This window comes from Corvus brachyrhynchos, unplaced genomic scaffold, assembly GCF_000691975.1.
Source record: "Corvus brachyrhynchos isolate BGI_N302 unplaced genomic scaffold, ASM69197v1 scaffold8, whole genome shotgun sequence".
NCBI lineage: Eukaryota > Metazoa > Chordata > Aves > Passeriformes > Corvidae > Corvus > Corvus brachyrhynchos.
The window spans coordinates 452,906-524,994 of NW_008240031.1; the positions used below are offsets into that span (position 1 = coordinate 452,906).

General features: G+C 38.5%; 1 long non-coding RNA gene across 2 annotated transcripts; it reads left to right on the top strand.

Moving 5' to 3' along the window:
* Window positions 1-6,657: 6,657 nt before the first annotated feature.
* On the top strand, window positions 6,658-18,167 carry LOC108449017. 2 transcript variants are annotated; one of them, XR_001865115.1, is made up of 3 exons: window positions 6,663-9,331; window positions 11,098-11,261; window positions 13,296-18,167. It is a non-coding gene; the product is annotated as an uncharacterized LOC108449017 (long non-coding RNA). The 2 variants fall into 2 exon arrangements; XR_001865114.1 differs by having other exon boundaries at window positions 6,658-11,261.
* Window positions 18,168-72,089: the final 53,922 nt, after the last annotated feature.

Below are 72,089 nucleotides of genomic sequence, written 5' to 3' on the forward strand. Positions count from 1 at the left end.
TGTTTAACCATCTTCCTGTTGATGACCAAGACTTTTAAAACAAAAAATAATAAAATGTAAGAACTTAGGGATAAAATTAAAAGAAGTATAGAATTTTGATTTATGTAATAAACTAGACATGCCTTCTCTTGTAAAGAAAATTTTTACCAGTCAAAGATCATCCTATAGCAGAGAATACAGAGGAGAAGGTTCAGGATAGCAACTGGAAGCTTTTACATTGCCACAGTTCTATTTTTATATTACTTAGTACTCTCTGTTTCCAGTAATCCATGTGAAATATCAGATAATAATATCTATGAGGGAAAAACTTCATTCTCTTTTGGAATTAAAGTGCTTTGTGATAATTAGATATAGATGCCTCAGATGGCCATTACATTATTATACTATATTCTCTCAATGCATCACAGAGAACAGACTAAAGGACTGTGTGCTGGTTCCCTTTTTCTAGGAATTGCAACATTTCTTCCCTGGTAGGAAATGGATTTATTTATTCAGATTCTTGTGCTACTTGCTTTAAGCAGGAAAAGGTAGAAGTAATGTCTCTCTCTCCTAGGAAATGTTTCGGATTATGTTAAAGAAGCAAAAGTGCAAGCCGTCTTAACTTAATAACAAAGGATCAGCAATTTTATTTTGCTTATATTGGTGAATTGAATAAGCAACCTGCAAAGAGAAGCACTCAAACAAGTTGAGATTGAAAGCACTCCAGAAAGCAACCATGCAGCCTAGTCAGATACCCAGCAGGAAACTGAAGGCGACAGGTTACTTTCTCACTTCTTTTCAGGCCATTTTATGGGACTGTAAGTCCTTGCACCTGATCTATATTGTTACATACACTTAGAGAGATCAGTAGGGAATTTATTTATTTATCACTGTTTGAAGTGATAATTTTATCAGTTTGAGGAGAAGAGAGAAGCTGGCCTCTTGAATGTTGTTCATCAAATTCAGTTTTGAATGCTTTTGTATTTTTATGAATCTTCAATATGAGCTATTTTTGTACTTGGAAAAATGGAAACTTGAGTAATTGATAGTCTGAAGATGATTGGCAGCATATAAGGTAATCTTTGATATCACTGGGCTGGATCATGAACCCCTTCATTATTTCTTAGACTCTTGTGAGGCAAGGAGGACTTTTGCCTTATTAAGAAATCGGCAGTATTTCATATTTTCATTGTAATATGTTCCTATAGCAGACTAAAACAACATAAAAATTGATTAATTAGAGTTTCTATGTAATATGTTGAAGTTCAGCATTTTCGTGGCCTGGCAATGTAAGAGGCAGAATGGTCTGAGTGGTAAAGCCAAAAAACCCATTTTTTCCAATCCCTCCTCTTCCACTGGCTTACTGTTTTACAGTTTACTGTTTCGTAGGACCCAAGAAGCATGAATATTTCAGCTGCTGAATATTCACGATTATGTCTACAGTCAATATGCTCTTTAGTCTCTTAGCTTCTCCTGTGAGATCTAGGTTTTCTATTGCAAGATGCAGTACCTGAATTTGCAGAAATTCTAAAACAGATTTCCCTTTGCAAGTCTTCATTTGAATTTTCCTTTCTGTAAACCAGAACCATATGCTTTACTTTTTCTTTAAAAGGCTATGAGTGCTACCCATAAGAAATATTATATAGGCCTTCACTCAACCCCAGCTGGAAAACAAGAGCTTTTCCACTGGCTTTTGCAGAGTTTAAATCAAGACTTGTGAGAGCTAAGCTTTATTTTAGAAGCTGCATTCAGGATGGTGGAGATACTCCCATATATATGTGATAGGATGGATCCTGATAAAAGATAGAGATGGGATTTATTTGATGCACTGCAGATATCTGCCTCTGCTCTGGAGAAGCAGGCAGGCTTTAGGTTTGAGTCATTGTAAAGCAACAGTCTAAAAGATGTTGGATGAATTGAAAAACAACCTGTGTTCACCAACAGAGGTACAGGTAATCAAGGATTAGATCTTGAAAGTTAAGCAAGTAAAACTGAGTGGAAATTTCTTATTATGGGATCAATACAGAGCCTGCTGATGATAACTGTATTTGCTTCCATACTTACAGCAAGTAGTTAATGTAAGACTGGTAAGAATGGGATCACATATTTAATTGTCCAGTAGACAGGGTCCTGAAAGGTCTTGGTTTTCTATGTGTGGTGTATTCAAAACTCTTTGAGGCAGCCCTGAAAGTCGCACTAGAGACAGCCTTAGCTTTATCTGTTTTGCAGAAACAGAGGCTGAAGGGTTATTGCTCTGTAGAGCTTCCTGATCTGTGGAAGTGGGGAGGAAGGTGCACATCTCCTCACCCTAGGATCCAGTGATAGGATGTCTGGAAATGTTCAAAACTGCACCAGGGGAGGTTCAGACTGGACATTATGAAACATTTCTTTACCAGCAGATAATCAAACACCTGAATGGGGTTCTTAGAGGGGTGTCAATACCCTAAGCCTGTCACTCTTCAAGAGGCATTTAGACAATGCCACTAGTTACATGATTTAACTTCTGCTCAGCCCTGAAGTGGCCAGGCAGCTAGACTAGATGATCAATGCAGGTTCCTTCAAACTGAAAAATTATTTTCTATTCTATTCTATTCTATTCTATTCTATTCTATTCTATTCTATTCTATTTATATTGATACCTCAAACCATAAAACAGGAAGACTCTTGTAAGACTTTCAGTTTGATTTCTGAGTGCAATTCAAGATGCTAAAGATAATCTTTTGAACCCTGGATGATGTGATGATCTACTTGAGGAATGATGTGATCCTCAAACCTTCAGATAACAAGCCTTTACTTTTTTGCTCCTCTCTTTTTTCTGGATTAATATCATCACTGATGTCCTACCAATTTCTTTAAATGAAATTGCTGAAATGCTTTGATCTAAGGAAGAGAGAAACCAAAGGAAAAAAAGATGCAAACCCAAACCCAACCCAACCAACCCAAAGAAACAAACAAAAAATCATCTCTGTCTAGAAACAGTTGAGAAACTTTAAAATGAGGAATGTGAATTAAAGAAAAATTTACAGGTTTCTCTTTTTCTTCTTTTCACATCAATTTTTTTCTGAAACATCCTCTTTTATATAATCATGTTTGCAATGAGACTAATAAATGGTACAGTGCAAAAGCCTGCAAGAAGTAGAATATTAGTCCTCTGCCACTGCTGGCAGCTCTGTCCAGCCCAAAACTTACCTGGCACATTCATCTGTGCCCCTCTGATGGTAGTGACATGGCCAGGACAGTACTGTAGACTTCAACATTTTTAACCTGCAGAAATACATTGACTACATTTTCTTTCTTGTCAGAAAAGAAATGCAGATTGTCAGATACCAGCCAAAGTGTTGCCACTTTGTCTCCTGTTTATCCTGACATGAACTGTACTACTGCTTTTTTGTGTTCCCTCCTGGGCTGAAAGAATGGGAAAATTTTCTATGGATGGAAATGTCTTCCTCCTCTGCATAAAAAGCTGATTTTTCTTTTCAACTGGCCTGTTTGGAGCATGGTGTTTATTTTGCAAATTAATGTTTTCTTGTCAGTATGGTATTTGGATTTCTTTTATTAATATTACGCTTCCCAATCCCTACCCCAAAGACAGAGGTGGGGTACACAAATCTTCATCAGGATGTCCTCGGTGCTGTGTCCTAGGCTCTGGTGCGCACCGGAAAGGGACTATGAAAACTTGAACTGGGCAAGGTTGGATGATATTGAAAAGGGTGTTTGTTCTGGGATTAGCAGGTCTGTGCACAGCTTTAATCTCATTTTTGTTTTAGTTTACTTTGCTTTATTATGTTATTTTATTGAAACCATTTTTTGAGAAGGCTTGCCTTAGTTTTTACTTGTCTTGAACAGCTATCAGTTTCTCCCATTGTGATTTTACACAGCAATATTATCTAGATGAATTGGTAAGTTATGTCAAATGTTTTAATTTATGTTTCGATCTGATCTACCTGATCTTGAAAGACTTTTAATAGAACATGGTCTCGTATTGTTCTAAAACAATAATGCAGTTCTGAAGAAAAGCAACCTTAAAAATCTAACTCATAGCAAATTTGTGATTTCTAGCAAGGGACATTCAAACAGAGTTTGTCTTCATGAATTCAGCATATTTGCAGAGAAAACATGCCTGTAAGACATTTTGATGTGTTTTTTTACGTAAGTTATGTTATCCTGTGATACTGTGGTAGCCTGGGATTTTGGAGAGTTAGTCTTAATGTGGCTTGTAACCTAGTACAGACTTAGGGCAGACTTTATGGACCTGTAGGATTCTGGAAATGTCTGCTTTCTTGCTGAGGTCTGAGCTGCTTTCCCCATGGAATACCTCTTTCTGTTTTTAACTTTTCATAGTGTCCAGACCACCCTGACACGAGCTAAGCAGGGATTCCAGGTGTTTTTAGTAACACTAAACTGTAATGCCTGAGTCCCTGTGTACGTATAGGGTCTCCCCACTGAAGGCCCTTAAGATCAAAATTTCCTTCTCTTCACACTTCAATAGCGCATTGGTCTAATCTGCTTCTGAGTGTGATATAAAACACAGATCCTGTACAGGCTCTTATTCTTCACAGAAGAACACAGTAGAGAACAAATTAGGACAAACCCATTTTGAAAGCAATGGCAGAGCCAGTCCCAAGTAGACTTATCATGGGGCACAGGGCATTGAGGCACGGACAAACGTGCAGTGCTGGACAGACTTTGAACACACACAGATCCAAATGCCCAGACTTACTGGGAGGGCTTTTTATTCACTGGTCTTGCAGGAAGGCGGTGCCAACACAGCAGAACTCACTGCCTACTCCTCCAGTGGCATTTTACAGGAAGATACTGAAGGCAGTTGCCTCTGGCATCTTTGACTCACCATGTATTCCCATCACCTCTGAGACATGGAGTGCAGAGAGGTTTTTTTTTATTTTGTAGGAATACAAACAGGTACAATAGATAGAGACACAAGACCAGATGCTTTCTGAGTAGGCACTTCTCTCTATGTGTTTATTTCCATGGCATGTATTTCAGTGGAAGGAAAATGAATTTATTTGGCTCAACCTTTGGATTTTGTGCATTTATTTGTTTACATTTGTTTCCCTCTTTCATACTACTAATGTATTTTCACTTCATTAGCAAATGCTCAGCCCTTCATAGGTACTAATGTTATATGAATTTTTTTCTTGGTACTTTTAGTCAGCTTCCTAAGCCACTGTTACAGGAGACATGCCAGGTTTACAGACATGGTTCATATTGGTATTTTCTACATATAGACCAAAACAGAAGTGTTTGAGAGAAAGCCTTCCTTATAATAAAGAAAGAGGGATTCTGCCTCATTCTATTTTAAAATAAACTTTAAAATGTATTATTTTTACATGAGCAAGACTTCTTCTCTGAGGTCTCTCATGTACTTCTGGCAGCAGATGCTTTCCTGGCAGCTTCTTTCTCAGACGTTTGGTCGTTATCCTCCAATGTCACCCAGATAACTATCACCACAGGCAGGAAATCACTCATGAATCATGACTTCTGTGCATCTCTAGGACCTCAGATGTCCTCTGACCTTACGCACTCTCTTCAATGCCATTAAATAAATTAAATGTTTAAATTACCTATATTAGCTTTAATTGTATAATTATGGAGTCAACGAGAAATAAATCTGTAAAGGGGAAAGTCTAATCTAAAAAAGGACTTGCCCTCACTTCGAAGTGAATGAACATGCCAGTGGAAGTGATAGAGGCCTCTGTAGGAAATCAGCTTATATCAAATTTAATCTACTATAATAATATGGTATAAATAATACCAGATATTTTATCTGAAAGCAAATGTCCTCATGTTATTTCAATGTTTTATGTCATATCCAGGAAAAAACAGCAGCTTTTATGCACTGGGATGAGGATGTAGTGAAAGCCTTCCTCTGAGACACACACAGATTCCAGGCAGAGGTCAGGGGATGAGAACAAAAAATAAAAGTTCTACTACTACTAAAAATATCTTAAAATAGATCTTAATTGTTTCAACATGAAGAGTGGAATTAGAAGTTTAATTTAATGTAATTAAGTTTAATTAAGTTGGATGAACTCAGATTTAATTTAAACCACGCTCTTTCACAATGTCAATAGCAGTATCTCATATCTCTATTTACCTGTAAACTGTCCCCATGAATAAACGTGTTGGGAAGATGAGTATCCAGATTCATATTGACTAAGGATTAAGTTATAGGAGATTGAATGTGGGGTCAAGACTAGACCTTATTTCCCTTTGTATAGGGCTCTAGGTGCAGGCACATCCCAGGGAGTGATGGGGAAACTGTGCATCAGCAAAGGCAACTTGCCGGGGATACCAGGAGCTCAGTCCTTTGCCTTTTTAATTTCCCTTCTGCAGTTCAAGACCACCTTGCAGGATGGATAGGAGCTGTTGGAGCTCTGGGCAGGCTGCAGAGCAGAGAACCAAGTGGATGAGAATGATGTGTCTTGTGAGAGCTGGCAGCAATACCTCTGTATTTTCCAAATAGTATTTGTCTTCAGTTTTCTTCTATTACACTGGGGACTGACTGCAGCTGGCCTCCATGTCTGAGTGGTTAATAAAGTTGATTTACACCGTTTATTTCTGTCAGGAGTCCATCAAGCATATTTTATTTTGCCTCTGGTAAGTCCCCATTTTGTTACTCTATAGTCTGCTTCCCCAGACGCATAGATTCCATAAAAAGAAAAATATCATTACAACATATTGCCAAACTAGCCATTCACAAAGGAAAGAAGTGCATTTATTCTTAGCACCTTCAAACAGTTAACTCTGTTTATATTGGCATTACTTTTTCATTGGTAAGATATACGTGGAAAAAGTGTGTAATGCGCAACTCATGCTGATTACAGTGATTTTGACTTGAAAGTTGGTGTGTGGGGTGCTGTAGCTTGGTTTCCCAATTGGTTTAGATAAAAATTTTATTTAGGAGGAAAAAAGGCTTCCTTCCCTTCTCTATGAGGTTTTTGCACCTTCAGGTAAAATTTCTAATGGAAGGGTTTCTTTCTTCCTTTAGCTGTGCTGCAGATTTTTGCTGATGATTCTCCCTCGTGCTGTGCTCCCACCCTCCAGGAAGAGTGGGAGAAACATCTCCCACAGAGAAAGAGGAGAGAAGAGTTACCACTGGCACCTGCAAAGCTGGGAATTACAATAGCCAAGACATCCTGTAGCAACAGGGGTGAAGAAACTCTGCTGTCTCCCCACACCCAGCAGCTCCTGGGAATTACGATCAGAGTTTTATAAAGACAAACTGTCATTGCATCACATATACTGAAAAACAAATTGCAGGGAAGCTGGGCTATGAATTGATTCTCATTGATTAAATTCTCATCTCGGTGTGCTGGAATAGTGTGGAAGATCCAAAGGATCCTGTTGCATGACAGGTCTACATAAATCCAAGGATTTATGTCAGTGCTTTATGGAGCACATCGGGAATATCCAGTTTTGTCTCTATTTGAATATAAAACTGTGGTTTATTTTCAAAAAAAAATTTGTTTTTTTAAGTTTTAAATGACATTAGTCATTTAAGACTCAGGATCAGTAGGGTATGTAATTAGTCTCACAAAGGTCTTTCCAATGTCCAGAGTGATGTTTTTTGGCAAATAAGATTATTAATGGAATAAGGAGATACTAAAAAAAAGCTAACTTATCTCTCAGAAAATTAGATTCATCCAGATAGTTTAAATGACCTATATGCAAACGTTTGCTAAATGTTTGAAATACTGTAAGGGTGTACAGGAGGGGTCACCAAAAGAATCCCTTTCCACTTGCATTCAGCTGCCATGCCCAGGTAACTCACAGCCAAACATCCAAAATAAAACACACACATATCTGAAGCCTGCAACAAAGAATGCCTAAGAGACCTCCAAGTGGGCTCTGATGGAGACCAGATGCACACAACAAACACCTCAAAGCTCTACCAGTATAGGTCCAGGGGAATATGGCCTTCAGGAGACAGAGCAAAGCTGTGCCTTCATGCAATGTTTCACATTAAGCATGGTGTTAATCCTCATGAAGTCCCTTGGCTCAAACACAGCAAGGCCTAGGTGAAAATATAAGCTGTATTTTTTCATGCCAAAGTTGTACTTGTTGCAATTGTTTCTGAGGATGGTTTGCTATCTTCTGTGGGAGCTGAAAGATGCTGATAGATATCAATACCTGCAGGATTTTGTCAGAGCTTGATCCGGTGCTGCCTCCCTTCACGTGTTGATGGATACTTTCCATCCATCCTCATGTTGCACTGTTCAATTCTCTTGTGCTGGGATGCCAACAAATAAGCTTGACAATGCTGAAGCTGCTAATGGATGAATTGATGTCCCATCATACTGATCAACATTACACAGCTCTTTTCGTTGTCTATGGTAAAATTAATGTGTTATCTAGACTGCATATTTCGCAAAGACTCAATGCTTCTGCTTTTGTACAGTTTCTTGCACAATGGAGTCCTGGGCTGGCTTTTTATTTCAGGTGCTAGGTTATTACAAGAAGTGCATATACTCCATTATTACAAAGAATGGATAATAAGAACAGTGAATAGATTCAAATGAAAAATAACTGAAAGCAAAAGGAAAATTGTATTCTACAAAGCTGAAGCAGCAAATGCTAATGCGGTGGGATTGACTAAACCTAACCAATAGTGGATGATTAGATTGTACCTCTAGCAAGGCACATTTGCCATGACTGTTTTGAGGATAGTTTACTACCTTTGGTTGGAGATGAAAAATAATTCTATATATCAATACCAGCAAGACTTTGTGAAAACAAAGGCTTGTTTTATTTTTCATGTGAAAAATGTTGATTTCACTGCAATTTTAGAAACCCCAGAATGCTTGAATGTTTAAAGTTCTAAAAAGATACAGGATAAAGACAACAGTGCTGTCATCAACCTCGCACAAATTCAAAGGTTCTGGGATTTACCTAGCTTCTCAAGAAAATGGCAGTCTCAAATGAACTATGAATACTTGCTTATTTAAAAAAGGTAGATTTGGAAGAGATACATCAGAATTTTGTCTAAAACACTTAGCTAAATTTCAGTTATTGGCAGTCAGAAAATCCATTAATCTTTTTTGCTCATTTCTGTGACTGGTGGTGAAATAATTAGTAAAGGCAAAGGTTGTTTTTGTTCTGGAAAAAAATTACTTGCTGCCTTAATTTTTTTCTGGTTTTGTGTAACAAAGAGCATCCTTTATTATATATTGTGGTTTTGTGTTTTGAGCTCTGTTGCAAATAGAACTTTTTGCAGTCCTGTAAAGTTCAGTTAAGTCTGAAGTGAAAGTTACTTTGGAACATCTCTAACTTGCATGATTGCTCACATAACGGATCACCAAAGGACTTCCTGGTGCTGGAATCTTCATACAAGGTAGATTCTCCCACTCCAACTGGCTTTTCCTGAATTAGTTCTTTAATGAATTAGACTCAAATAAGGACAATTTTTTTTGCATTGTGGAGAGGGGTTCTGTGAGCAGGAAAAGAATGGAGAAAAGGGATTTTCACAGAATAGATGATCACTTAAGGCAACAAAGCTGAAGGGCAGAATATGTATGAATGTCTGTGTGAAGTCCACAAGTGAAAGACAAAGAGGGAGGGAGAATGAGATGGAATATTGAGGACAGTTAACCAGATTGATGATGTGCACATACCAAAACTCCACTAGGAAAACTGCTTTGATTTGCCCCTTTTTCCCTTTTCTAAATTCAACACTGAATATTGCCAGTTTGAAATCTGTGAAAATTTGGCTGACTGACGAAAATATGAAGGAAGATCTTTGTCCGAGCCAGTGCTATTTCTGGCTAATAGCTGCTCTACAAAAGTCCACCATTCAACCAACCCAAAATCCAAATCTGTCTCCAAAAGGCCACTTTCCCACTACAAAATGGGAGACCTGAACAGGTTATGACTTCTAACATTATGTCATCTATGCATTTAAGCAGAGAAATGCTTACATGAAATTTTGTATCTAATGAATATTCTCAGAAAGTAAGGAGGGAAAATGAGAATAATTTTAGATAAATTAATTTTGGAGTTCTCAAAGGAAGAAAGCTTAAAAAGAGATGATTTTTAAAAGAAACACTGCCACTCATGTTCTCTTCACAAACCTGTCAGGAAGATTTGAAAATCAGATGCTAGGAATCTGAATTTTGGAACACTTACAATCTGTATCTACTTCTGAAAATCCTGGCTGAAGTGTTTTCTTAAAAATTAATTATCTTCACCAGTACAAGAGGTACTTGGTGTTTTAGTATTTTTATGAAACATTATTGACAAAGCCATGGTGTTCTAAATGGTTACTGTAGTTTTTGGCCCTGTGGAGGAGCAAATCTTCTTGCTCCCAACCCAAAAATTTCATAGTATTGAAGAAGATTTTTCTGTCATCTTCCCCAGGACATCTCTGCTTTATAGTACTCCCATGTCTAGGCTATTGTTACCGCAATATTTAATTTTTTTAAAGAGTGGACCTGCGTGCAAATAGAAACAGGAAAGAATAAAGTGCCCTTGTGCTAAGACACTCTGCAGGATTGTACCACATGCTATCTGTGTGGTATGGGCTCCAAGGTATTGATGTGATGTGATCATCCCTGTGTTTGCATTAATGTCCCGGGCAAGTTGAAAGTGTACAAACTGCAAATGCAGAGAATCCTGTTTTATAACAATGATGAGAAGCCTGGTGGAAGTTTAAACCCTCAGTCAAGAACTAAATGAGAGATAAACTATGTCTTTCTGTATGGAGCCTGCATTAGAGGCTTTACCCAACTCAGGAGAAGCAACCTCAAACTTGACTATCTTTCTTTGTTGGGATAAATGCAGGCATTAGTATTTCTCTGCTTACTGCTAATTTGTATCATACAAGAATTAAGATGATACTTTATTGGTCCAGGCTTTTGGACACAAAGACGGACATGTTAATCTGCATGGAAACCACCAATGGGAAACAAATTCTCTATGGTTTGTTTATCTCATATTTGTGCCTTCTGCAGTAATATCAGACTGATATGGGCAAATATATAATTTTTAAAGAGGGGCAAGTGAGAGGAACAGTCTAATAAACATTGGTCAGTAATGACCACTGGTAAAACTTTCGCAGGTTACTTTGCAGGTTTTTGCAAAACTTCTTTTGTCTTTTTGCAGGAAGGCAAGATCTGTGCCACACTGGTAGTCCCACAGTCCATCAGTTCAAAGCACAAGGAAACAAATGGCATCAGTCCCAGACGGATTAAACCAGAATGCCAAACATGAAAGGAGGAACATTTCTGAAGTTCACTTATCTTACTAACACACTTTGCTTTGGAGAAGTATGTCCTTGCAAGGGAAAATGTACTGCTGAATGAGTAGGGGTTTTGTATGCATACTAATTGTCTGTTTTATTCACTTATTACCTTTCTTCACCTTGTTTGTCTTTCAAAATTGTTTGACACGCTTTTACAGGAAAGATGACAGTTAATCTATGTGGTTCACAGATTGAAAGCAAGAATTAAAGGCACCATTATGATTTTCAGTGCACAGATTTTCCTGGCTACTGTCTGATAAATATTTAGTTTAATTTAGGAGAATAGACCTGTCTTTGAAGAGCAACAGTGAGAAGGGAAGTGTTCTTAACTGAGGAGAGATTTTATTTTAAACAATTAGGAGGAAATATAAATACAAAGAAAAATATTAAGAGTAAAATCAAGTTGATGAAGACAAGTTGAAACAAGAAGTTGCCATTAGCTGAAACACTAATATCTAGATTTGATAACTATTGAGATATGAGGAAACCTGTTTGTGCTATAGAGCCAGAAACTAGACTACCTGATTCTCCCTGAAGCTAATATTTATGAAGATGTAGCAAGGCTCTGTGAAAATATAATAAGATAATGGAACGCATTTGGGTGGTTTTGGCAAAAAGATTGTTCATTAATGTTATTGATGTACACTGGAAGACATTTGATGTGAAGTTCATAATTGAAATGTTACAAACACTTCAGCATATGGATCCTTCACATTCACTTAATTGCCAGTTTAGTAATAATTTTATGTAATGAGGAATTATTAATAATACGTGAAATATTAAATTGACGTAATCACCAAAAAACATAATATGACATCCACTGTGCAAAGGATGTTATAATTCCAGGTGTCTTTGTTATATTTTAAACAAGTAATATAACTGGTCGAATTCCTCTTTCAGAACTATTGACTCTATAAAGTAATACTAATTTTTTTTTATAATTGTCTTTAAAGGTAAGGCTATTAATCAGGTATTCTTTTTTTTCTCATCCTTCATATCCCTTATTAGCATCCAGTTATGACAAAAAAACTTGACAAATGATCAATAACAAATTGCCTTGCAGTTTTGTGGTGCAAGTCCCGCTGTGAAATAAATCTCTGTATGCTGATTCTTTGATTATGTAGGCAGATACCAATACCCTGTTCAGATGGGTGAGAAGAGGGGACCAAATTTGTCTCTTTCCCACTTGCAGTTTAATCGTTGTGGAAGATTGTGGTAGTGGGGCAAGAGATCTTTTATCTCCAGCACACCAATAAAAATCTTCCCTAAGTTTGCAATTACTGAAAGTCAATAGCCTATTGGTATGAGAAATGTACTCTTCGAGGACAAATGTCCACAACATAGTTATCACCTCTATTGCCACACAGAACAGATTGAGCAGGCACGGAGAATGTCAGGCACCTCCCCAGGTAATCCTCGTCACGGCAGGATCGGCGCACACTGATGTGGGGACCAGTGAAGTGTGCAAGGCCGCTCATTCTCTGGGAGCCCTGTCTAGTCTATGACTTCATTTTCCTGAGTCATTATTCTGACACATCTCATGGGCAACATCTTCAGTGAGAGAAAAGAGCCAATATGAGTTTTTACTTAAACTGGTATAAATCAAGAGAAACCCTAATGAAGCCAATGACTTTCCATACAAACTCATAAAAGCGAGAGGTAAACTGAAGCTATTAATGAACAACGAAACAGAAAGCAAAGTCTTCAATTCCAGTTTACTTCAGTTTTAAGTGGGGAAAAAAAGGAATTGAAGTTCTCTAGTTCACCTGATCTGGGAGCTGGAATTGTGAGACTTAAATTTTGATGTGTAAAATTCATTGTGTGCACTTGTCCAACTAAAAAAATTAACAAACCAGAATTACTACATGTGCCTTTAGCTCTTCTGCTCCTTTTTCATAAATCTTGTATCAATGATAAACTCTGGTTTAAACTGAAAAGAAAAAGATCTGTATATTTACTGGAAGAAGGCATTTTCCAAACATAATTTAAAGAAACTAGATGACAAACATGAAAAAGTAAATTGAAGATCAATTTTATTTCTATTTTATTTCTATTTTAGGTGGACACTACTTTCAAAAGTTAATAAGCTTTGGATAAAGGACATCTCACTTTGTGCCTAAGGAATGCTCTGTTCCAAATTTTACTCTGAACAATCAGTGAGTCTTCACAGGGCAACAGTTGTATGCAGAAAGATTCAGGACTCGAGTTTATTCATTATTTCGTACTTCCGTGGACAATTTTTAAATAAAATCTTACAATAAAATATGAGTTTTAGTACTTCCAATGCCTTGTAAAATACTCAGTTATGGGATCTGAGCAGTTGCTTTCTGATTTTCTCCCTGGAAAAATCTATATAGAAATCGTGTAAACTATATTCAACAGCAAATACAACACAGCCCTTAGAGACATCATGCATATATGTTTCATAAGGGAGATCAAATGAATTATTTGTACAACCCACTGTAACAAAGCAAGGAATTTTTTAGGCTATGTAAAAAGTCTGTGCTTTTCGGGTGATATAATTTCAGTGCTGGTACATATGCTATGATTTGATGAATGGCAATAATTACTATGTGCATTGTACTCTTCCCTTCTTGTTTTCACATTTGCAGATTTTTTTCTGTGAGGCTTACTAATGGTTTGTGTTTTAACCAATTTAATACCTCTTTTCTTAAAGCATTTAGAAGCATTTGTTTATATAAAGAAATTGCTGTTGAACAGGCAAAAGGATCTATTTTAATATTTTAGAAATCAGCAAAATAGTACTGAAGAAAAACAAAGCATTACATATTGTGAGAAATGGTACAACAGAGTATCTTATTTCATATAAAATGTATTAAGCAATGGCAATCATTTTAGGCAAATGTTTATTTTTTATTTGATCACTAAGCAAGAGAGAGCTTCATTCATCTTCATTTCTGCATTTTTAAATCCATATAATTTATTTCACACTCGAGAATTAAGCTGAATGTTAATAATTTTCCTTTGTGTATTGTGAAAGGCAAAATATTTTTCTCTTTTTTTTCTGTTTTGTTTTGCTTCTGCTTCTGGCTTTGTATATAGTGAGGGAAGCGTGATATCAAAGAAGATATCATCTACAACAAAAGTAGCAGTAGGAGATGGTTGTAATGCTCCTTTTCCCCTCATGAAAGAAGAGAGGAAGACTTGGAAAGGGAGTGAAAGTGTAAAAGGAAGCAGTCGAATTTGAAAGGGGGAATTTAGAAAACTCTTTTTCAGATATGGTTTGACTAGAATTACAATTAATATTACTTATTTTGTGGCACTCTTTTCCTTTCTAAATTCTCTGTCCTTAGCTGTAAGATTTGTACTCTAATTGAAGTCAGAGGAGTCTTGCTTGTATTAAATAGTCTCTTGAACTCTTAGGAGCGCCACTGAAATAAAACACTAACCCACACCAATTTATGAAACTGCAATCCAGCAAATTTCCTACAGTCTTTTTTAATCTTAAATACGATTCTATAGAATATAGTAATAGAGTGCATGAGGTAAAAAGTATGCGTGTTGACAAACATAGTTAAATGCCGTGCATTTCACCCAGACCATCAAGAAAAAAATTTCCAAGATGACACAAGTGGGAGAGTAGGCACAATTCTATAAAAGTGTAACCTGTGCTACCTATAGCAGGAGATATATACACTAGCAAGAATTAGTGATCTAGTCCTGGGGGTATTAAACAATCTCAAATTTTATTTAAGTTCATGAGAACCCTAGGTGCTTGAACCTCCATGAAGCATGCCCTAGACAACAAGCTAAGAATTTAATCTCATAAGAAACCAGAAACAATGAATATTAACCTTACAGAAAAGACAACATCACTGGGAGGTTTTTTACATTAGAGCTGGGTGAAAATTTGCTGAAAATTATCCACAGATACTAACTTTATTTCTCTTTGTAAGCTGTCCACAAAGAGATAGTAACATTGTAAAATTCTCAGCAGTACTTCTTATTCAAAATTAGCCACGCACTTCTCCAGTGAATTTTCTCTTCAAAATCTGCTTTTGCTGAATATTTGAGCTAGCATTCACTTTTTCATGAGTTATTCATACTAATAAAGCTTGAGCACTCAAGTGTTCCTGGAAAGCAAATGTGAAAGCATTGCAAACATGGTCTAATTGAAATCCACTTTCCACTTTGAGCAAATATTCGCAGAACATTTTTCCTAGTATTTACTTCACTTTAGTTGACATTATGGGCTAAAATCTCACTGATGTGCACTAAAGAAAGACGTCAGAGCAGAAACCTCTTCAATAATGCAGGTGCAATATTCCTGGAAGAGGCAGGTCTCTTGAACAGTCATAGCATGATTTAACCTGCTCTGTACTTTCATTTTGTTCAGAAGACAGCCTTAAAGGAGACTGTTCAACAGCTAAGTGAGTTCCCTTTATTGTTTAACCACACATTAAAATGTAAGAACCCATGTTGTACCTCACTCTAAGCTCCCCTTCAGCATTAATCAATAATGTTATTCATCTAGCTTCTTTCATAATCACCAGTGATCAACTTATTGCTGGTGTTTAAGATAAGCTTCTTCAACATATTTGTTGCTGACATGAGAGGACAAAACACAGGGAGTGACCAGTGGTGTAACTTGTCTTACATTTGTGATAGATAGATAGATAGATAGATAGATAGATAGATAGATAGATAGATGAAGCTATTCCCCCTGAAACATCTTGCTCTATGGAAATAGGCAAAATTCTTCAGTCCGATCCATCCAAACTTCCTATACAGACATGTTTCAGTGCATTAGGAACCTCATCCTTTCTTGGAATATGATGAGGTCTATAGAGCAACAGGAGCCTCCACAGGGCAATTCTGATCTTGGTTGACCAGAACTACTTCTGGATGTGCTCATCTTTCCCCATCAAGGAGAAGGAGGCCTTTCAGTGACATAATGTTCAATGGATGTGCCTCAGAAAAGTGTTGGTGTTGGGGGGAAAAATTCAAATCCTATTGTCTCCAGTGTCGATATGTAAGAATTTCCACAGTCCTGTTATCACACTCCCTTGTAAAATTATCTTCTTTGTATCCTCTTTAAGATGCACTAGTCTAGTGAGAATCACTCATTCATGCCAGCAACTCCCTGAGACTTTGATTGCCTTTTAAGTTCATCTCCTCTTATTTACTCATTCATTACAGACTGTTAAGTGAAGCACTGAAAGGGGTAAGAGATATTATGTCTCCTACAGAACTCTCAGAGGAAGAAAACTTCAAGAAAGTTTGTTGTAAGTTGTCTTTATATCTCTCACTGTGAAGGCTGCATTGCTAATGTCACAAAGCCTATTGACAGTTTTTGGAGGATTTTTTTGTAAACCTAGTGAACACCATCTTTGTGCATGGCCCCTCTGGATCACAGCTCAGCCATTTAGATGAGTGTCCTTATGTCTACCAAGATTTGTACTATACACAAATTGAAGCCACTGGCTGATACGAAACAAATAGAAAGTATTTTCCCCATAATCCTCAACACAATACACAATCTTTGCATACAGAACAGATAATTGTAACATATGCAATTCACCCTTATTGTTGTACAAATTTGTAGCTACCTAAACTTTTTTATTGGTACATACATACTGTCACTCCAACTATATCCATTGGCTACATGCAGATAATAAAATTATCTCTACTGCAATAGTTCTTCTTTCAATATGACGTATCTTATTGCAATAAATTTTCTTTAACAAGGTTGCAAGACATGAAGTCAGCTTTCTCTCTAGCTGTTTTTTGTCTTTTGGGTTCTAAGTATTCAGTCCTTAAAAAATAGTTTCCTACATACTAAATACTGTCACCCAGTCATTTTCATATAGTTAAATAAAGCACTATAGCTTGGATTTTAGGTCCAATGGCCACACCATGAGAATACAATTCATTCACTAATTAAATGCCCACTACCTCCATCAGTAGTGCCTGCCAACTCCAAATTTATATTGCAAAGAACTTTCATTTTATATGATGCATAGAAAAGAAGAAGAAGGCGGGGGAAAGAAGACCAAGACTATTAATATGTAAAAAATTACCTCTTTAAGGTCAGGAGCACCTCAAACACAGTCACTAGAAATGGAAAGGAGACTCTTAGGTTTATAATAATATTCTAATGATATAAACAATAGCTCTGAGTTTCCCTAGGTATCACAAATAGCAAGTTGACATGCTTTTGTTGCTACTCTGTGACTACTGGTTTATTGCCCTATTGGATGGGGGCAGAAAGGCATGTCAATTTTATGTGGCTTATTGTCAAAGTTCATAAAGCTAGATTAGGCTGAGTTCTTGTTATGCTTGCTCCTTCCGTGCAGCAGAACTACATACTATTTTTCCTGGACATAAGTGTGAAAATTAGTATGAATATTTATTTTAAGACTGGTTCAGGTTCAGCTTCCCTTTATCTCTAGTATTTCTACATATTCATACACACACCTTATTTAGTTACATTTTTTAGGGGTTATTTTTATATTTTTAATTGTTCGGTAGACTTAGGATATGTAACAATGGATAACCACGCAATACATTAAATACTTATGGGTATATTGTGCCTTCTGTTATAATATAAAATCCATCTATTCTGGTTGATGGGTTTTAACCTCACACAGAATACTTTAAACTCCATTTGGACTTGTGCCTACAATCACCTTAGCAAAGTCTCTTAAGTAACTGCGCACAGCCTAATTAGTATGCATTATCAATTAACAAACTTAATAGCCGGCAGATTGATTAGATCCTCTGTTGCAGGGGCAGAGCTGAAGCGAAACAGAATGAAAAATCATTGCACGCATACACTGCTGCTTTGTTATTTTCTCAGATCCCCTCCTCCTCCTCCACATTCCTTTAATTAATGCATACATATGGTTCTGAATATCTTGTAAACTGGAGCTTGCTCTAACTCTTTAATAAAACTCACTGGTAGATGAGAGAGCCATAGTCCATGCCTTATTTATTTCTGGCTGAAAACATAAACCATTTGATTTCACCCAGGTCTTTCCTCTCTAAGTGGTGCAAGTTTTAGAGATTTGCTGCTTCTAAGCTGCTTGTTTTCACAGTGACTGATAGAGAAAAACAGGTAAGTTGGAGCTGTGTACATCACTTCAAATAACCCTTAGCTGAGAAGATGTTTCAGGCATCATACTCACGGTATGCTGACACATACCACAAGGTGGATGCCATAATTACTGTCATAAAAAAAAAAGCATAGCACAAAAGAAGGCATGTAATCTTACAAATTCTGTTATATTGATGAGCTGGAAAATAAGCATACAGGAAGAAAAGCCATCCTATTTTGAAAGTAGGAATCATACTAAAAAATTTCACTGTCAGTTTTAGATAAAATGCTGGTGTTAGACAGGATTTGTGTCCTTTGATGCAAACCCTCAAAGACTACTGAAAACAACACTGAAGACTATCAGGTGCTGCCTTGGAGTGGTGGCAGGCTCTATCCTTGGGCAAATTGGCCTTTGTACACTGAGAAAGAAAGTGGTTCTTACTACAGTGATGTGAGCAGTAGCAGCAAGTTTCAGAGTTAATATCTATTTAGCATTTATATAGCATTTACATATGCAAATCACTGAAGAAATATTAGCTAATTAATCCACAAAACACAGTGGTTGGGCAGGTCATGTAAAAGTATCCATGAGAGTTGATACTGGTAAATCCAATAGAGGTGGAACTCTACTTTCCCAAAGGCATAACACATGCTGTTGTCAGGACCTAAATCAGTGCTTGCGGGTCCCTGATTCCCACATCTGCACTCCTCAGTGAGGTTGTGCTACCACAATTGTTACCATATTCCTAACCAGAGTCACAAACCCTGGCTGAGGTTGGAAGTGACCTCTGGATGGACTGGTCCAAGCCTCCTGCTCAGGTGATATCAGTTACCTGAAGGTAAAATTTCTTGAAGAATGGCTGCTCCTCTGAGTCCTCTGATGAGCCATATCTGAAGAAGTGGGTGGCTATAACCTCATCTTGATATAAAGGCACTGACAGACTGAACTCTCTAGCTGAGAAAAGAGGAACAATTGAGGGTCGTGTGCCAAACTGTGTTCTTCTTTTCTAAGTAAGAAGTTAAGCATACTGATACAAACTCAGTAAAATACTCTGCAGTATCTTGCAAAAGGAAAGGTGGTGCTTATCACTGGATTGAGACACTCTTTGTCAAAAAAAACCAGAAGCTTGCAGACCCTGCTGAGTTCAGGACTCTCTTGACAATGGGAGATTTGTCTTGCTGGCACCTGAGAGTTCCTGCTATTCCACTGTCCCTTTGCAAGCCATTCAAAGACTTTCCATGTGTGTTTTTCACTCCAATACCATTGGCTTCTCTAGCCCACAACTTTTTTCTTTTTAAGCATGTTCTCCTAAACAAAAAACATAAGGCATATGGAAGCAGCATGCTCTATACTGTCTTTGTAGTCTATTACTATGCCTTAGCATACCTTTTTTTCCCCATCCCCAAAAAGGCAAACACAAAGAGTTAGCAACTATTTTTACCCTGAGCTGAAAACAAATACATGCAATTTAAATAAAACAAACTTAAGTGGAGCTAAAGACTATCCTCTCAGGTCCTGCTGATGTCACTTGTGCTTTACATAAAGTTTCACACACAGTATTATCTACTATCTTCTCAAACACAATTAATTAAACTATTTCCACTGCTATGCAGGTTTTTTCCCTTTGTTCATCTTTTATATATTTATATCAACTAATATGCTACTGCTGAAATAAAAGTGATCTTCAAAAAAAATCCCCACACAAGAATATTGCTGTGTGTTTTGATTTAAAGAATTAGACAAACCACAGAGATTCAGAAATGTAATTAAAAATTTTTACATCAAAAATAAGCTTCTTTGGATTATAAAGAAATCTGAAATAGTGTTGGAAGAAATGCTAATTTCTAAAACATCAAAGATATAACTTCCAACTGCCAAAAGACTTCCCTTATTAAAAAAAAATTCTTTAAGAAATAAGAAGACTGAAATTCCTCTGAGTCTAGGTAAGGATGGAGCATTAATTAGCTGCCAGAAAATGGTCTCTTAACACTGCAGTAAGAAATATGCCTCTAATTCTCATTATGTGACCCAAGAGAGGGGCATTAGGTCTGTAACCAGTGAAACTAAAATGTGAAAACTTTTTTTTTTAATGATTGGGCTACTCAGAGAGCAAGAGGTGAATAATCACCTGCTATCAAAGTACTCACTTCTCTGGATTAGCAGTGGCTCCATACAGGCCCTTTCTCCTCACCTAAACCTGACCATGCTCTGTTGAAGACGGATCACTTTATACAATGTACAGTTTCTGAAAAAGTATGAAAAAATAGAAGCAAGGAGCTCATATAGAAAAGTCAAAAGTCAGTGCAGCAACTTGCTATTGTCTCTATGGGTATTGTTACAGTTGCTTTACAGTTCTACAGCTGTTCTACAGTGCTCTGTGGTTTTTCATGTTACAGGTGTATTATTCAATATGTAACCTTTACTCGCCATGTAACAAAGGCCCTCTGCGTCTCTGTATCATGTAAAAGACTCTTATTTTAGGTTAGTATTGCTTCTTCTTCAACTCAAGTCAAACAGTTCCAAAGTAATTAATGCCCCAATAACTGTATATACTTCGAGGTGCTTCCTTTTGTCAGGAATCATCTTTCAAATATTTAATAAATATATCTGATTTTTGTTGTCCCATGCTGTATGTTACCCTTTACTACCTATCCTTTTGACAGCTGCCTGAAACAGAGTATAGTATTCCACTACTCTCTGTGTCATGCTGGCGGCCTGAAGTAGTACCCACTTCAGATTTAGTACCCTGTTCCTTTGATCTGGTTGTTCTGCATGCTCCTTATCTTCTTCTTTATGCTACCACATCTTATTTTCAACTACTTTCTCCTACATGATATGATGTTACTGTTTATAATTCTAGGCAAATATTACATCAATTCATATCTTCTTATATTTTTAGGGATTTATAATGCAAAAGAAGCAACAGGATATCTTTTAATATGGGCACACTGAACTTGACAGGATAAACAACAACATACTCTTACATATCTAAGAGAAGACACATAGTATATTGCAAAACTATTTATCTACATTTTGAAGACATTTTACTGCATTTGTATTAGTTTATGTCCAATGTTTAAAAATCACAGCTGGATTACTCATCTGCTATAGCCCTAATGATATTAGTATTTTAAGTGCAATTTTTCAAAGTGTCTAGTAATTCTGGCTACTTAACATTTGGAAGCAGCCCAAATTTAAAAGGGTAGATGTTCAGCACTTTCTAAAAATTAGTCCGTTTTATATGTCAAATGGAATTATTCCTGCATTTCTTGTGGAGAACTTGATCTACCTCTTCTACCAGCAAATAGACCTTGAGGGTAAAGAGGAAGAGATGGTGGAACAGAGAAAACCAGCAAAAATCACCAGAAGACAATATTGGACAAACCTCACAATTGGTCTCTTAGTTGTTTTTATTCCAGAAACTTGCAGTATGAGTTTCACCTGTTCTGGAAACAACTGCCAACTTCAGACAATCCATGTAGACTGGCCACGTGGAAATTTTTCCGTTCAAAGGGATCTATCAGGCAGCTGCAATGACATTCAAGAATTAACCTTCTGTTAAAGAAATGTCCACCTCCAAAACCAAAGAGACACCACAAACTTGTTTTCAGTGCTGTGCTAAAACAAGACCAATTGAAAGAAACCCTACCAGGTTGTTATTTAAATTGCCGTTCAGAGACATGTTCATATCAACTGACAGAGGTTCCTGCTGCTCTTTCAAAACTCACTACAACAGGAGCAAAAGAATTTCAAGTAGTTAACTGAGTAGAGGTAATTCAGTGCACGGTGCGAGAAATGTCGTTTTCTCTTCTCCTTTCTCTCCCAAGACCACAAACTGTTATACATCTAGAATGGGGCCCCAACATTTTCCATGTGGCTGACTTTTCAGATATTTGAGAAGCACAGACCTCTTCCCTGATTTGGCATTTGACTACAGCTACATCAACAGGAATCTGTTTTCAATAATTGCTCTTAGGTAAATTAGCCTTATGAAGGGTAAATCTTCAGAGAACCCTGAACTCGCGGAAGAGACCTCAGCCGTCTTGCTGTCTTTGAGGAACTCATACCTGTGACAGTTATATTTTTGGACACCTCACCCCTACCACAACCCCCCATGGTGAGGCTTTAGGAAAAAGATGCAAAAAGAAACTTAAAGCTGCAGCATATCTAATTCTAACTGGTCAGGAGACTGCTGGGCACATTTAAGGAGCTGTTCCAGATTGCTATTATTGTGATTTGGAAGAAGAGTGTATCTCAGAACTTCCCTTACATCAAAAGCATGTTCAGGCCGTATGACCATGACTGAAAAGTCTACAACCACAGGTTCCTCTGTAAATTCGATCTGCCTCCTTTATAGGAATACATTATGATAGATAATAATTACAAGATTACATACTTATTTCTACAGGAACCAGTCCCATTCAGAGTTCATTATTTCTTTTATTCTCACAATTCAGTCTGTAACTTTATTGTTTACTATACACCATTCAAATGCAACACTGAATACACTATTATTAAATACCTTCTGAGCTTCTTATACAATGCTCCTGTATTATTTTCTATGGGATTTACAAACACAGAGTAGTTTATCTTTGCAAGATCCCTGTGAGGTGACGAAGGGTCCTTGCTTGCAAGTTATAGTTAAGGATATATGCCACTGAGGTTGAAAGAAAGACATGAGGTAATTTTGGATATCCAATTTTTTAAAACTGGGGAAGTAATTCTTCAGAGTAAAAAATATATCACAAGCACTCTATCTGTTCATAAGAAAGTTCCCACTGAGCTTGGGTTCAGTTATAAAAGCCAATTGTTGCTTCAAATCAGAGGGCTTTTTTGCATACCCAGAAAGTGAGGGTCACATTTATAATGCCCTTGGTGATATAAGGGGATACATGATCTCTGTTTCACAGTATATGACCTAATGCAGTAGATGGAGCTGAGACTAGAGTCATGGTTCTCATCCCTGTTTTTTTTCTGAACAACTTATTCCTTTGTATTGCCCTCTATGATGTGGATCCCTACAGCCAAATATGTTAAGTAGTAAAGCAATCATAAAAGTGAAAGAAATTCATACTGGAAAGACAACCTTCTTCAGATATTTTTAGAGTATTCTGTGTGCTCGGGTTTGTAAGAACGGTAATGCAATATTTATTTCACAATATATTTAGTTCCGCTAGACATGACAGCAGCCTTTGCTAGCAGTTTTACTGCTGCAAGCTTTTTTCTTTCCCCAGACAGATTCCACTCTTCTGTTATTTTCCTCTGCTTCATGCAAGTTCTTTGATGCAGAATATGCTTTGCTTCCTTTTAACTTAGTTGAATATGGAGCACACTTCTGAGTTGTGAATAATTCATACAAGGAATCCTCACTAAAGATTTTCTACTAAAGATTTTCTACCTGGTATCTGTAGAAGACACAGGAAATCACATCATCTATGATCTTGTGATAGAAGAACTGCTTTAAAAATTATTGAGTTATTCTGACCATATCCTGAACACACTGACTTTTCCCCATAAGGAACCAGGAAATGCCACCCATTTAATTTTTTTTAATATGGAGGCGCAATCAATAATCGTTTCTCTCTTTCTGTGGGAGACCCTTTATTCATGATTCCAAGCCTAGCTAAATAATAGGTAGGCCAATGATTTATTTTTAATATGAAAATCTTCTTATCTATCGAATACTTTAGCCCCACAAATGTCAAGTCATTTATTCAATTGTTAAGGTGACTGCTCATTTTCCATATTTTCAATGGAATTATTTCCACTTCAGTGCTAAAATATACTAAGCTTGAAGTAAATCAATTCCCTACTTGTGCTAAAAATTAGCATAGCACAAACTAATCAATGCTATCAAACACTAGTGCAAAAGCTGTGACAATAACCGTATCAGTGAGGAAGTAAATTGCTTATTATGCCAAACTGGGAAAAAAGCCTCATCAGTCACAAGCCATCTGATTCACAGAAATACAGTCTGTGGGTCTATTGTTCTTAGAAGTGGGCAAGTTTGTTTCCCGTTATTGAAAATACATCTCCTATAGCAATCCATGGCCCCTGCAATGTTTCTCTGCAGCATGCACCTTCCCCGTGCACTAGTGCAAATGTTCAGAAATACTTACTGAGCCAACACTACATGGGACACAGTAAGCTGCAGTACTCATTCTTCGTCATGCCCCAGCTCTTGTTTGGTGGAACCCCTGCTATCGTTCAGACGAGCTGGGGAGATAGCATTGCAGCTAGGGTTGAATCAGGAGAGCGGGACCTGGTGCTCACCTTTGTCTCCAGCTTCCCGCATGACTAAGTACAGCTGCTCTGTACCTCTGCTTCCCCATCTGCAGACAGGGGTAAATATGTCCCTGCTGACTAGTGGTGTTGTGAGGATAATATGACTGATATCTGCAAAGCATTCAGGTGCCTGAATGTAGTGGCATAATAGAAAACCTGCATAATAGTTCATTAAGGCAGGGCTGCCTCCACGCCTGTCTAACAAGACTGTCAGCAAGGATGGCAATTAGTGCCAGTGACTGGACCAAGACCACCAACTCGTTTCCTCTGGGCCCCCAAGCAGCCATCTGATGATAATAATTTTGGGTCTTTACCAGGCAGGGACGGACATGAACGGATGAGCTAGAAGGGAGAGGTTCTATGTTCCATTACTAATATCCTGAGCTATCCAGTCCTACTATAAAAATTCACTTTTATTAAAAGGTTATTTCTGTCACTTGCTATAGTATCGCTATCATTCTCTGGGATAGAAATGATGAAAGATCATTTTAAATGTTATCAATGCAATATTTAAATAGCTTTTTTTCCCCTCAGAGAAAGTGCTTTGGAAAGGCATCCCCTCCAGCATGTGTTAGTTCTTAACAGGGCCAACCTTTTTTAATATCACAGTTCCTTGCACATTGTAGAGAGAAGAAAAAGAACAAATCTGCAGTATACTCTGCTACATTGTACTTCTTGCAGCCTGAAGGGACACTTCTTTATTTATGCTTAATATATTGTCACAAACAGAAGTCGCTGAAGTATGTGGATATTGATTTCCAGTAATATAGTGACATTGATATAAAATGAATATAATTTTAGTATTAATATCCTACACTTTTAATAACACCTTTTGTCCCAGAATAAAAACAAAATACTTTCTGGGGATCACCTTGCTCCCAGCTGTTGTGCAATGTCTGTATTACGGTATTGTATTTGTTTCCTTCAGAAAGAAAGTCCTCTGTGACACCTCTTAGCCATTCACTGCTAGAAGTCACCACCAATGCCCTGAAGAAGTTGCTGTAGGAAGCAAATGTACATGTTACAGTTTTTAAGACCCTGCAGCTGACACCCACAGACTTTAACCCAATCTTCTCAACAAATAACTCTTTCTTCCCTTTCTGCCTGCAGAAGTGATGAATGTGAGCTAGCAGGCCTCAGCTTTATGCTCTTCTGCAGTCAGGACTTCCCCATACAACACGCATGGATTTCCATTACATTCTGATTCAGCAGAAAATTGTATAATCAGCACCGCTTGTGCAGCTGAGATTATCAGAGTAGTCCAGGGGATTGAAACACACAGCTTCCATTAAAATGGATTAGAAGTTCTTCCTGGAAGTGGACCTTCAAGTCACAGGACCAGTTCAGTTCTCAGTAAGAGACAGAATGCACTTTGGGAAAGAAGGAGTGGTGGAGTATCAAGAGGACAACCATAAAACAGGTTGTAGAAAGTCAGGAGCTCCCTGCAAGAGAAAGAACCTTACCTTTTCACCAGAGTGTTCCAAAACACTGCATCTTACAAAGCCACTGTATTATGAAGTGTAATTACTCAATGTCTGCCTTTGCTATATTTCATATGCTGAAGTGGGGGGGCTCTTTGTAGCCATCCTTTTATGCAGAACACAGGGATACTGATTATTTTCAAGGCTTCTGCTAAAAGGCACCACAACAACATAAAAAATAGTGCTGTTTAAGAGAATAGTTTAGATGAAAACTTCCTTGGGCCAACGACAGCCATTGCTGCAGAAAGCACAGTTTTGCAGTTACAAATATTAGCAAGTAGGAGAGCAAAATCCTTGATATGTGAATCTAATTTTCTACTGTGCTCTAAGATATAGTTAAACCATCTTGGTAATGAATATGCTAATGTCTGTTTTTTTTAGATGAACATAAACTGATGATTTTGATTGCGAAAGAATAAAATTTTCTATTGAGGAAAAATGATAGCAGCATTAAATATAGTGTCTAATAAAAAAATATAATTCTGGAGATCCTTTCAACATAAATGTCTTTACATTTGATGTGCAAAGTGCAGCAGTCCCCTTAAGGCTCAGTCTTGTAATGCTCAAGGCCCCGGGAGATTTGCTACCAGCTTGATTCAAAGTGCACTAAGAGCAGATACAGGGAGAGAAAAACTCTTTATTCAGGTGTCATGAGTATGCATGCAAATACTTCTGTTGTTATTCATACATTTGATCCATAGCAAAATTTCCCCATTTTCAGTCATAGCCATGGATAATCAGAGTATGGATATCTGGACAGTACATCTATAGAAAATCCTTTGCAAACAAACATTCTGGTTTTATGAAAAGTCCACAAAACCCTGTCTGCAGCAAGGTGAACTTTGTTCAATAGGGCCCACAAACAATTTATGTTACCTGGTGCTGTTTCCAGATGTCCCTGGCAGGACCGCAGAATTGTCATACTGCCTCACCTCGTCCAAAAATGCCAAACAGCTCAGCTCTGCTTGAGAATGGCGAGATGCTGCCTGGTGACAAAAGGTGCCGTCCATGCTGGGGTCACCCTCATGTTTGGCTTGTCTTCCCTCAAAGAACAGCCCATGCAAATATTGGCATCCATCAACTTTGCAGCACATCTTACATCACAAGAAGTGATGAGTTGTGAAGAGATGAAACATAAAATGCTAGAGTTATAACTGAGCCATGTAAAAATCCAGTAACACAGTAAATTTTCTTAAAAATAAGAGAAAATCCCCACACGACAAAATTTTATGCGTGTGAATAAAGACACATGAGAACAAGCAACAGCTCATCGCAGGTCTTTTGGGCATTGTGTATATTTGCAGTCCAGAAGCAGAAGAAGAATTTGATTAACCCTTCAGTTTTGTGTAGGTAGCTCCCATTCTCATCAGAGCAATTAGCAGCACAGGGGAGCCTGGCAGTCTCAGAGACAACAGCAGTGAAGCAGTAGCATGAATACCACACTCTATGCCATCTTTATTCTGTGCAGAAGATACCTGCTTATGGTGCCATCTGCCTGATGCCTCTCAGAGACCCTAAACTCACTCGCCAGGATGGAGAGTATGAACATTTATGTGGTTATTTATGTGACAGACAGAAGTGCAGTACAGGTAAGTATGACAGAAAGAGTTACTGAGTGAACATGTAGCTAATCAATGTGTGTGAACAGATCTGCCATACTTACTCATAAATGTGTAAATGTTGTAAGTAATGAACACACAAAATATGAACACACTCATTTGTCTACTTATGAAGAATCAATTATTTCCTTATCATTTTCTCTATTCCAGCCCATACTGCAGAGGATCATTTTGTCTTACTTCACTGAAAATATAATAAATCTTCAATACATCACCAAATCTAACAAATTAGTACAAATCTTGCAGTATTCTTTCTTTTCTAATCTAAAAAAGACACGTGCAAGACCAAACCTCCAAAGCAACCCATCACTTGCTTCTTAGTTCAAGTCCATTTAATTTTATAAATTCATTACTCCTTGCACCTGAAATTACTTTCCTTGATGTTTTAAAATACACTTTTTCTGATTGCACTGCATTCAGACAAATATTTCCACAGAACTCAGACACAAAACCCAAATCTTTTCACTGTTAAATAAGAGGTAGATTTCTGATTTATTACTAGTATGACTGAAGTATTTGTAGTGCTTCGTGTAGGATTGGACTAGATCTCCTCTGTTTTGCCATGTGTTTGAGGAGCTTCAGCCTCACAAATCTATCTCAATCTAATTCACAGAAATGAAGTCAGAAATATATAGTAAAGCCATAAATAATATGAAGTCTACTTTGGCTATAGCAGGAGAATTTTGAAAGATGGCTCTCAAAGTTCTCCAGAAAAAGGAAAATTTGTAAGAATTTGATTCAATACATTAGTATTCCTTAATGAAGTGTTGTATTTTGAAATGACATATTTAATAATGGAAGTCAAGCACCTAGCTAATGGTCGTCCCTTTGGTACCTGTCCACCTATCTAAACACCTGCTCTTGCAACACAGGAAAATCCCTGTGTTTCCTCCCCATTGCAGAGAGTTTTCTGTTTACTTATGATTTTGCATGCAGTATGGTTTCTGGCAGAGCAACCCTGGTAGATTGCAATCAAAAAAAAAGGATTTCATATTCTGATCCACAAGCATTTTATACCCCTGATCTGTTCTACAGACATGAGACAGTGGATACACCACTACAGTCTTCCACACAATGTGTTTTCTGATTTGAAGGTAAAAATTCTGGGGGAAAGGAATTTCCAGTGAAGTTTGCAGAAGAATGCCCAGCATTGAGGCTGAGCTCCAAACACGATTACACTGCTTATCACATGGCAAAAGTAGAACCTGGCAGTTTGTGTCTGAGCCATGAGTAAGCCTTTTGATCTGTTCACAGGTCACATAGCTGGCACGGCTTTTGGGCAGGTGCTGTCACATTCTGATACCACTTCAGATGATTGCATGTTGCTGTGTCTACACATGTGGAAGTGTATTATTTCATGTCCTGAAGAGGCTGGGATTTCTACTCTTCCACAACACTGCTTTAGCAATGACGGCAGATTAAGAAATGGCATCTCCTCCTGCCACTGCCTGCTTGTCCCCACCTCTAATGTCACAGTTTGCCCTCCCAGCTGTTGTGCCAATACAGTTCAATACAATATGAAACAAGAAGGGAAGAATTAGAGAAGTTTAAAACAAAACAAGCAGTAAACCTAGGAAAGTGGGTTCAATTTACCTGAACACGAAGTAATTTTTGTTTCTTGTCATGTTTTCATTATCATCAATTACACAAACATAATTTCTGAGAGTTTCTCTTTGTAACTGACCTTGGGATGGCTGTCGAATTTCTTATGTCAAGCATCTCCTCTCTTGCAAGTTTGTACTGTGCTGCAAAATAAGTTCAGCTGCACATAGAGGATCTGCTGAATCTCCATCGTTTACAGTCTGGTTTTGCACGGGAAACAGGCACAGGTTTTAATTTCCCTTGATATGGCAGGTTGTAACTCACAGAAAATCAGGAGCTGATCTACAAGCTGCAAGGTGAATTGTGCAGACACAGGAGCAATTCCAACTGCACCAGAATTAGGGTCCTTAGACACAAACTCCAGATTTGTAAAGATAAAGGCAATTATGCACCTGTTAGAGAAGCATGTCTACCTAGGCAAATTATAAGCCTCTTTGCAGTTAAAAAGCCAGCCCACTCTCTGTTTAGATCATAGTTTTCCTTTACAATAAGTACAGTTCTACCTTAGAATGTATGTAAGTTTTATCAAAATTCATATAAAATTAATTGTGTATAAATTCATAATGAAAATGGAATTCTAATAATAAAAATAATCTGAAATTTGATCTGGAGATATGTTTGGTTCTGCCTTTACATTTGTAGTAGCACCAACAGTATGAATGTATGAAATTCTGTGCAGCCAGGCTTTGCTCTCATTACTTGAGGAAGAATAAAACAAAAAAAAGCCACCATGGATTTCAGGCTAAACTAGGAACTAACCAGCTTACACGAAGAAAATTTTCAATGGTGACTTCAGTGCATCTGTTTCCTGAAATACGCAAGACTAAACTAGTGTTGATACATCTCAGTGTAATTGGTCATCTCATGGCAGTCACAGAGGTATCTTCTTAAGGACAGAGAGCATGTGTAGTTTCATGTAATATCAAAGAAATAACACTTGTCTACTGAACCCAGCTCAGTTCTTGCACCATGGTTGTTTAGATTGTGGCACTAAGCAACCATATGCACAATACTTTTGGCCATTCGTAGCCTCTTTTCTAATAAAGGGAGAAGAAAAAGGAAAATAGTTAACAATTCTTGTGATAATAATGATGAAGTCCAAGAAATTAATTCATGAACATAAGACAAGCATAAAGTTTTTTAAATGTCCCAACAAACTCTAAATTAACTACATCGCTTCAAAAGAAATCTAACTTTAAACACCATTAAAATTCCGTTTCAAATCAAGTCTGCTAAATACACTGTCAATTATTCTCTCATGTCTTTCTCTTTTCTTGTGATTATGAACTGGCATTGTCTATTTGTACAACACAGCACACCAGAAATGTGAAACATTAGCAGACCTTCTGCACTCTATAATAATAAATGCATGAACTCACATTTCAATGTGTTTTATCCGAAAATATGAAGAAAGAGCCTTTGAAATATAACACTTCACTGCTAATTTTCACCATGAAAACTACTCAATAAATCTGTTGTCAACACATTGCACCGGATTTTTTCCTATGTATGTCCAAGTTTCTGTTTATCCTGGCAAATCTCAGTCTCTTCCTTCACAGTCTGCCTGTCAGAATATTCAAACATTCAGAATAAGTAATTCTGAAGGAAACAGAGATTCGGGAAGCAGACCCTACCTCCCTTCAATCAGTTGTCACTCTCTCCTCAGGCTGAGGATGTCATCATCACTGTGGACTTAACCCAGCTTGACAGTAGCTGCATTTGTGATTGTTGATCTTCATCTTTTCTGGTTAAAGCCTTGGACCTGAGCCTTTGCTTGTTTTGATTTGATATTCATATGAGATAGTAAACTTGCTAACAAAGTTTGACTTCACCATTATTTGGAGTAGCAGCAGAAGACCACTAAAGATCTCTCCACTAAAGATCACCTCAAGCTGATAGGAAGACAGTGAATCTCTTCAAGAAGAGCCTAGATTTTGCACCATTTCTCTTAATAATGCTGAATTTCATGACAATTGGCAGATGTTAAAATCTTCTCTTTGTGTACACTATAATATGAAGAAGATTATTTAACATATTTAATGGGTCATTGAAAACTTCTTGGTTTTTTTTTTCTTCTTGCCATGAGGATGTGGCAAACTCCATTTTTCTGTCAGGTTTGAGGAACAGAACTTCTTTACTTGCTCCACCTGTTCATTTCCATTCAGTAATGCTGCTGTCAACTGTCATCCACAGTGTCTGAGCCCACACTGGCTACAGCCACTTGCATTGTTAGTGCTAGAAACCACAGACTCAGCAATAAGGATGTCATCAGAGTACCTGAGATTACAACATCTCCTTCTGCCAATGTTAATACCACTATGGCAACCATCAACAGCAATACACGTTATTATTTCACTATACATATTGAACAGATGTGACAGCCTTGTCAAACTCCTTTCCTGGTGTCCAACTACTCCGTTATACCTTCTGCTGCTTTGACTACCCTTCTCTGGCCATGAAAAGAGAAGGCACAAGTTGACCATGTGTGTAGTAAAGCACTTTTGTAACATCCAGAATTGGCCCATAGCTAAGATTTTTAAATAGAGTTGCTAAAATATAACTGCAATAGAGGGTATAATAAATTTGTCATTAAAATCAGTGTAGATTATGCAGATTTTCACCAAGGTCAGGATGTAGTCCAACTACCACAGAGCTCCTATTACAGTCAATAGCTGACTGAATCTACTTTAGCTGTCTGTTCCTGAGATGATCAACTTTCTTGACAGATAAAGAAACAAAAATATTATGTCACAGCTCTTGTTCAACCCTTTATGTACATTCACCTCATTAATCTTTCTGCTTAATTTTAAATGCCCTAAGAATATTCTTGCAGCTTAGTTAGAAGAAACTAAGTTCACACGGAGGGGGATATTAAATGTTACTTGTTCTCTTTAGAGAAGGTTTTGCAGTATCTCACCTGGAGAAGACATCTGGGGAACCTTAAATTAGAAGAGGGAGTTAACTTATCCCGTGACTAGGTCAGCAGAAGAATGAGGAATAGGCAAGAACAACCTAATCCAATTTTCCATCCATTTTCCTGCTCAACCACATACCATTCAAAAAAACCCAAAAGGTTACTCTGCATCTAATTTCGTAGGCATTAGCCTTTAAATCACAGCAAAGCAACTCAAAGAACCTGGGAAATGACCTGCTGAGTTCTGCTTCACCTCCACAGGCATAGGTTTTCTCTCTGAGGGCTTCAGAAGAAGCAACACAATGGCTATGCAAAAGTATGACTTCGTCCTGCAAAACATACTATGTGTCAGAAAAGGGAGTCTCCCAATGTTCTAGGCATGATTGTCCTGAAGGAACCAGTGTTTCAGACAACAGCTCTGATTTCTGCTTTTTCTTCCTCCTGAGCTGACATCTGCGGCAGGTGGAATTGTCAGTGGTAAAAAGAGATATGAATAGTTGGGCAGACTTGATGGAGCAGGACCTTCCACAAGTAAGGGAAGGTGAGAGCTGAATCCAAGGGCTAGATATAGATGTTCTATCATGAGCTAAGAATTAGGCCTTGCTGAAGCTAATATAAGTGTTTTATGTGGAAGAAGAGGCAGACAGACTGTATACCCTCTCCATTGCTAAATCAATAACGTTGTGGTGTGCTGCCGAAATCCAGCTGCATGTTTGCCTTTTTTTACCTTTAGGTCTAATCAATAAAGAAAAGGTGAAGAGGAAAGGAACAAACAGTTGTGTGAAGCAGCTGTAATTCTCATTAATGATATTCTTCAATCTGGATAACATGAGATCCTTAGAAGAAAATTCTGGAGATATTTGCTGGCATCCATAAGACTTACCTCCTTTCTTAAAAGGATTCAACCTTTGTGTCTCCTCAAGTCCATCCATAAAAGTGATGACAAAGCCTTCAGGTTTGTACAAAAAGTTATCTTTGGCTTGTTGACATAGTTCCTATTAATATGTATTATGCAAGAATTTGAAATCTCTAAGGAATCATCTCCTGAAAGTAGGAGAGATGTGATAGCTCCAAGACTGATGAATCATCACATAGTGGTGCACAATACACGAAACAAAACTAGAGCATAAGAGTACAACAGTGTTTGAGCTGTCATATTCTAGTATCAGCTGGATGCTTCTGGAACAAAATGGGATGGTTTTACTATTTTTAAAGGATAGCAATGTTTTACTTCTTCAGTTTATGTTTTTTAAGTGACTCCTAAATACTTCACAGAACCCTAGACTGTACATTGCCTAATCTTAAATGCATCCAGAAGGACACATAAATAGATATAAAATACCAGTGAAGAAATAATGTAAAAATATTTCATCCTAAATTAAAAAACGTACAAAGTCGTTTATGTTTGGAAAAAAAAATATTATACTGCTGAAGACATTATAAAAACAAGGATGTTGAAAATATGTGACAATCTGAATCTGGACAAAAGTCTCTAAACTTGGTACTTCAGTTGTAGCTTTGCATAGCTATAGACAAAGCAGGTGTGATCAGGTTAATTTCTGCATTTGTGCAGTTCCTTGGCACAGTGCAACACAATAGATGAAGAGACTTTTAACTCTTCCAGTATCTCCCACCTCTTCCAGCAGAGAGCAACAACAACGTGCTCCATGCTGGCCTCCCTTCAGGTCAAGGTTCTCACAGTGCTTCACAAATTAATCACACCTCAGAAACATATCTGACCTATAAGTATTTAGCACTCATTTCAGCCCAGCTGAGTTAACTGTGTTGCAAATCCCTCTTGCTGAATATTTATGTGACCAGGTGTAACCCCTGAGGGCGTATCTAACAAACCCCAGGTCGTGGTTTAGCTTTAAGCAAAAGTAGTTTCTTTGAACATAGTAGGATCTCTCACATCCTTAGCAATGATACAACAGATGTTCTCAGTGTCATGTTCATTGAGGGTCCCTTAATGGGTAGGGCAATTGGTTGGGGACCACATGAAATTCTTTTAATGTTTAACATGTTCAAAAGATGTCAGATGAAGAAAGCTCCCTCTGTAGGCGACATGCAAAACATTTCTAGGATATAGGTTGGTGTCGGTTCTGCTCTGGAAGACCTTGGTACAAGAGAAACGAAACCGCTTAACAGTTGACATTGAATAATTAAGTACCTCATCAAAACAAAGGTTCATCTATATGCAACTTTTAAGATAATTCAGATGCTACTTGGTTGAACATAGTAAAGATGCAGATTTTGTGGATCTCTAGGGCTAGTATTTTAGCTTCACAAAACTCATTCAGTCTTTCAGATTTTCTATTCCTGATAGTTAATACTATGTTCCCCCTCCACAAGAAATATTAAAGAAAAAGGACAACACTTTACTCTCTGGAAAAGAAGAAGTCTATGCTATTTAACAAGTTTAGGGAATCAAGCCATTGTTAATTTAAATGAAAGGAAAACTCCAAATTGTTTTCAGTAATGGCCAGGATTTCACTTTCCAAAAAAATGAGCTTCTGTTACCTCGGGGTAGTGCTGATTAGGAGGAGTTATATAGGGTATATATCACCTTCAGGTTTTCACTACAGATTTTGTCTATACCTTTTTCTTACCTTCCCTCTGAAATTTGCTTTTCCTAAATTTTTTTTCCCCTTCCTCCCTCTCTCCCCTCCACCTCGCTGTCCCCCACCTTTTCTTTAGGTTTCTTCCACTTTCCCTTCTACTCCTTTCATAGCACCCCTAATGCAGCATAAACCCATAAAATTAACATTTCAATTAAACTTTCAAGCTCTCAGCATTTGAATGGATTAGAACAGAGGTGTGCTAATAAGTCATCCGTTTTGCAGACAAGGTATAAAATGGTGGCATCAGGACCAGTGGGACAATTTCCCCAGGAGCAGAGTATTCTGGAGACTATAAAACTTAGTTTCAGCTTCTACTATCTTTTTATTTTTCCTTTCTATAATAAAATATGAGAGGAACTTCCTTAATTTTCACATCAGTGTTTGCAGCTCAGGACTCCATTAATGCACCCCTCTCCCTGCTGCTGTTCTCTGCCCTAGTTTGCAGTCAGTTCATTCTGCACTGATGTATATTTCATTGCCCAAGGCTTAATTTTGATTTATTGTCCATCCATAAATTAGAAAAATATGCTCTGGAATTCCATCCCGCTGAAAAGCTGTGCCTGATGTCAGGGGACTGGGTGATATTTAAGATGTCAGAAATACATATTGGATTAGTGTGCTTTGTTTCCCCACAACAGCAGGTGTTTAATCATAGCTGATGGCTGAAGTTAAATGCATTAGGACAGGATCAGCCAAGAAGATGGAGTTTTTCTAAACCATACAAACTCCAGATAAATAACTCAAAACTAATTGTGTGTCCACATCTTAGATACAATTTTATTTACTTTAAACAATGAAAACAGACCTTGGCACTTAACTCCTCATTTAAGATCTGTACAAATCTTTGATGCTAATGAATGAGTGGCTTTTGCAGGATATACATGCTGCCTTCTTGGCCCTTCAATGGCTTAAGATATTTTCTACAGTAAAGATAACTAAGAAAGAAATGCAACAGAGTAAAGCAGTTACAGAGATGGTACATTGTCATTTGAGTTTGGGAGGTTATTCCCATACAAAAGTCAAGACATTAATTTTAAAAAAATCATTTAATATACACAAGACCCTAAATAGAACAGACCACATCCTGCATCCAAGAGTTCTCTTGTATTTTCTTCTTCTACCGCTGATTTTTTGTTTGTTGCAGTTAAGCTTGCTGCTCTGTTTATGTTAATGAGAAGTCTCTGTATATAGAAAAATGATCAGGTCTGGTCTTGAGCAATTTAGCTGGAGGCTGAAGAGAAGACGCTTAGGAGAGCAAACATTTTCAAGGTCAACCGGTGAACTGTAACAAGCCAGTGAGATTCATGGCGAGAATTGTATATTTTGACACAACAGCGATTTGATTAAAAGAGAAAGTAATGGGTTTAAACAGTCGCTATGAGGATGTAGCCAGACTTTGTTAGCTTTTCGCAAATTACTTAACAGAGCAGTGATGGAACTGGAAATAGGGCTGTTTTGTGTAAGGTAAAGAAAAGAGGGTTACGTTTGAAACATGAATAATAAAGGATGCTAATATTTGGCCCTAAATGCATTTCACTTCATTCACATTGCAACAATTTCTTGGAAGTTTAGAACATTATAAGTATTATAGACAGTTGTAATAAAGTTTTCTAATATTCAAAACACAGCTGCTGTTACTGTATTTATAAAACCACAGCCCTTTATGAATAAACAATACTCTGCATGTACAAGACCCTTCTCACGGAGGTTTTAGATCGCTGCAAAAGGCAGGCTATGGGAGATCTACTGGTCACTTCATATGCTGCAGAGAGAAACTGAGGCAGAGAGGCTCTGACTTGCAAAATATGAGCCAGTCAAAGGAAAATGTATGATACGGGGTCTCATAACCCAGTCTTTAGATCCAGGGCCTGATTGTACATGATACTTAAGTGTGAGCTTGTAGTCTAATACTGAGTACTCCTAAATAAAGTTAGGCCGATCTTTCCGACCTACATTGTATCTGTATCCCAGCTGAAGAGGGGATGCTAACATACAAAAAAAATATATACTTTTTTTACTGACATTGTGGTTCTTTTGCCTTCCTGGTTTAAAATTATTTTAAACAGAATTTTGAAACCAGGGTACAAATTCAACCGTTACCACAAAGTGAACTCCAGCTTACATGTGTCCCAGAAGAGACATTTTCTGCAGGTAAATTCCACCCTGCCTCAAAGCAGAGACTTACTAGTGTCTGAACCTTATGCAGAGGAGTAAAACGTAATGTTTATAAACACCATTATGAACATTTCATCAGGCTGGATGTTTTAAAGTTATGTTTACAATGAGTGTCCACTGGAGACTCATACTCCAGAAAAAAATTATCCTTTTTCTTCTCCTGTTACATCTCCATTTAATGTTGTTGACGTAGCTTCTTTGCATACACAGAGGTTGTGTGACTGAGGGCAGGTCTGCTTTACAAAATCCCCAATGAGTAAACAAAAATTCCTGTCGATGATGAAAGATCACTTCCTTACAATGGCAGAGCAGGAGTAGGTGCTGGAATCTTCCCATTCATATGGGCTGGAAGATAAGATCATACTAGCAGTGTATCAGAGATGATTAAATGTGATCATAAACATCAGAATCATAATTTCTGTGGGTGCAGGTTGCATTTCACAAATAATCTGTTTAGAAAAAGTTATTGTGCTTTCTTAATAGGCCTTTCTTAAGCTCCCAGTATTCAGGGTATATTATCAAGCCATTAGGTGAATCTTCCCAGTTGAATTAAGCTCACCTCAGGCCACACTGCTGTCAGAAGAGGTAGTCCTGCCTCACACCTTGTGTCTGTGGTCTCTAGAGCGGGACCACACCAAGACTGAAACCAGTTCTCTAACGTGGTTGAAATACAATGTTTTTTGTGGTCAGCTGTGTCACTGAGTCAATCCAACTTACCACACAGAAACACGATCACCAGCAGTTACCTCCAGGAAGTGGACGGAACATGCCACTGGGGGTTAGATAGGGCAGGGCAGAAGGGACCAGGCTGACGACTGACCAACTTTTCTAAAATCACCTTTGAGTTTGGTTCTGGTGTTTCAGCACAGCTTCAAGATTTATTCTTTGTCTTAAGGCACAAGAAGATGATGACAAAAACCTGCTAAATATTAAGGTGGGTGAGAATCACCAAGTAATTTGGCTTCAATTTGCTTTTAAATGGTCTGTTTAGAATGTGTGATATTGTAGCTGCCCTTAGCAGACAGGATTTTCTAATAAATCCCCTGTATACTAAGGCCAAATGAGGTTCAGCTCATACTCCTTGGAATGATTCTGTGGACAGTGAAGATGGTTTTTATTTTGAGGAAAATAAAAACATTAAATTCTCAATTCTGTGTCATTTATTCAGAAAAAAATTCTACTGAATTGTTCCCAGTAAGTAAGAGCTGGAGCATTTAGCCCTAATTCAGATATCCTAGGAGTATTAGAGAATGTAATCCACAAATTAATGCAAAATTAATTTTTATTCTAAGGAGTGGTAATTCTGATTTGAGACTGGAAGGCAAAATCTGATCAGATAACATATTTAAATATGCATAAATAATAAATTACAGCTTGTCTTTAGCAGAAAAATAATCCAATATGGAATCTACATATTTCAAATAACTAGTTAGTTTAAATGGAAAAATATTAACAATAATAAAACTCAATACCAAAAAGAAGTGCAAAGAAAGATTCCAGATTATTCCTCTATGCAAAAACAAATACATCTGTCTTCACTTAATCTTTAAATTCAACGTTTTGCATTCAAAGCCAGTGCAAAAGAGCTTCCAGTTATTATGTCCTTTGACACCTACAAAATCATAATGAGCTACCCCTAGTATATGTAGTGGATTCCTTCATTTTTCACTAGTCTTAAAAAATATTTTCCAGGGGAAGATTTTGAGTTGAGCAGGATATTTATCAGGAGTCAAAATTCCCAATTTCTCAGCTCTTCCACGGATTCCTTATGTGACCTTGAATAAGTCAACACACTTCCATTTCCATTGCAGAACAAAAGATATCCTGTTTATCTACCAGGGGCCTTGTGTATCTTAATCAATCAATGTTTTTCATGACATTTTGAAATCCACAGATAATTAGAGATTCTATAACAATAAAACACAAATACTGTACATATCTTAGAAGCTGGTTTTTCTCCTGCAGTGTCTTGTAAATCCGGTGGGACTAATGAATATCTGCACACCTTTCTAGTGTACACTGAAAGGAAATAACTTGTTAAAAAGAACCCAACCCCAAAAAAAGCTACCAAACATTTCTCCTGTTTCATTATCCAAGATGTCCTATGAAGGAAAATAGAAATTCAGATGAGTTCTGACCTCTATCTTTGCCTGTAGAATTACATCACTAAAGGAAAATGACCTATCATTTTGGAAAGGAAGTGCAGAAAGTTTGATTGAGCTGGAAGTCTACCATAAAACTTAAAGTTAATTGAACAGGTTCTTAGAAAAACTGTCAATTAAAATCTAAAATGTGGTAGTATCACAGGACATTTCTTTGGAGGGAATACACAGGGAGGGTCCCACACTATTTGTGTGGTCAGACACTAGGTGTTTCAGTGAGATCTGTAATTAAATGATAAATGATATTGTAGTCTGCTATGTTTCCACTTGCTCTGGTAATAAATCACTGGGACATTGAAATGTCCTAGGTTTTGCTACCAGGCCTGCTTCTCCTGAGGCAGAACTCTGAACTATGAATTTTCTCCTCTGCATCAGATACTTTACACTTCATAAGCAAGAAATAAGGGCAAAGATTAATACGAAAACTTCCTCAGGCACTATTTATCCTTTAGAATTGTGGTTACACAATTTGTACTGTAGGGTCAGCACGGGACAGAAGTCTGGGAGAGTTCACAGAGAAAACAAGCAAAGTTTTTCTGATGAGTCACATATTACATCATATCATAGTGCTACACTTAAAGAGATCTGAAAATATGCATCAGAAAGAAAACCATTGTTAAGAGTGTTTGCTTTCTGGAGTCCTATCCATCTAGAGACCACGAGAATAATCTCTATTTCCACAATGAAATCAATCTGGGTACCACATGAGCTGAGATGATGAAAGTCTATCTTCGTCATCAGCTGGGCAATTTGTCTATTTGTGATAACTAAATTTGATAACAACAATGCTGATAATAAAGTCATACCTATTATTTCATACTGAAGACAAACAGATGTCTGCAATTTAAAAGTAAGATACATATTTTTTCTCTATTCATTTGAAAACTGAAGTACTGTTTAGAGCTGTTGAAATTACAAAAGGAAGCTCATCCCTTCCTGGATATGCTTCTAGATCACATTTGCAATCTTCTAAATATTTAGTAACTAATTATTCTTTCATACTTCCTAGTGGCACAAACAGTTCTTTAACTTTTATTTTAAGCTATTCGTGATGATACAGATATGGTAACACTAAGATGAGGCAATTCACAATTAGGCATGCTGTCCATTCCAAAAAGTGAGTAGGTAAAAGAGACTCCTCTCAGACAAGTCAATTAGGATAATCGGATGTCAGTGGCTAATCGATTTATTAATTTTAAAAAACCTAACCAGAGCCCCAAACTGAATTGGTTTAAATTTAATTTTTTTAATGTTCTAATTGCCTATCTACAAGTAGGATAATTTTGCTAGCCCCATAGTTTTTAAAGTAGGGCCTCTGTTCCATCAAAATTCTGTTGGCAGCAGGCATAACCGCCTCTGCAGCAGGTTACTTCTTATTTTTTAAAATCATGCATACAGCAAAATACATTTGGCCTGACAGAAGTGACTCTTCCAAGATTTCACTTGAAATCAGATTAAATTTAACTACTTCGAGAATTTTGCCACAACTCCAATAATCATACCAATTTTTTTGATGTCCTGAGTATATAACTTAAGCCAAAAATGTGGTTTTGAAAAAACCCATAGCATTTAGTTTTCATAAAAATCAAGCTAAAGTTTCCAAGGCTGGAAGGTGATTTGGTCAGTCTGAAATTTGACAAAATCTGTTGGCTTACAGCTGAATTTTATTTTGACATTGTTATTACTCTCTAGGAAGGAGATTCAAATCATCTGAGAAAACAGAAATCCTTGCAAACAGAAATGGATACTAAATTAAAAATGCAATTCTTCATGCACCTCTGGTTTAACCTGACAGAGCATAAAAATTTCAAAGGGGTGTTTATAGTTATTTAACTAAAGATTACAGAGAAAACACTGTTCTCCCCCACTCAGGGTCTCTTACCACACCTGGAACTCATGAGATCCCTAATTATCTCCTCTACCCACTGCACAAAATTAGGCTTCATAGCTTAGCTTTGAGAAGGAGGAGTAGGATTTCTTTCAGGGTTAGGCATCTCTATAGTATGTTGGGAATGGAGAAGTCAGTGAGGAGCACAGATTAGACTACAGAGTGAGCAGCACTTTCCTGCTTCTTGGTGATTATCATAAAACCATAGAATTATACAATAGTTTGGGTTCGAAGGGACCTTAAAGACCACGTAGTTCCTACTCCCCTGTCGCTGTCAAGGGTATCTCCCACCAGACCAGGCTGCTCAAAGCCCCATCCAGCCTGGCCTTGAACAGTGCCAGGAATGGAGCATCCACAACTTCTCTTGTTGTCTCACCACCCTCACAGGAAAGAATTTCTTCCACATATCTAACCTAAATTTCCCCTTTTTCAGTTTGAATCCATTACTTCTTGCCCTGTCATTACAGTTGCTGATGAAGAGTCCCTCTCCATCCTTCTTGTAGTCTCACTTAATTGATTTTATTAATAAAAGTCAGAATGTCTGTATTGTACAAATATAAATCTACAGCTCTTCCACATCTACTTCAACATGTTGGACTCATCTATTTGTGCTTAATATATGGAGCTTATCAAAAGTCCATTATGAACTTCTGCCTTCATAGCAGCTGTTTTAATTTCCACAGTTCATGTTTTGAAGAAACTCATGTACTGATGAAGACAAAGGGAGTGATCATAGGCATAGAATAGCTTCCAAACACAGAGATTTCATCTTGGAAAAGAGACAAGTGAGAAGGAGTAGAGGCAAGTAAAATCAAGCTGAGGAACTGATGAATAAATGAATATAGAGTAACAAACAGGGTCAGAGAGATCAGTCAGTAGATTTAAAACAAAGTATATTTTTACAGAACATGAATGTAACCTGAAAACATAACCTGTTGAGGAAAGCCCAAGTATATATGTATTTAGTAGAGGATTAGATACATTTGTGGCAGGTAGAGCTACCAAAAGTGAGTCAATCCATGGTTCCAACACACCTTAAATTTCATACATGGCTGATTGCCTAAGAGAAGAGGGATCACAATGCTTGCCTTTATACTTTACAGAAGCAGGTACATCTGAGCACTGTTGGAAAGCAAACTGCAGTAGACAGATCTTTCACAGAGTTCTTCTCATATATTTTAGCTTAGCTAATATAGTTTAGTGTGTAAACTGAAAAATCCTTAATCTGAAAAGTTTACAATCTCTGACCAAATCAATTATGAGAGCTCACAAGCTTTTGCAAAATGGCAAGCCCTACAAATTTTCTTTCACAAGACTAAGGTCTAATACTCTTCACCAGAATAGAGAGGCAAATGAGAACTGAGACGTATCATTTAGGAGCGCTCCACTCCTGATCTTCATGTTACAGGTGATCACTTCGCTGCTGGATCTTACACGTGAAGTTAGGGAACAGGGAAGGTAAAATAAATCTGACCTGTACAACAGGACTTGTTTAAGGGCTCTTCTCCCTATAGCCCTTCTGGATCTGCTGTAAACCTTACCTGCAGTCTATGAATGTTGTTCTCCTGCCACTAATCTCAGGAGAAGCTCTGATGTCTTCCCTACCTGGGTGCTCTGCTGGTATTGTGTGGACAGGGAAGAGTTCTATGGCATGATAGTCTGGCCTTGGGTGATTTTTCAATGCTGCGACCAACCTTGCACTATCAACCCACTTTATGGGTCTTCACAGGGAAGAAAAAAGCACTGTTCAGAAAGATATCTGCAGAACTCTGATTAGAGAATAAAGAGGTCTGAACATTTTCTATGTGCAGTCCTTTTCATGGCAAGATACTCTACTACTGCTTAATGCCCTCCTTCCCCTTTGATTCTTATTAATTCTCACCCCAGCTAGTTACATCCAGAAGGTGGGAATGAAGTTGACTCGGTCATGTGCCTTTTTCCGAAATTGGACCCTGTGTCGCTCTCTGGTTGTGCCAAAAAGTCTGAAGGAAAGGGTAACATGTCCATGGTCCCTCCAAGTCAGGGACATTGTAACAGGGCATGGAACTACAGAGTCTTTGGCTCTGTGCTGCTGCTTTCTCCATATTTATGTTTTTTATCATTACTCAGTTCAGCCACACAAGGCAAACTGTGTTTAATAAATTAACCTAATGGATTCAGCAAGTGGTTTGTGAGCAGGGTGCTTCCTCTGGTTAAGGAAAACATTTATATTCCCTCTCCCTTTGCTTTTCATGACAAAGAGGGTAAGCAGAGGGCAGGGTACAGTGGGGAGGGGGGAGCAAGGCTGCCTGTCATCCCTGGGGCTGGAGACATCATCAGGCCAGCCCCAGAAGGTTTGCAGGGAGCCTGGGGCGCCGGTGCCCTTTGTCTTCTCATCAGTGGCCAGGCAGCCCGGGGCTGAGGTCCCTACCACAGCCTCCCTGGCAGGCAGCTCCCTCCCCTTCCCTGTGCTGCACATTAAACTCTTCCAAAGGGGCCTCTTTAACAGCTCCCCATGAAATAATAATTCATTATGTCACTAGGAGGAAAGAAAGGGAGTGTAAGTGTCTTGATGGGATTAGCGTAAACCCCCGCAGAGATGATTTAGGAGCCGTGATAATTCATTTAATAGGGGCCTGGGGTAAATTGCTAGACAGGGAAATGTAACTGAACCAGCTTAGAAAGGGCGCATTACAGGTCTGTATATGATAACTGGCTTCATTAGCAATATTTAAGAGATTTCATTTAAGAATGAGTCATAAAATGCAGAACTATTTCATCCACCTGGTTTGGTGGCCTTTAGCTTTACTCTGTCTGAATATTAAATTGGAAATGGCACTACAGCAACACATTTTGGAAACTGTTCTTTTGGCTGTTATTTGTATGGTTGGTTTAGCTTCTCATTTGTTAACCTTTTAAAATGAGTATCATTGAAGCGGCTAACGGTACACCCAGAACTCAGGGAGATGAGGAAGGGTACAAGAGCTAACATCCTACTGCTGCAAAACTTAGCGAAAACTCCAGGTTCCCACTGCTGTACACACACAAGGGTGCAGAAAGTGTCAGCAAACAGCAAATGTTTTCCATGAAGCTCAGTAAACTAGCTCCTTTCCCACCTCTGATTATGCGACACCTTGGAGGGGTGGAACAACAAGCATCCATACAGACATAGTCAGATGGACTTTGGGAAGCCTACTGTCCTGTGCCATGGAGCTAAAGTTTGCCTCAGATACTATTATTAGAAAATGCTGGGTTTGAGGTTGGAAAAGGAAAGATAGATATGATAGTTTTCTTCTGCTCACCAACACTTTAAAATTGGTAATCCTGAAAAAATTCTGCTTTTTAAAAGTATATTCCAAATAGTTCTTAAGCATGGCCTAAATAACTGACCACAGATTCCCAATCTGTATATGGGTAAATATTAAATGGGTAATGTTTAATCGGTACTTACCTATGGGTAAATATTAAAATTTATCAGATGAGGTTAGAGACATAAAGAACTTTATTTTCTATAGCCTTGCAACTTCATTAACTCCACTGGGTCTGTGAGACATAAACAATGGGAGAACTTGACCTGGCCCTTATATGGTTTGGATGTGTGTGAAGAGATGTCCATTATTCACACAAAAGGAATTGTTCATCATTAAAACTAGTGTAAAGTGTTTCATTCATCCTAAATATAGGGATCCTGTACTTGTCAAGTAAAGTTTCAGTTTTGTCACCAGTATTTATGATTTTAATCCTTTGGCCCATTAGATGCATTTTAGAAGTCAAGATGCATTTCAAGATTTGAGAGAACAAAAATTTATTTAACAAAAAATTAGCCATAAGCCTACAAACTTTTTCAGTGCTCCCTTTTTATTTTTCCCTTGTGATTTTTTTTAATCACAGAAAAAAAAGGAAATGCACACATAAAGAAACACCATCAAATAAATGATTAAAATAATTCTGTCATAAACATGTGTGCTGCTTATTCTTCTGCTGAAATACCAAAATGAAACAGTGATATTTTAACTACTGCATAGGATTGGATTAATTTGATGATCATATTTTTTCTAAGGATGTTGCCAACTGAAGTGCATTGTAATTCACTGTGCAAACTACTATCACAGAAAACAAATAACTGAATTCTTTTTAACCCTCACACAAAGTGTGGATGTATTAATAAACTCTTCTAATAGAAAGGGCAAGTAATTATACATAAAATAATGCAGTAACAAATATAGGGTTGTAAAACTAAAAGATGAACCAGATTTTCTTTGGGTATTAAAAATTAGCAAAGCATCTTGTTCTGTCTGTCTACCACAGAAATCCCAGTGATATTAGCACCCTTTTTTTCCAACTTCAAAATCCCACAATAAAGAGGTTGCACTTGATATACTGTTGTAAACCATTTTGAAATACAGCAAGCAGTATCTTTATCAAAGGTAGCTAAAGATATTAATAACCACGACTGTCAATTGTAGGAATAAGACAAGTGTTTTAATAAATCTTCACTAATACTCCATACAAATATAAAAGAATGACTAGCTTTCTCTCCTTTCCTTTCCCTAGTGACCACTGCCCGTTATGACTTTGAATGATTCCCTCTAATGGAAGACAGCCAATACTGTCCATTATTCCAGATGGTCAGCTCGGCTGCAAAGTTCTGCTAATGCTTCTCAGCATTCAGACATTATTTGCCAGCCTTTTTTTTCTTTCTTTCTTTTTTTTTTTTTTTTTTTTTGCTCTACATGATAATCCAGTCCAAGATCAGCCATCTAATAGCTGGCAGAAAAATCTGGGCTATCTTGCCGATTAGTTACAAAATCCATTTTGGTATTCATGTTAGAAAGTGAACAGTGGTTTCCTGCTCAGTTCATATTAAAAGAAATTCAAAACAGACCAACAGCTCTGTAATAGCCAGTAGAGTAATACATTAATCACTTGATTCTCTGCAGCTAGGAGGTGACAGGTAAAAATACAAGCAGACTTTGTGGGCACATTCTCAACTGGGCTGTACCTGCAAAATAATCCTGCACGGTTACCACAATCTGCACTGAACATGAGCAGGATTTGGTCCAGTATCTTCCATGTAGCAGATGTTGCTTTTTCATGTATTGTGGATATTTGACATGCTCTGTCCTGATTTCTGTAAAAGCAATACAAATCATGCAAATATTTCATGCTCTAATCAGTAGAAAGTAGATAAGTACTGGCCTGTGCATGCAATTTACCAAAGCTCAACTAATTTTTCAGTTAGTAGATAATGGCTGGATATTATAAAGTAATGCTCATCACTTTGCACAAGCAGCATTTGCTTAGTGCTGTTCTCTGTTAATACAAAGAGGCATTAGCAGACACTTGTAAATTTTCCTATGTACAGCTTACATAAAAACTAATAACAACAACAAATGACAACAACTGCTCCCATTTAAAGGCACTGCACCTAGAATAAATATTCTAGGTGTCCTTGAGGACAAATGTTTCAAGTGCTTAGACATCTTTCTGGTATGCCTTCTAGCATTCTTTTCCTCTGAAAAATCATGCTGCAGAAAGTGGGCTTACACACCACTTACATGATGTTCTGTAACAGGAAGCTTACAATACTGCATTTCTAGCCTGAAAATTAAAATTATTTGATGAATTTTACAAATAGCTCTATTAAAAACAGGCTGGTAATTTTGACACTGAATTGCATGGAATTATTCCAGGTTTTTATCTTTGCACAGGAATACAAATGGGGCTGATAACTGTGCATTTCATTGCAACAATAACAACTGTTTAATTGATATATTTTATTCCAGGCAATAAGATATTTCTAAATATTCAAGGAACATTCAGCTAGAAGGCACCAATACTTCTTCTTTTTTTTTTTTAATAAAATTATTTTCAAGAGAAAAGCTGACTATACATTTGATCTGCTGACAATTCCAGAAATTATTATCCCTAAAGCACTCTCAGTACTTTCAATAAAATAAAGTTTAACATGTGTTTGAAACACACATTACAAATAGATGTATAGATGAACTAGATATTGAGAGAAGGAATAGTACAGATTACGAATATTAAGATTTATATTAATCTATAAGCCTATTAAAGTACAGTAAAACCTGTCCTTCAGACCACCTTTTTAAAGATATCACCTCCCTGATGGGACCACTAAATTTCGGGCCAAATTATTTTCCCATAAAGAACAATGAAAAGAAAATGATTATATTAAGACTACTTCTACTATGGTTTCTTTTCATTGTTCCGCCAAAAATTATTCCAAACAGTAAAATAACATTGATTTTGACCTTGTTAATGAACCTGAAGAACTTCAAGGCATACTTGACCATAGATTTCCCTTTTAACAGGAAAAAACTGACATGTAGTCATCATAATTTTATCAACCTTGGCAGAAGAGATGTAATTTTACTGATATTTTGGATAGCCAGCTTGTCTTGATACTGTTAACGTTCCACAGGGACAAAAGTATGGGGTTTTTCATCATACCAACACTCTTAAATGATTCTGTAATTTGTATAACATTGATTAAGTCTTCTGAGAGTTAGGAATATTTTAAAAGGCGGTGTTGTACAGATTTATATACTATTATGGGATTAATTTAATTTTTCCAAGATGTTCATCTTCCCTGGGGTTGGAACTTTCCAGAGGTGTCTCACTGGGACTTCCTCTCTCCCTTTAGGAGGCTACACCACATCTGTGTAAAGCATAGATGATCACAGTTTCTATCCATATTAAAAATCCTAGAGACTAAAGCTTCCAGAGTGCCATGTCCCACTTTGATTTAAGCTGCTTTGCATAGACTGGGACCTCCAAACAATACCCTTGTATGGTTTAGAGGATTTCAAAGCAGGGGTTGCAAAAAGCATGTTGGTCCATCACCAGCCACTGTCTTTTTTCTATTATTACCTTTCTACCTGTATGCATACACAAAACCCAGTGTGTAAAACACACCTTTGCTACCTTGTGTGTTTTTAACAAGTTTTTAACAAGTGCCTGGCCGTCCGAATCCCCTCAGGAGGAGGTTGAGGTCTCCCCTCAGTCTCCTCTTATCTCAAGCCAAATTACCTCAACCACACCTCACACAGCTTCACCTCCAGGTCCTTCACCATCCTCATAACCCTCCTTTAGACACTGTCTAAGGGCTTAATGTCAATTTTATCCTGTGGCACCCAAAGCTGCCCCCAGCACTGGAGGTGAGGCTGCCCCAGTGCAGAGCAGAGCAGGACAATCCCCTCCCTTGCCTGCCTGGTGATGCTGTGCCTGATGCCCCCAGGACGTGGGTGGGCCTCCTGCCTGCCAGGGCACTGCTGACTCATGTTCAACTTGCCATCCACCACAACCCCCAGGTTCCTTTTCATGGAGATGCTCTCCAGCCTCTTGTTCTCCAGTTTGTCCATACATGCCCTGTCCCAGGTGCATAATCCTTACTTTATGTGAAGCATCCTAATCACTGCTGTCACTGGGAAGCATATATTTCGGCCTTTACAACTATTATACTAACGTCTTCTTATGTTCTAGATGGTTTTCTTTCCAAGGCAGTGAAAAAACAGAGTTAAAAACCAAACAGGTAACCTCTTCTAAACTTGGACTACACCTGAACAGTCATTTTTTTATTCTGCATATAACCTTAATTTTCCTGGAACTAAGCCAGGCATTTCTAATGCTAAAAAGCAAACTCAAAATCAGATCATTAGGACTGTTATCTTACCACCTTCAGAGCTCTGAATGGTCTTGTTTGGACTACATGTCTTGCTGTAACGGCACACAGGGACTTAGTGACCCTCACAGATAGAAGCAGAGAGGAAATGCACTTACAGAAGAATTAGAGTTTGCCCCCATTAGAATTTCTTTGGCCTCTCAGTGGTGGGACATGCTCTTCCAACCCAGGTCCTGGTGTCCTATTCAGAAGAGAAGATGCAAGGGAATTTTTTTGAGGTGTACAATTGTTTGATGTAGCTCAAGTTGAAGGGCTCTGTATACCTCAGCTGTTTCAATGGAAAAACCCTTTCATCTGAGCTGGAGGTTCTCAGAGGACCCTGTGCTGGTGACCCATTCAGTCAAAACTGCCCCACTGCGATTGGAAGTACCAAAGGTGGTTTCTGCACCTTGACTTATTTTCACTTGTCAACATGAGATTCAGCTAAATTATTTTTCTGCTAGTCTACCAAGCTGCCACCTGTCTTTAACCCAGTGCTTTTACTGAACTTGTTGTGCCCTATTGCCTCCAATTCACACGCTATTAATTGTGAATGCTAATAGAATTGGTACTAACTTGGCATTTGTGTTGGTAGTCTTGGAGCGGGAATGTTTCAAGTTAGTGTTGTCACCAGACAATTCATACAACAAAATCACAATCCAGATCTGCAGTTGTGGGAGTAGCTGTCTCCTGGTTTGTTGATTCCCAGAGAGGCAGATCTTGACTCTTCTCCTTGCTAGTCCTTTCTTCTCTCCCCCTCCCTCTCTCTCTCTCACTCTTGCCACATGGTCCCACCACCTGCCTTGCACCATCTTCTTTGCTCATCCAAACCTCCCTCCTTTTCTTTCAGCTCAGTCACCCAGCAGAAATCACCCCCTTTTAGCTGCATTAGTTTTCTGCCAGGTTGGCACACTGAATCAGTCCTCAGAGGAGCCTGGTCAGTGTGCATGACAAGTGCCAGAAGTGCCTGGCTGGGAGCAGGGGGAGAGGAGAGGGGGAAATGGAATGGCAGCAGGACCTTCCCTTGCTCGTGGCTGTGGACTGGCTGAGTGATTGGCTGATCCCATCGTGCTGAAGCTGCTGAAAACATGAAGGCACTTTAAAGGATCCAGTAGTTGATCAGAGAGATCACTCACATTTCTTTGCAGATGTTCGAACTCACTGGTAAACTCTACTTTGTTAACTCACATTATTAACGCTTCTAACCACAGCTTTTATTACTGAAGAGAATAGTTGCAGCTTACAGTTAACAGTCTGCTGCTCAGTCATAAGAAAAACAAAGATTAATAAAAAAGCTGACACACTGAAATTAAACTTTGCAATTAAATCTTCCATGCCCAGACTTTAATTTATGCCACAACACTTTTTTGTGTGAAAATGTCCAGTAGAGCCAAGACAGTGTTCCTCCTTCAGCCCACCTTTCTGTAATGGGTGTTTTGGCAGAGTAATTTGGCAGCCCTACAGTACCTGAAAGGCTGTTTTTTTCTTGTGCTTTTTACACACCAGTACCCCTTTTTGTTCAAATGAGATTTTCTTGAAGCCTGTAATGATTTAAACCAACCCTCAACTCATATTTGTTCAAACACATATTTTAATGGGATGTTTAAAATGTTTGTGTAGGTATGTTAATACCCATCATGTATTTGGGCTAAAAAGCAAACCATCATTTTAATATTGTTTCATTACTAGTATTTGATGTGTGACACAAATTCATGACTGGTTAATGAACAAATGTCAGCATGGCACAACTATTTCTGTTACAGAACAATCAGGGTCTCAATAAGGGTTTGTTAAAGCCAGAGTTTAATTGTTTTTCCTTTTTCAATGGTTCAGTGAACTAAATGCAATTTAGTGTCTTCTCACTTTTTTCTCATTCCACCTGAAACTTCCCAGTGTTTTCCTCACTGCATCTGTACTGGAAGTCATGAGCATCTCTTTACTATTATCATCTATACAGCATGATAGATGCACTTTATATATATATGATTTATATATAAATGAAACAAAAACTCTTTGCCCAGAGGAGCCTATGTTCAAGTGTTTGAGTGCTGCAATTGCTGTCACATGGGTGGGATTGCTGTGTCCATGTGTTATCAACTTGAAAATTGTGGCTGAAAGCTTTAATTCTGCAGTCAGCTTTGCTAGTGAGGAATAGATTCAGGCCCCAGTCCTGCAGTTGGCTGTGCTGGCCAGCAGCCCAGCGCCTTTGCGGAGCCTGGCAGCGGGCATCACCAGCAGACAGGACGACGCAGTGAGGTCCTTCACAATTGGATTTTGCTTGTTAGTGCTACAAATCAACCAATCTTTTTTTTTTTCCTGCCCTCTCTCTGCAGGAAGGACTCTAAATTCTCATACCTAGTGGCCCATTCCTGTTTGTAGGGGAAACATGGGCATTTTCTTTTGGGCAACACTATTCAGAATTCCTTGGTGCAAAACACTCTGACTGGCATGTTTTGCCACTAATTGTGCAGTCCTCATTTAGGCAAAATTCCTGTTATCTCCTCTGGGCATTTTGCCCAAGTAGGGAAACAGGATCCATTTTACAATGGTCTGTAAAAACGAGCATCTTCCAGTTCTAACCTGTTTCAAATAGTTCATTGGCTATGAACAGATATATGTGGATCTGTATGGTTAAAAGATATTAACTGGCAGATTTTATGTAATTAAAATACAAAATATCAATATTACATACAGTAAAGAAAAACTATCCCTTGATTTATGCGTCTTTGCTGATGTATTGAACAGTATAGGCCAATATATGTGATATGTATTGTAGTAATTATGTATTATAGAGTTGTATTGCTTTTTGAAACAGCAAAATGTAAAATGTGTATTTAAAGCCTTTGGTCACCTATTGGGAGTGATGTTAATTATGATTCATGAATTATTTTCTGCATGAAATCACAATCTTTACAATAACAATATATAGATTATGAACTTCTCAGAAAATCTAATGCCTGTGGGTGATATTTTGGTTGTTTAAGTACTGTCATTCTGGCAGAGCATTAATTTAGATTTTCATGCTCTAGTCAGCACCTTGGATGTCCTCAGAGTCTTACACTTGGATTAAAAATACATTGAATTCATCAAGCATATTGTTAGCAAAATGAACTTGGGACTTCCCTGTTGCTAACCCAGTTTTATGATTTTCTGACTCTAAATGACCTAAGAGAAAACCAGAAATGTTTGCAACTTTGCAGTATAAACCTTTTCTCCCTAGCTTTGTGCGGTTTTGAATCTCTGAAATAAACTGTGTGTAAATAGCTATTGGACTGGTTTCAATATTGAAAATTGATCCTATTCCTTCTCGAAATATGTCAATAGCAAGGCCACCACTTCCTGGAAATCATTAAGCAGCGTAGATCAGATATGCAGCTGGTTCAATCCCAGATTTGGCTATTTGAAATGTTTCTAAATGAATCTACAGAAATTTCAAAGTTCACAAACCCAAGGTCTGTCACCTGCTCACAAAAAGTCCTAGCTGCTAGGAGGGAAAGATCAGGATGCAAGAGAAATAAGGAGAATTTGCACCAAAGAACATTCTATTGTGGTACAAAAGAAATAAATCTTATGTGTATGAAAATCATAAGCTTTAAGATTTGGAGAGAGTTGTGCAATTGACAATCAAATGGAGCTTAAAGGAAATTATGAGGTTTTACACTAAAGTCCTGAAATAAAGAAAGTAATATTTTACAGCAAAAAATTGCAAATGTCAGGATTAAATCATAAGACTTTGCACCATTGAGCTACTAGCTAGCTCTATAGCTTCTTCAGTTCTTAACACAGGGAAAGACCAACTTTCATGGTCAATAAAACTTAAGAACTTTAGAAATACATTTAGCGACATAAATCATGTATTTGTGACTTTTCCTCCTTCAATAGCTAATTATGGGGAAAAAAGATTGAATATGTGAACTCCATGGCTGGTAACCTATTCTTGCATTTGTTTTTGGGCTCGGTTTTTAATCACTTTTGTTTGTTCCAAGGAAATTATACTGATTTCTCAATTTAAAAAGAGGTGGCTGCTGTAAATGAACAGAACAGGGTGGTTTTTTGTCTGTTTTACCATGGTAGTGAGATCTTGAGTAGATATACCTTGGAACAAGCAAGCCAAACCAGATTCAGAAGTGGAAAATCCAGAGCTCAAATGCCTGAACTGCTTCCTCCAGTCCAAAGCTGGACAGGTGGCAACCCAGATTGAATCAGTAGTTGTGGGAATGATTTGATTCACAAACAGGGTTATAAAATTTTATATGGAGATACCAGTGAAAGTCACAAGATCATACAGCAAAAGACCTTATTCGCATAAATTACCTGAATGGCTATGAAGCATAAAGGAGATAAATTGAACAATACTGCCCATACTTAGTTTACAGGCATATGGTATGTTGCTTCACATGATATACATGCTAACAATGGGCATATTTGTGAATCCATAGAATAATACTGATACATACCCCCTTAATAATTCAAAGGAGGAAACAGTAGCCTGTTCTGAGGCATATGAATTCACACTTATGGATTATGCATTTTACTACATAAAGAAGGCTTTTTTCACTCAGAAATTTGTCTATCTTTCCTCATGCAGTATCAGCTGCTCTAATATGATATATCACCTTTCTTAACAAGCCTTATTTCTTTTATTACAGACACAATCACACATAAACATTGAGCATCTTTATAAGGAATTAATTTGGGTAAGTGTGGGGGTATTCAAAGGGGGATATGGATTTCTGAAGGGGGAGCTTCTGCTGGTACCTGGCAGTACAGCACACATGGTTCACATCTGGCATGAAAACAAATTTTTCTTTTTATAGCTAGCTCTACACCTGTACCATATGTAAATACATATAACAGCAAAATATTTCCAGCCCTGTCTACCCAGCTGATGCATTGATCTCAGTGGATTCTGAGATATAAACTTCAATTTGGCCCCCAGTCACTTAGTGGACACTGCCACCAGCAGCTCTGACACCGGGTTATTTGTTGTTGCTGTTTGCTGTCCCTGTTTGCACATTAATCCAGTGACAATTAGGTGTCAGCGAGCGTTGTTTCTGCTCGCTGATAGCCTTGGGCTCTGCGCTGGAAGCCCTAATCAGGAGTGTAAACTCTGCTATATTTCAATTTGGAGAAGCGCCTAATCATGGCCCACAGTTAAATCCGCCTATAAATCACTCCATTCTCATCCTGCAGATTAGTGAAGCCATTTTCCCCAAACCCCACAATGAGCACTGTTTCCTTTTCTTGTTAGTCAAAAGCGAGATGATTTTTATTAGGTTAAAGACAAGCTCACAGATGGTAAATCGTGCAGAGGGAAATAAGATGAAGAGTCCTGTGGCCCAGTGGGGGTGGCAGGTGGGACAGGGCGGGCCACGACTCTGGTAGGCATCATCCCACACTAGTGCATCATACCCCCAGTAGTGCATCATCCCACAGCTGCAGACCCAGGCGACATCTCTCTGCACATTGCACAAAAAGACAGCAGCCCACACGTGTGACAAATGTGTCTGGCCTCAGCAGCCATCAGTGCAGGCAGAGGGGAAAAGTGGGGTGTTGGGCATCTTTCCATTTGGTATCACCCACTGCTGGGTTTATCTGCAGAGGCTTCTGGATGTGCATAAATGGGGCTGGCACAGAATAAGGTCTGGAGAAACAAACAGATGCCATCGATACATTCCCACCAGGAACAGTCCAGCTTTATCCTCCACAGCACTGCTACGCACAGTGGGAGCAAACACACACTGATGCAGAGCATTTAATACAAACAGCTTGGATCTCCTTAAAAACAGGACCCTCTCTCAAACCTTCTTTATATACCTTCAGATAGGTAGCACTTCCTTGTGTACAGATTTAGCATAGCCAGGCACCTAACTTAACTATAGTGAATAACACAATATATTTTGCATTTTTTTTCAGTGGTTGGTAAGGAAGAGATTTTAGAAACAGGTTCATTATTCTCAACCATTCACTGAATAATTTCCATGAACAATTTCCAGTCTTATTCAGGTGAAATTTGTTGCAAATATCTGATATTTTAAATTGTACCTGGGTTAACCAGTTGCATAGGTCATGCACTTGTCTGCATATCTTTGACTGAAGGAGCACTGTGCTGAGATATCAGATTTTCTGTGCAACAACTATAATAAATTCAAAATTCATTATCCATAAATATTCTGTGACATCTGCGTAAAATTTTGGCACAAGGTCTTGCTAGCACATCCCTGTGTTAAGAGAACTACAGAAAGCAAACAAAACAGAGAAGTAAAGCACAGCCTGATCAAAAGCCTCTAAGTGATTCAAGGAAATCATTGGGGGATCCTTTTATTTTTACAGCATTAGTCTGTTACCCTTGATGTGTGGCAGAATTGCATCCCCTTTCTGGGTAGGGAAGCTTTCACATTACACGTTCATGTAAAAGCCATCCAGAGGGATGTCAGAGATTTACATCACCCATGGAACACAATTTACATCATACGTGGACACGCACCCATATGGGCCATTGAGGGGGAAGCAGCAGCTGTCATTGTGTGGAGGCCCACACCACCATAGGCTCTGCAAATTGACCCGCCAACACTGAGTCCCTGATGCATCTCAACATCCACCGGGATAAAATTCAGCCCATTTTCTCAGCCTTCTCTCCCTACTCCTTGCTTTTCAGGTTCTAAACAGGATGGATTGCAGTGAAGAGCTCCCTGTAATCTCTCTTTAACCATTTCCATATGACAACTGCTTTGGATCCCCACAGCCAAAAGAAAAGGCCAGAAGCCTTGGCTCTGCTGGGGGGGAAGGGGGGGTGCCCCTGGGGAAACATATGTAAACAAAGCCCAGCTCTGTAGCCTTTTGCACCTCTCTCTCTTTTCCTATTCTTGCTTGGATCTCAGGTGGAATTAAAGGGATTAAAGCTGAGCGTAAATGAGGCGAGTGTGTAAAATGACTCCTTTCTGAACCAAACGGCATGTTCCGTGCTGAGGAAATGAGATGCCCATTTAAATCTCATCCATCCACCGCCTGTGGCCACCACCATGTACCTGCCTACTTAGCCCAAGGGTTAATTAATTGAGGCTTCAATGCACTATTGCAAGAGCATTATTGCATTTGATACTCTACATCTGTGATTTAAAACTCTTTCAGTCCCTTGTCAGCAAGGGAGGGTTTTAACTAGGAAATTAGCATTCAGATAAGGGTACGCTCTATTTGCTTCTGAAAGGAAGGAAATATTAAGGATGCTGGTGCACAAACCAAGCTGTAATATCCTGTCCCATCCTAGAAAGGGCTTTTGGGCCCCGCTTCCCAAGGGGACACTCCGTACAAGGGGAATAGAACACAGCAAAAAAGAATTACAATTTTCAGTGGAAATGTCATAAAGTAGAAAACAGACAACCAATTGTGGTTTATTTTTCAGAAACTTCTCTTTATTCCACAATAATGATGTGTTTCCTGTCTTGACACCTGGCTCATTTTAAATACCCAGTCACCCAGCCAGCTTATAGCCATACTATATTTCAGGCTTCTCATGGAGTTCGAATATTAATATTACTCCCATCTAGTTAAGAGGATGTTCCTAATAACTTTTGTCTTCTCTAAATAAACAGAAAAAGAATAATTCTTTACATTCACATAATGTCCTTGCATTATACTCAATGGCATGTGTGTGTAATCCCCAATCATTGAAATGAAACACACATTTTCCAGCAATAAAACTCAATAGTTTGGGATATGAAGTGACAAAGGAAGTATCCAACTGCAACAGCAGGAAGAATTATAGGTAGAAAAAATGCAATTTGCCCAGCCTTGAGTCTAGCTAGCAAACCTCAAAACTATGAGAAAAGTGAAAGCCATGCATGAGCTAGGGTGATTGACATAGCAGGTTCCCTTGCTGCAAATTTCTCATTGTAAGAGGACTGTTTAGTTCACATGGAGCTTCATTCCCATCTCTTTTGGAAAGGGCCACTTGTACAAGAAGAATTTCAGAAATAGGGCCTAAACGGTATAATCTAGAACCATGCCAAAATCGCTCATGCTCCTGCTCAGCCTCTCCAGTCCAGAGACAAAAACCTAGGAATGGGTTTGGCCAAGCAAGAGGCCTGGAGTGAGGTGAACAGGAACAACCACCTTCACCAGGGGATGGTCCTTAAGGCATTGTGCCTGGGAAAGATGGAGTTACATGACTCAGCAGGATGTCCCACCAAGTAACTGCTATTGCCATTTGCTGGTGTTGCAATGATTGATCTATTTTGAAGAGTGCATTCCCTCTCCAGGATGTCATGTCATTTTGTTGAAAATGCAGGTCACAACTACGCCCTCTTCTTCCAGTCTCCTTGGGGAATCAGTGTGGCCATGCGACGTTCAGTGTGCCTGCACTGGCTGTCACTGGAGCATGTCACAGGATGAAGCACAGCAGCTGTGTGTCCGAGCACAGCAACAGTTGCACGGATATCTAAAACAGGAAGTGCAGATTAACTTGTCCAGTTGAAACTACAGGGGGAATTTAGGAAGACAGAATGCAATCAGCCAGGACACTGAGGTTAACACAGTTAATCTTGTGGAAAGTGCAATGGGACCTTTAATAACTGCAACTGGTCAAGGCCTCAGTTTTATGTCTCATCCCAAAGATGGCACTTCCCGGTGTTTGGTGGTGCTGTTGTGGCTGGAGGAGGGGAATAGTGCCACCTACTGCAACAGCATCACCTCTCATAACACCTGGCCTCACCTGAAAAGTGTCGCCAGCATTCTGGATTGTCTGAAAAATTAGAGCACTAATTAGAATTTTTACTGGTTTTCATTTATAGGTGGTTTGTTCTTCCTTAGGACCCCTTTTGTTTATTAGCTGTGATGTCTGACCTTGGCAAGCAGAATTGTTAGTTGGGGGATGGCCAAGCACTGTCTCTGAGGGCTTATCTATTATCCCACCAGGCACGGGGATGGGAGCAACTGGTGCTCTTTCTGACCAAGTCGTGTCACTTTTGTTTGAGCTTCTTGACAGACAGCTCTTAAGTACTTCACAGGGCTAATTGTCATCGACTTAAGAAGCTTGTTAGATGTTTGCACAAAGGTTTTTATCCTTTCAACAATTAATCTTTGAACTACAGAGCTTAATAAGGCACTATGAACTTGGCTGTGGTATTTTAACAAAGCACTGAGATTGCTCTATGCAGTTCAGGTTTATGAACAATGACACAGGACTTTATTTAGCAGGAGGCAATCTATCCACTGTAAATCAAATATCTCTAAGCCAGCCTTAGAACAGTGGTGGGCATAAATCAATGTGTTGTCAAGCAGGCCATATCTAGTCTTAAAGACATATGTCTGTTCTGTATCTTTCTTTGATCCATGAGGCATACACACTGTTTTACTGCAAAGAGCAATTAATGAGCCCAAGTTTCATAGTGTAATCACTGTATTCCTGGAATACCTCTTCCAAGTAAGACTAGCCTCAAAATTCTGTAAATACATGCATATTTTCTGATACCCACTGGTAGTTCTGATATTCTACCCAGAGTGCAGAGGGTACCTGCACAACTGTTTTGATGTGAGGAATATTGCAGAAGTCTTAAAAGCAACAGGAGCATGGTATATTTACTCTCCTCAGATGCAAAAAAGATACAAGCTCCTGTGTGTGCACTAGATATTTGTTGCAGAGGTTAAAAAAAAGACATCATGATTAAAACCAGAGGTGTGATTTAAAAAATGAGGAGTAAGGCCCGGTCCCACAAAGTCTTAAATATGTTCTCAATTCTGACAGAAAAATAGAGGACCTCGAGGAAGCTCATGTTATATGATTGTGGGTTTAGATAGGGTGTGACTAACAGAGAAGAAACTAATATAGGTTATCAGATGAATGTCTACATCCTGTGGCTTTATCAAGCACAGGGCAGAGAGGAAAGTACCTAATACTCCAGAGATGAAACGGTTTCATGAGAGCCACACCCCCGAAGTTGCCTTTTTAGAAAGTGTAATAGGACTTTTTCAGTTTCATAAAGTATCTTGATAACTGGAAAGTGCCAGTTAATGGTACAATGTTCCAACTATGAATTTTACAAAGATTAATCTACCCCTTTAGGATCCAAAGGAGCCAATCAAAGGCTGCCCAGTCTTCAATGTTTTACAGTCTCTGTGGGCACAAAGCTCAGCTGAAACTACCATTCAACATCCTAAACTGTCATCTTCATCTTCTTCTAGCATAAAAATACATATTTTTCCCCATAATAAAGATTTTTTATAATAGCAATAAAGTAACTCTAGAGAACATGGTTGTCTTGAGATAGCTTAACTGTGTGTGGTACCTCATAACACCCTGGGGACCCAGCCACCTCATAATAACCTCTTTCTTTACCATGCCTTGCTTAATTAGGGAGTGAAGCCAAAAGGTCAATGCAGGATAAAAATGTAAATCTCAAAGTTTTCATGTGGACCCTAACTCCCTATCATAAAATATATATAGTGTGCTCATCACAAAGCTCAGTACATTAGCAGATAGAAAGTGTAATGTTTTATGTTCTCAACATTTTAGTGTTTTAGTGAGACAACAAATAAAAGCCTTAGGTTCTTTTGTATAAAATTATGTCTTTGTTCTGCAAAGGATAATTACTAAGTTATTAATTTATTCTCTATGTAAGAAATCTTCTTTATTCTTGTGTCTTTTACAAATATGACATACATGATAAATATAATAGTTTTAGAGTATTTGAGTGTACCTAACCTTTCCTTTATTTTACCCACATAAACCAAATACTGCGCATGCCACCCTGGAGAGATAGATGATATGTTACTACAGCCTTCTCATTGTTATTCCAGTTCTCCAATGAAAACAAACATAATTTCACTTCCAGATCTTATTACTGCATTTGAGTATTTATGTCATAATCAACAATGTGTTTCGGCTGTTTATCTTGTTGGCTCTTTCATCATTTGCTGTGCTGCTTTCCAGTTGCCTCCTGATAAAAATACACCTGCATTCAAATGGTATGTATTTCTGACACTGTTAGATACATATTTAAGCTCCAGTCTCAGTTCTTAACCTGTTTTTATCATAAGTGATGGTTGCAAAACAGTAAATATTTATTTAGCTTTGAGTAACAGAGCATTCAGATTTCATTTATGGATTCAATAATCAGTGTAACAGTGCGCTTCTGTTAGGGATCCAATTACGTATTTTTCCCTTCTCTGATTCTAAGTAAATAAATGGACAAGACATATGTTGCCTGACATTTGACCAGCTGATCTGGATTTAGAGCAGATGGACAATATAAGAAATAAAATAATTTTGCCCCTCAGATCTTAATTCCCCCTCTTCTTTAAAATAGCAACAGTATTCTAACAAAGTGTATTTGCTGTCAGAATGCAGGTACATGATTTTTCTGGATATTCAACTGTGAAACATTTCTTATTTTCATTTTTTATGGCATCATTGCTGTGAGTGACACACTATCTGTACCAGAACCCAGAAGACTTTTCATTAGGCAGTATATTGAAGTATGCAGCTGTTTTACAGATTTGCTCTAAAATAAGAGAATGTACTTTCCCTTTTGGTTCAGTTACCTATTAAGGAATAAACAGCTACCTTTACAATTTTTATATAGGTTTTCCTGACAGCCAAAGTTGAGTGAATGTAGCACTCTGTCTGGATGTTTATATGCTTGTTTCATCTATTATTCAGATACATCACTTATATAATATTTTCCATTAAGAGTTGTAGTTGAGATGTTTGTACACCATTTTTGCATGAGTCAAAGAACAGGCAGTTTGAGAATCTACTTCCAAGGTGTTAGTTGCTTATCCAGTCTAAAAGTTCCTTCAATTCAAAATCTTTAGATCCTTCATAATCAAATTCCTCTTTGTATTCACAAGCACAGTGGACTTCAGTAACAAAAGCACTCTTAACAGACCTCAGCTCTGAGCTGAAGGATGACACGTTTTGTTTCATCACCCTGTCTCCATTTCCATTCTGTGTCCTCTCTAAATTACTATGCAGTCTGGTAATTGTTTCTTACAGAGTGGGCAATTGCTCCACTGGAAACTGAAATGGTACTTCAAATAGTTTGGAAGAGGCCACCACTCCTTTTTATCAGCTGAGGGAATGGTAGCAGCAGAGAAGGCTAGCAGTTGCCTGCTGGCAGACTGGAAATTCTACAGACTCTTTGGAAGTCTCCATTCAACCCACAGAGTATTTCAGCCTTGCCTGCAGTTTTAACATAGAAAAAATTTAAAAGTGTTAACTGTGTACCTTCCATTCTGCTGATTTTGTGTTCTGATGTGCTGACAAGCAGAAATATTCCTGTAATGCTAGGAAGAGTTTAAGAAAGTTATCATAGTTACAACAAAAAGGTAGAAGACAGCTGGAAGGAAGATTTTTTTTGTGTTCCCCAAACAGAAAAGACAGTAATGGTGTTGGAAAAGTAAAGCATCTAAAAATTTACCACAAAACCCCTCAAGCCACTTCAAACACACACACACACAGATCCATATGAACTTCTTGAAAGGATTTTTTAAAAAGGTGTGAACATCCTCCTGGATTTCAGCTCAGGGCAAACTGTTCCAGAAATTGACAGGATATTAGACCATTAAATTATTTTCCTGTCATTTTATCCTCATCTCTTGTTTTAGAAAGAACAAAAACAACCAATAACATTGTTAAGCAAGAAAAAATGAAAGAATAATGCCACACCAACACCAGCATCCTTCTTCCCACACTCTGTTTTCAGGTGTTAAAAAAATTATTTCTGTTATGCTTTCTAAGTGGATCAAAATCTAACAGAGGTTATTTTTTGTGCATTTTTGCTTACCTATACAAGATCAAGGAGGCCTGAAGCATTAGGACCCAATGCTGGTACTAGGAGGGTTATGACAGCACTACTCTAATGGTAGACTTCACATTTTTGGTACCTGTTGAGGTGATGGCCCATCTGCACCTCAAGTTTGCCCTATTGTCCCTCAAGACGAGCAAAGCAGAGTAATCCTGAAGGTTCAATGCTTCTCCGAAAGACACAATGCTCTGGCACAGTTGAATTTGTTCCCTCCTTTTCAAGGGACACATCTTCACAACCCAAAGCATAAAGCCCATCATATAGGTCCTGCGTGGTGACAGGTCATATTCCTAACTCCAGTCAGCAGTGGCTTGTTGAACATTGTTTCCCAGAAGTTAATTACTCCTAGGTGTAGCTAAGAAATTAGGATTCCAGTTTCATTTCACAGGCAATGGGAACTGTGTCTCTTGGCTAATTAAAATATTTTTTTGTAATGCAGAGCAGAAGAAGTAAATAGACCTCTGATTTGATTTGAAGGCCACTGATTTCTTGTGTGAGGATCTGATAGGGAGATATTGTATGTTTAGTAGCATATTCATCAGGTAGAGGAGATGAATTGTGTAAAACTTGCTTCAATAATATGTGCACACTCTGGGGTACCTATGTGTTCGAGGACAAAGAGCTGAAAGAAAGTGAAAATATCGTATTAAACCTAATTTAAGAATGGCTTTAGCATTTGTGAAGTGTAGGGCCTCATTAAAGCCACCATTCCTGGAATTCAGGCAAAACACTTTGCACAATTCAATTGTTGTTTCAACAACTAATTATTTTTATTTTCTAATATATGCCTTGTGCCATGAGCAAAGAGCAGATTTTTTTCCCCCATTCCATTTAGTGCAGCTTCAAATGCTTACAATAAAGGTGAGTGCATTTTACTGCTCTTTGGCTTCAGCTAATTTTGTTCTAAAACAAAACCAATTCTCAGCCACAATATTTTTTTAATGTCATAATCAATTGATTGTTGTTCAGTTTAAATAGAAGAGATGAGAAAGCAATGGAACAGGCAGCTTCAGAACAAAAATTGGAACATGAAGAGACACTTCAAGTCTTTGCTTTTCTACTGATGAGGCAATCTCTATTTATGAAAAATAAATTAATTCCCTGCTTATGTTTGCTGTTTTCCTAGTTATATGCATTTTCACCATTAATTAATGGAGAGATGAGAGACTGCAGAACAACAAGCCCTATGCAATATGAATGGATGCTTGGGCTGACTGAATAGCTATTCTCCTTCAAGCATTGTTTTAGGTGGTGGCTGCATCAAGGATAAGACTCTTTCTCCCTTTTTGTGGTGCATCCTGAGCAGCCGCATGAGACCTGGCCATGCATCTGAATAAAGGGTAGGAATCTTATGAACAGGCAAAACATTAGTATGGCAGATAATATAATGTTCTGTATGGAAAAAGATAACAACTCCTTGTTTTGCTTATGTAAAAAAACCAATTCTCTATAGAGACTGTTGGAGAGAGGCAAGTTCTTTCTAGCTGTCCAGCTCCAGTGCGTTTACTGCAAATGGATATGTTTGACTACTGGCCTGGGTTATGAACTGTCTTGAAATTCTTCCTTTGTAGAGATTTTGCCTGGTTTAGATGTCCATTTTCATAGTGTAAACAGGTGCTGTGTCTTTGTCTTATATTGAAAGAGCAAGGGGTCAGAGAGAGAGCACCTAGCCTTTTACCACCCCTGAGCACGTTGCATGCTAGTTACTTGCTCCAGTACTAAACTCTATTTTTGGTAGATACCAAGAAAACTTTATCCCTTTGCTTAAGATCTGGCTAAAAGGAGTAAGAAGCTACAGCATCTTCAGATTTCCCAAAAAACCAGAGTGCAATAACCAGAGGAGGGAAGATCCTCCATACTGCTATACTCATGCTTTACATGCTAAAGTCTTCCTAGGTTTTGAAAAAAGTTCCACGTAATGCCTAAAACACAATTGAGATCTTTAGGAATGACAACAGAGTATCTAAAAACCTAATATTAACAGCTATAACAATATATCCTAGCAGTAAAATGAAGGGAAGTACAAGCAGCTAGAGTAAGTTCCTTAAAAATGTGAGTCTAATCCACAGAAGCTTGTCATAGAGCTATGTAATAAAGCTAAGTCATGTGAATTTGTAGTTAAAAGATGAACCAATTAGAGACTGAATAATTTGTGATATAACTGATAACAGGTCAAAGCAAGGTTATTGCAGGAAATGGACTTGACTTTGCAAAGAACATTGGATATTTGCAGGGCTAGCAAAAACAGCTTCTCAAATTAAAGTGTTAGTAAGCAGCGAAAGAACAGAAGTGCATCTCATTAAAAACAAATATCAGGGTACATCAGGGTATACAATCAGAATACAGGACTCCAGTCAGTGAAATGAAAGCAGTGTAATGAGGAGGGCAATATTCCATGTATGATTTGAAAGAAATCATCTGTTTAGTTTTCATTCAAATGTATACTTTTCTTTTTAAAAAGGAAGATGTTTACATATGCATTTACTATTTAAAGAATGCAAAAATCCAGAAGAAACAGGCCAAAATTGTGGCTCACTTGTTCTCAAAACATTCAAAATATCAAAGATATGACAAAGAAAATCGTACCAAATGACCTGCAGCACAACAAGAGCAATCTCTACTAGTGGGCTTCCAGAAAAAGTCTTCCTCATGACAAGATTGTGTTGACAAGTCTATCATTTTCTCTGGTTTACTTCTCAAGAAGTAAACAGCAAAGCACCTAGATGAGTTTGACATGAGATATATGTATACACAAAAAAAAAGATCTCCAGCTTCTTATGGAACCTGTTGTTTTGCCATGTGTTAAAAAACCCACCATGGCTGCTGCTGGCTGTACATTTTACACACAACTCAAGACAAAACCACTTCTGCCCATGAGATAACACAAGGGAGGTATAATGTAAAAGGAGCCAGTATAACATGTATAAGACACAATAATTTTTATTTAAAACTCCACAAAGGCACTAAAAAACCCTAAAATATATACCCATACATCCAAATATGTCAAAGTCACACTTATGTCACACTTCTCATCTTGACTGTAAATACAAATGGAGAAACCATCCTTTCTCACTCCTAGGGCTGTGACAAATATGTCTTCATATGGGAAACACGGAGACCTTACATATGTCACAAAAATCTAAACAACACACACTATTTTTCTTTGAAAAGTAAGGGCGGTGAAGACATTTCATTTCTGATTCAGATTTGTCTAGTGACCACTTTGAATTTTTTTCTAATTTTGCCATTGGTCCTAAAGCTGCCTATTTCTTTGCCATGTTTGGATACTATGCCATAATGATATCGCCTCAGTCTCTTTGGCTCTTCCATACCTGTACTAGCATGAATGGAATTCCTGTGAAAACGCAAAGAAAACATATGAATTTACAGTGGGTGTGCAGATGCATGAGAAAAAGCAAGAGCTTTTCAGTCAAACTTTATTGGGTTTGTGTGGCAAGTTTTTGGTTACAGGGGTGGCTTCTGTAAGAAACTGCCAGAGGCCCCCCTCCATGTCCAGAAGGGCCCGTGCCAGCTGGCTCTTGGATGGACCTGTCACTGCCCAAGGCTGAGCCTATCAGCAGTGGTGGCAGCACCTCTGAGATAATGCATTCAAGAAGTGGGGAAAAAGAGCAACTGCAGTCCCAGACAGAAGTGAGATTATGTAAGGGGAACTACGCAGCAGACACAAAGTCATTGGAGAAGGAGGGGCAGGAGGTGGTCCAAGCGTCAAAGCTGAAATTCCCCTGCAGCCTGTGGTGTAGACCATGGCGAGGCAGCTGTGCTCCTACAGCCCATGGAGGACCATGGTGGAGCAGAGATCCACCTGCAGCCCCTGGAAGACCTCAGGCAGTCTTCTGAGGCAGGTCAATGTCTCCGAAGGAGGCTGTGATCCCACGGGAGGTCCATGCTGGAGCAGGTTTGCTAGTGGAATTTGTGATCCCATGGGCACCCATGCTGGAGCAGCCTATTCCTGAAGAACTGTACCCACACTGGAGCAGTTCATGAAAAAGTGCAGAACATAGGAAGGACCCACATTGAAGAAGTATGTGAAGGAACATCGCCCATGGGAGTGATTCAACCCTGGAGCAGGGGAAGAGTGTGAAGAGAAAGAAGTGACAAAGTGTGTTGAACTCACTGCAGCCCCCCTTTCTCCTTCCCCTATACTGCTGGTGGGGAGGGGGAAGAGAAGAAAGGGAATGAAGATGAATCCAGGAAGAAGGGAGGGATGGGGAAAGGTCTTTTAAAGTTTGGTTTTATTTCTTACTGTGTCATTATCCTGCTCTGATTTTCTTAGCAATGAATTAATTCCTCCATCAGACCAGTTTTGCCCATGACAGTGGGTGATCTCTTCCTGTCCTTATCTCAACCCATGAGCCTTTTGTTATATTCTCTATCACCTGCCAGATGAGGAGGGGAGTGACAGAGCTGCTTTGTGGGCATAAACTAATAAACTCACTACATAAACTAATTGCAGCTGAAATGAAGCACCAAAGGGGAAGCAACTTTCACTTCACAGCAACTTTCACTTCAAAGCATGTGAAGAGAAAAGAAAGGACAAATCTACAATTAATACAATTATACCACCCCCTTAAAAGGTGAACCCAGATATTGCAGCACACTACCAGTCTCACCAGCGCTCACTATAGTTTTTACTTTCAGATGCTGGGAAGAAGCCATCAGTGAGGATGCTGGAAGCATTGTACTGGCAGTAGTTTAAATATTTCCCTTTCCTTTGTGTTCTTCATGTTGGTCCAAAGAGCTGCCTTCAGAAGTGGAGCAGTGAAGTGAGACTCCCTGGAAAACTCTGCTTACAGCTATTAGAACTCCAGAAGGAAAAAAAGGGTAAGAGAAGATGGATGAATGTGCTCCAAATACTATGAAATTGAAAGGCAAAGATGAAGTCCTTGAGGAAAATATGTTATTAAAAACCAGAAACTTTTAAGGGTCACCAGAAATTCAGCCCACAAATTTCTTCATGGTTAAAAAAGTACTTTGGAAAAGGCAACATAAGTGATGCTATCTGCCTGATTCTTTAAAAAAGAACAGATTTTTACTTGTTTTTTTCCTTCAAACATTCCAAATACAGTGCTTGGTAAATAAACTGCAACATTTTGAATGGAAAAATGCACAGAAAAGCTGAGGCAATCAAGACGGGTGCCAAGCTATGAAGAACTGCTTTGACAATAGGGCCCTGGGAAAGGAAGGCAGCAGTTGTCAAGAGAGATATGATGGAATGGAACAAGAGTAAATAGGTGAATTAGGAAAATTAGCAGTAGAGACAGTGTTGCTACTTTTTAATTGTTCAATAGAAAGATTTTATGCCTCTTGAGAACTATATATTTGTGACAAGCAAAATAGGCAGATATTTTGCTACAGAGAACCAGTGCAGAATTTTGTTCCTCCTCTGGAAAGGCAGGAGCTGGCAGCACTTAGCGGTATTAAAAACAGTCACTGATGTGTATTACTTAGTAGCAATAATCTGAGTATCAGAAAGTAGGTAATCTTAATTCATAATTTATGCAACCCCACATCTTTAATAATTGTGTGTTTGACCACTTCAAAGACCAAAGAAAAAGAAAGGCAGACACTCGGCCAGGAGACGAGAACACAGAAAAAGAGCAAAGCAGAAAGCAACTGAACAAACTGGTTTTTGTTCCCTAATGATATAAACTTATAAACTTAATCAAGGAGTACGTAGGATGAAAGATCAACTAGATTTTAAATATTCCTTACACATTCACAGAAACAAAAAAAAAGGAATGGAAATCATCTTGTCTGTGTCCTAAAGCTGTACTGTATGTCATCCTGACAGATTCTTTACTTAACTTGCAATGATTTCTAGTTCTGGAACTACCACAACCTCTCCAGCCAGCCTGTTCTGTGACTGCACTGTCCCTAGTGTCAGGTAACTTTCCTGATCCTAAACTCAGCCTGCTACATTACTTCCTATTCATTGTGGACATGGAGAACACACTATTCAATGATCTCCCCAAGGGTCTTTTAGCTATTGCAATAACACCTTGCATGTTACCTAAAGGCTGTTGCACTATCCACCATGAAGGAATGGATAACCTGGGTATTACAAAGTTGTTTACACATGAAAAATGGTATCTCCCCTGAAGAAAAAAGTGTACAAGCCTGGTAAGTTAAAAAACAACATTGATTGTGAAATCGTCCTCTCACTCACAGTGCACTGTTGTATGTGCACAGATCTGCTCTGTAGATGACAAGTCCACACCTGTCCTTTGGCTGTCATCCACAAAATTTCTAGGTTGCATGGCCAAAGATAAAATCTGACTTGTTCAAACCTAAAGGAAACAAACTACTGATGACTTCTGATCTTCACTGAATTTATAGGAGGGCTAAGCAATGAAGCACAATATGGACACCTCTTTGACAAGTCAAGGTGTTACAAACACAGGAGCCACAACCTCACCTCAAGCAGATAAAGTCTGCTTGAGATAATGACATTCCTGACCAAGCTTGTGACTGTCGCTACCTGCAAGCCAGTGGGTACAGATGGATATAGACATATCTATCTCATTTGTTTCCACTTTTATGGTGTCCAGCGGAAGATGGGCCAGGGATTTGCTTCTCAGAGGACTATGAATTGAACTGAGAAAATCAGGTGCTCTCTGTAGTTTCCAGTAATATATGATGCATTTAAAATTACTCACTGTTTCTGAAAATGTACCCCATAAACTTATTCTATGGAAATCTGTTCTCAATTTGTAAGTTCTACCTCCTGATGCCACATTAGATGCATATCTGTCACATTTTCCAAATTACTTTTAATATGATAGGGTCTTAGTTTTAAAAGCAGAACAGTAGCCAATTCCTCCAGAATAGGATTTAGTATTTTTCTTAACTCATTTCTGTTGTCCCTGATATGTACATTGTGCAAGATGCTGTTTCAGGAAGGCTGCCACATAAAATTCTCCTAAACTAATATTCAAGATGGTAACATTTTGGTTTTTAGAACACAATGTTTCAATGTATCAGTTTTGAAAATTTTCTGCTTTTTCTAGGTGAGCTACTTGCCCCCTAATTTGGTTTGGATGTTGCTTGTGGCTGTGACCCAGGAAGAGAGCACTTGAATTGCTGTTAACACCACACTTAGCTTTAATTTTAAAGCCTTCAGCACATCCTTACAGCCATTTCTAGATGTATTTCTGGTAAAGAAAGACTGGTTTTTGGGTGCTTGCCAATGGAAACAATGGAGAAGTCTTTCTTTTTTTTCCTTTCAATTTGAGCTGAAAGCAGCCTGATAAAATGCAGTTTCTGCAATTTGTTGAATTATTAAACTAAGCAGAAATTATTAATCATTCTAAACAAGAGAACTTACAGGTTTCTTCTCTTGGTCTCACTCAACTTCTACTGTCCTCTTTGAATTAATGCCCAAAGACAATTATTATTTATATCACAGCAACACCTAGAGGTTCCTACTGAAATCAGTGTTCTTGCACAAAGTACAGAAAGGTGAGACCAACCTGTATTCTGCAATCCAAACTGGTCAGCAAAAGAAAGAAGAGCAGGGGAAGCAGTAGGAGCCAAGACAAAAGAACATGTCCATGATCACAAAAGTTATCATGCTGCGATGCACCTTCTGCACCAAAGTGGCAACCCAAACATTTCACCATCCTGCTCCCAGAGATCATAGCCAAAAGCAGATGATGCCACCACTGCCTTCATTCCAGGACCCAAGCTGCAGGGAACAGAGTCAGTCCCCACAGTCACCAGTGGAAGAAAAGCACTTATTAAGGCAAACACATCCAAGACCAGCCCTATCTACATTCCAGGACAATTTCTGAGTCTAGAACAGAGCTGGGAGGAGTGTGAGGAAGGACAGGATGAGGAAGCAGCAGTTTTGCATATCAAAATGTTTTGTAACAGCTCTGCTTCTGCTACGTAGTTTTGGAACTAACTAACGCTTTGGAACTACCAAATGGAAAATCTCTGGGCTCACTTTCTCCAATGCCACTTGGGGTTAAACAGGGCTACAAAATGTTCCAAGATTTGGAAATCACCCAGCAGTGTTCATTCTTTTTTGGCTCCAGGCTTTTATTAGTGAAGAGATCTTTAGTTTTGAGGGTTAAATTACTGGTCGGAGAGGACAAAAGCAGGCAAAAGGCAAGGGGTACCACATCCAACCTGCAAGCTGGATGTGTAACGAGAATGATTTGGAAATACTGCAAAGAGCAAACTGATCCTGGTGGTAGTGTCAATAGCCTCCCCTGTGAGCACTAATTATATTATTACAGAAACAGACTAACACAAAACTAAAGCACAAAAACATACATTTAAGATCTGGCCAGATGCCAGTGTGCTCAAGGTACATTCTTCATACCAGCAGTATGATACTGTATTATTTGTTTTGCCGGACTGCTCAGGAGCACTAATGATCAACCTACATTCTGCCGTGGTCCATGCATAAAAATACAGAAGGCAAAAAAAACCCCAAAGAGATCATGCACTGTACATGGAAGATCAAAGGGGTACTGGCAGCCTAAGATGGTGTACCCCAGTGACATGGGTCTCCAGGTACCCATGGTCTGGCTGTTGCTAAAGCACAGAACTTCGAAAAAAGGTCTTGAGGGAGAACAGCATGACTTTAATGATGTTTTCAGTAATATTGCCATTAAGGAGGCATATGGATTTTTTAGTTATTTCCCCTTCTGCCAGCAATCCTCTTACTTCATACCTACCAGGTGAAATGTTCAAAACCAAATACATTGCAATGTATTGTAGAGAAAGAGGTCACTCAGACAAGCATCAATAGCTGCTTGTGAGCAAACAAGGACATTACAAACAATATATCAGCCCCTTGCTTGATGTTTCAAGTTTAAATAAATAGCACCTTCCATTTCCTGGATAGTAAATAACAAGTATTTGTTAATGGTACTTAAGCGATTCACAAAACAGGGAGGAAGGGAAAGAATACCCATGTCATTTTTGGTGGATCAGATGACGCTGGAGAACATGTTTGTGCATATGAGGGGAATGGGGGGGCATGCGGCCAGAGCCACATGGAGGGGATTTGTATGCAATGGGAATAAATCTATGAAAACCTGTAAGTGGAGCTGCAGAAGGAAATCTGCAGCCGCCTGAGCCAGGCGGTTGAATGGCAGAGAGGATGGAGGCTATTTGAATACTGATGTGGCCCTCACTTTCTTCCATTTCCATTAATGACATGCTCATCAAGGGCAAACAATGGGACCGGCTGCCTGCGCCTGTCACACTGTGTGGGTGCTGGGAATGCCAGGCTGTCATCCTGGGGCTGCATTTAGAGACCTGCACGCTAATAAGAAGTGCTCTGTGCCGTCAATGCAGACAGGTGCTTCCGAGGCTGGGACATGCTCCATTCCCTTCCCCTGAAACCCTCCTCTCCCGGCCCCCTGACAGACACCATGAAATGCACAAATTAACAGCCCCATCATGTTGGGCTGCTGCTGCCTGCGGTGAAAGCAGAAAATCAAGTTGTCACCCAGGGTGCAGTGATAAAGCCACAGCCTCATTTCTCTGTTGGTGCCCTATAATAGCAAATGCCAGACAGCTGGATGGATTGGGAGGTTTTAGATTAGGGTCCTGATGCACTTTGGCCACTGAATTAGCAGTTGCTGTTTTCATGCAGATTATTTGTGTGCAAAGCAAACATCTGGAGAAAGCAAAGGCTCCAGGGTCAGATATTCGAGGCTTCTTTCCCCTAATGAAGCAGAAATAACAGAAATTCTACAGTGCCTTTGAAAAAATTCCTCTCCCCCCATCAGTGAAAAAGGAAAACTCTTCCTGGATTTTCCTTTAGAGACCTTCACAGCAAATGCTTAAGTCTATGTTTGCAAGCATTTGCACATAGAAAGACTGAACAAGAATCTCAAACCTAGACTTGTGCCTAATTTTACAACGAAAGTGGTCGGACAAAATTCACAGCAAGTGTCTCTGGGAAGGCAAAAGGAAGGGCAAACTCCTTGAAGCAATTTTATTTCCATAGTGCAGCATTTCTCTTTGTCAGCAGGCTCTTCCCACAGCCATCCAAGACCCACTGCAATAAGAAGGTTCGGCCATTTTCACGCAAATGGCTCAGCCGGAGTTGAGAATTGATGTCCAGAGCTCAACTGGACAATTGATATCCAAGGTGGGGCCACAGCCACCCTGCAACTCCAATTACCTCCTCACAAAGGCAGGTATCTGAGCTTCTGAATAAAAAAACAAATCCAAAATGGAACCAAAGAGAGCCATTGACAAGGACAGTGATGGTGGACAGAGACTGGTCACACAGACATTTGCCCCACAGCAGGCACTGCACCAGTGATAAGGAACAGAGGGGTCTGAGCTCTTCAGACTGGAAGGAGTTTAATGACATAACGGCCTGAGAACTTCAACATAAAACAGGAAGACCAACTAACGAAACTTACAACATAAAACCCCCCTCCTGTCATTTTTATAGTAATAGTAAAACACTTTATTGAATTTATGAGCTACATAATGACTATGAAGAATGTAACTTGAATTAGAACCAACTCAGAAGTATAATATCAACTATAAACCCTGTTCTATTACCCCATCTCTTTATCATCATCCT